At 44.4% G+C, this 71,772-nt stretch overlaps 2 protein-coding genes and 8 non-coding genes across 12 annotated transcripts; 1 reads left to right on the top strand and 9 right to left on the bottom strand.

The window, feature by feature from the left end:
• The first annotated feature begins 45,048 nt into the window (after positions 1-45,048).
• LOC123402986 (protein FAM32A-like) lies at positions 45,049-47,125 on the top strand. The gene is made up of 3 exons (XM_045096959.1): positions 45,049-45,263; positions 45,381-45,532; positions 46,674-47,125. The coding sequence occupies exons 2-3, from the start codon at positions 45,385-45,387 to the stop codon at positions 46,931-46,933; spliced, it is 408 nt and encodes a 135-aa protein (XP_044952894.1). The 5' UTR covers positions 45,049-45,263; positions 45,381-45,384; the 3' UTR covers positions 46,934-47,125.
• A 2,961-nt stretch (positions 47,126-50,086) lies between these two features.
• On the bottom strand, positions 50,087-50,166 carry LOC123406567. Its single transcript, XR_006612239.1, has one exon. It is a non-coding gene; the product is annotated as a small nucleolar RNA R160 (small nucleolar RNA).
• A 100-nt stretch (positions 50,167-50,266) lies between these two features.
• LOC123406565 lies at positions 50,267-50,347 on the bottom strand. The gene has a single exon (XR_006612237.1). It is a non-coding gene; the product is annotated as a small nucleolar RNA R160 (small nucleolar RNA).
• A 354-nt stretch (positions 50,348-50,701) lies between these two features.
• Positions 50,702-50,871, bottom strand: LOC123406688. The gene has a single exon (XR_006612348.1). It is a non-coding gene; the product is annotated as a small nucleolar RNA snoR143 (small nucleolar RNA).
• Positions 50,872-50,944: 73 nt separating this feature from the next.
• On the bottom strand, positions 50,945-51,112 carry LOC123406687. The gene has a single exon (XR_006612347.1). It is a non-coding gene; the product is annotated as a small nucleolar RNA snoR143 (small nucleolar RNA).
• A 72-nt stretch (positions 51,113-51,184) lies between these two features.
• LOC123406684 lies at positions 51,185-51,354 on the bottom strand. The gene has a single exon (XR_006612343.1). It is a non-coding gene; the product is annotated as a small nucleolar RNA snoR143 (small nucleolar RNA).
• Positions 51,355-51,431: 77 nt separating this feature from the next.
• On the bottom strand, positions 51,432-51,603 carry LOC123406685. The gene has a single exon (XR_006612344.1). It is a non-coding gene; the product is annotated as a small nucleolar RNA snoR143 (small nucleolar RNA).
• Positions 51,604-51,786: 183 nt separating this feature from the next.
• Positions 51,787-51,866, bottom strand: LOC123406564. The gene has a single exon (XR_006612236.1). It is a non-coding gene; the product is annotated as a small nucleolar RNA R160 (small nucleolar RNA).
• Positions 51,867-52,090: 224 nt separating this feature from the next.
• Positions 52,091-52,168, bottom strand: LOC123406566. Its single transcript, XR_006612238.1, has one exon. It is a non-coding gene; the product is annotated as a small nucleolar RNA R160 (small nucleolar RNA).
• A 1,022-nt stretch (positions 52,169-53,190) lies between these two features.
• LOC123401919 (putative U-box domain-containing protein 42) lies at positions 53,191-58,572 on the bottom strand. 3 transcript variants are annotated; one of them, XM_045095784.1, is made up of 6 exons: positions 57,558-58,572; positions 57,398-57,489; positions 57,202-57,281; positions 55,716-56,692; positions 55,266-55,575; positions 53,191-54,979 (listed from the first exon to the last, which is right to left on the bottom strand). In XM_045095784.1, exons 2-6 carry the CDS (start codon positions 57,433-57,435, stop codon positions 53,364-53,366), a joined length of 3,021 nt encoding a protein of 1,006 aa, XP_044951719.1. In that variant the 5' UTR covers positions 57,436-57,489; positions 57,558-58,572; the 3' UTR covers positions 53,191-53,363. The 3 variants fall into 3 exon arrangements, with proteins under 3 accessions (XP_044951719.1, XP_044951720.1, XP_044951721.1); XM_045095785.1 differs by having other exon boundaries at positions 57,202-57,489; XM_045095786.1 differs by having other exon boundaries at positions 57,202-57,569.
• Between the last annotated feature and the right edge of the window lie 13,200 nt (positions 58,573-71,772).

Raw genomic sequence — 71,772 nt, 5'->3', positions numbered from 1 at the left:
CAGCAAGGCACACATCGTGTTGTTGCCATCAAGGGTAAAAAGATGGGGTTTTCATCATTGGTTTGAGTTTATCCCTCTACATCATGTCATCTTGCTTAAGGCATTACTCTGTTCGTCATGAACTCAATACACTACGTGATGCTGGATAGCGGTCGATGTGTGGAGTAATAGTAGTAGATGCTGAAAGTATCGGTCTACTTGTCTCGGACGTGATGCCTATATGTATGATCATTGCCTTAGATATCGTCATGACTTTGCGTGGTTCTACCAATTGCTCGACAGTAATTTGTTCACCCACCGTATTATTTGCTATTTTGAGAGAAGCCTCTAGTGAACACTATGGCCCCCGTGTCTACTTCACACCATATTTTCAGCCTTACACTTTTACTTCGTTGCACTTTCCGCCTTCAGATCTCACTTTGCAATCAATCTTGAAGGGATTGACAACCGCTTTATAGCGTTGGGTGCAAGCTCTTTGTGTTTGTGCAGGTACTCTGGACTTGGCGCGATTCTCCTACTGGATTGATACCTTGGTTCTCAAACTGAGGGAAATACTTATTGCTCCTGTGTTGCATCACCCTTTCCTCTTCAAGGGAAAAACCAACGCAAGCTCAAGAAGCCGCACTTCACTCTTCCCCGAGACACCCCAAAGTTCAACGGGACGGCCAAGCCAAAAGACTGGCCGATCGACTACACCACGGCAGTCACCATCGCTAGGGGGAACAAGCGTGTCGTGGTGTGCTATGTCCCGCTCATGTTGACCGGCTCGGCACGGACTTGGCTTAACAGCCTGTGTGTCGATAGCATCAACGCATGGGTGGACTTTGAGGAGGCCTTCGTCCGCAACTTCACCGGCACCTACAAGCGCCTCGGTCGTCACTGCGAGCTGGCTATGTACGTCCAGGCGGTGGAGGAACCCCTCCGCGACTATCTCACGCGCTGGACCGAACTACGTAACTCCTACAAAGGGGTGCACGATATTCAAGCCATCTAGTACTTCATCGAGAGTTGCCGAGACGGCACCCTCCTCAAGCACAAGCTCATTGCTCGGAGCTGCCCACTCTGGCGAGTTGATGGCCAAGGCAGACAAGTACGCCACAACCTACTCCGCGATGCAGATCAAGGTTACCGCAACCGGCAAGGCTGCCCCGCCGTCGGCTGCCAACAACTGGGGACAGCAAAACAAAAAGAAGAAGTCCGACCAGTCGGATCCCCGGTACAGGAGCAAGCAGGTCACCACCATGAAGGAAGAACAGCCGGCTACCCAGACTGCCAGACAGCGCCAGCGTGGCGGCAAGGGAGCCTGGCAGCCCAAGCTCACCTTCGAGCATATGCTCGATACCCCGTGCAAGATGCACACCTCGGCGAAGCCAGCTACGCACACACACTCCAGCAGTTCAGCTTCTCCCAGTGATTGGCCCAAGGTCAGGGCTTTCTGACTCCTCAAGTGTCGGCTCCTACACCGGCTCCGGCTCTAGTTCACCTCAACGATGGCCCTCTCCGCAACCAATTCCCCTACCAGGACGGGGCCTATGTCGTTTTCACCAGCGAAGGCATCAACAAGCGCACTCAACGTCAGCGCCGGCATGAGGAGAATGCCAGCGTGCCCTCGATTCTGTAGTACATGCACTGGTCCGAGAAGCCGGTCACCTGGAGCTGGGCTGACCACCCGACCGTGATGCCAAACCCTGGTAGCTATGCTCTCATCCTCGATCCCACCATCGCCTCCAAAAGGCTCACCTGCCGGTTCTCACGGGTGTTGGTCAACGGTGGCAGCAACAACAACATCCTCTACCGCGACATGCTGCTCAAGCTGGGCCTCCGGGAGAAAGACCCGCAGCCGACACGGATGGTGTTGCATGGCATCGTGCCGGGGCAATCCTGCTCCCTGATACATCTCCAACGTATCTATAATTTTTGCTTATTCCATGATGTTAGATTATCATTCTTGGATGTTTTACAATCATTTTACTACAACTTTATATTATTTTTTGGGGCTAACCTATTAATGGTTGCAAAATCTCACAAGTTCTTGTTTCACACTTTGATTTGTAGGAATTAATAAGAAATTGTTGAAAAAAACTTAAAAGGAGCCTTGATGGAGGAGGACTCTGACTCTCCTAAAATCTGTCCACAAACAGTTTTTATAGATCGTCAGTTTGACCAACGAAGACGGCGTTCAATGGAAAAAGCTTAAACTGGGAAAGTGTGGGGATTTTATGTCAATGATTCTGGACTACAAATTTGTTCAAAATGGAGTTCATATGCGATCTCGAGACCCGTTTTACTGAAGGAAAATATCTGATTACGGGATCACAAGAATTGTTGACGTGATTGAGTCCAACTCTCAACATATCTGATATATTCAGCCAAGTGATAACCCACAAGTATAGGGGATCGCAACAGTTTTCGAGGGTAGAGTATTCGACCCAAATTTGTTGATTCGACACAAGGGGAAGTCAAAGAATATTCTCAAGTATTAGCAGTTGAGTTGTCAATTCAACCACACCTGAAAGACTTAGTATCTGCAGAAAAGTATCAGTAGTAGAGTAGTATGATAGCAACAGTAGCAACAGTAACCAGTAGCAGCAAAGTGACAGCAGTAGCGACAGAGTAACAGTAGCAGGAGTGACAGCAATAGGAAAAGACTCGTAGGCATTGGATCGGTGATGGATGATTGCGCTAGATGTTATTCATCATGCAACCGTTATAACACGGAGAGATATGTAACTAGCTTCAGTTCGTCAATGTAATGTAGGCATGTATTCCGTATGTAGTCATACGTGCTTAGGGAAAAGAACTTGCATGACATCTATTGTCCATCCCTCCCATGGCAGCGGGGTCCTAATGGAAACTGCGGGATATTAAGGTTCTCCTTTTAATAAAGAACTCGACCAACGCATTAACACTTGGTGAATACATGAACTCCTCATACTATGGTCATCTCTGGGAGTGGTTCCAGCTATTGTCACTCCGGGGTTGCCGGGTCATAACACATAGTAGGTGACTACAACTTGCAAGATAGGATCTAGAACACACATATATTGGCAACAACATAATAGGTTCAGATCTGAAATCATGGCATTCGGGCCCTAGTGACAAGCATTAAGCATGGCAAAGTAGTAGCAACATCAATCTCACAACATAGTGGATACTAGGGATCAATCCCCGTCAAAACTAACTCGATTACATGATAAATCTCATCCAACCCATCACCATCCAGCAAGCCTACGATGAGATTACTCACGAACGGTGAAGAGCATCATGGAATTGGCGATTAAGGAAGGTTGGTGATGACGATGGCGACGATCTCCCCTCTCCAGAGCCCAGAACGGACTCCACATCTGCCCTCCAGAGGAAGAATAGGAGGTGGCGGCGCCTCCGTATCATAAAACGCGATGAACTCTTCTCCTTGATTTTTTTTTCAATTGAAAGGGACTAAATAGAGCTAGATTTGGAGGCGGTGGAGCAACGTGGGCCCCACGAGCCTGCCAGGCGTGGCCAGGGGGGCCGCGCCTGGTGAGCTTGTGGGCTCTCAGCTCCACCCCTCCGGTTGATTCTTGTGCCATTATTTTTCATATATTCCACAAAAAATCCCCGTAAATTTCTAGGTCATTCCGAGAACTTTTATTTCTCCGCAAAAGCAACACCATGGCAATTCTGCTGAAAACAGCGTTAGTCCGGGTTAGTTCCATTCAAATCATGCAAATTAGAGTCCAAAACAAGGGCAGAAGAGTTTGGAGAAGTAGATACGATGGAGACGTATCAACTCCGCCAAGCTTAAAACCTTGCTTGTCCTCAAGCAATTCAGTTGACAAACTGAAAGAGACAAAAGAAAAACTTTTACGAACTCTGTTTGATCTTGTTGTTGCAACTATGTCTAACTCATGACCAGAATTTCAGCAAGACCACAAGCTAACCACATAAGCAAATGACATCTAGGTCTCACAGTAAACTCATATCAATGGCATAATCAACTAGCGAGCAATAATAATAAGTTTCAAACGTCAACACTTCAATCAAAACAATCATGAAGAAGCGTGAACAGGTGGTATCTCGCTAGCTCTTTTTGAGACCGCAAAACATAAATGCAGAGCACCTTCAAAGACCAAGGGTTGACTAAACATTGTAATTCATGGCAAAGAAGATCCAGTCACAGTCATACTCAATATCAGTCAAAAGCAAAGCATCAAAATGACAGAGGTGCTCTCTAATTGGTGCTTTTATAAGAAGAGGATGACTCAACAGGAACATAAATTGTAACATCCAAAATTTTGGAATGTTAAAATAATTATTAGAATGATTGTTTGTTTGATTGAGTGATTGAAACTTGAGTGAAATTTGAAACTTTTCAAAACTTTTGAATGAGAGGGAATAAAATGACTTTCCCCTTCTCCGGTGAATTCAAATTCAATCATTTAAAAGCAAAGAGAGAAGATGACGTGACTTCTTCAACTATAAAGAATTTGAATGGAGATTTGCATTTGAATTCTTTCAAATTTTTCTTTTGCATTTCTATTTGTTTTCTTCGTGCAAGAAGTGCCGGGAAATAATTTCTTGCAAGCAAGAAAGAGCGGAGGAAAATGACCCTCCAAAATGTGAGGCATTTTTGAAATTATTTGAGCCAAGAAAAACCCAAGTTTATGGGGAAAATATTTTGCCAAAAGAAAATACAGCATAAGGAGTTTTTCTGAAAAAAACATTTTTTAAAAGTTTTTATTTTGGTTTTGGAAAAATGATAAACAATTAGGAAATATTTTTCTGATCAATTTGGTATATAATACCCTATATTAATTATTTTATTTTGTTTCCTTTTTATTCTTTTAGTTTCTGTTTTATTAAAAAGCTAAAACGGGAATATATTTTTTAAAGGGAAACGCGCCCCAGGGCGCTTTATACCAGCCCATCGCCCCGCCTGGCCCGGGATTTCCCCTGCCCTTTCCTATTGGGGCGAACACACCCAGCCGCCTCCTACCCCCCTCACTGACCCTGGGCCCCGCAGCGCGCCGACCCCCCCCCCCCCCCCCCCCCCCGCGCGCGCGCACCCCCTCTTCTTCCTCCTTCCTTTCTTCTCTCCCTCCCTTTCCTTCTCACAGCCGGCCGAGCCCCCCTTCGCCGGAGTTGCCCGATCTCCTTCCCCTCTGCGCCACCTCCCCTCCCCTATAAAAGCCGACCCCCAAGCCCCCCCACCTCGCCGCCCCTGCCCTCGCCCCACGCCGCCCCCACGCAAGCTCGCCGGAGCACGGCCGGAACCGAAGCCCCCGGCCACTCCCCTGCTCTCCCCGGCCACGTCTCGCCCCACCGTCGCCGCCATTGGACTTGGGAGCATCGCTGCCGCCTCCCCAAGCCCTCGGACGCCGCGAGGACTCACCGGAACCACCGCCCCGACCTCCACCTCGCCACAACTCGCCGGAGTAGCACCTTACCGGCCGACACCTCTCTGTAAGCCTCTACCCCCCTGGACCGTTAGATCTAAAGCGTGCGGTGTAGATTACATTAGCGTACCCTTTCGGTTTAGTTAAGAAAAACCACCCGGTTTTCTATCCACTTAAACTGAGCCGAAACGTTTTCATTAGATTGCGGCCATTTGCCTATTAGTCTTGCAGCAAACACACTCCCAGCCACTCAGGGTGCGCCACGTGTACCCCCTGCCCATTAGAATCAGTTCTATTTTTTTCTATTTAATTCCAAAACAGAGAAAGTTCTAGTTTTGTTTGGCTCATAACTTTTGATATAGAGATCCAATGAGGTTGATTCCTTTTCCAGTAGATCACAATTTTTCTGTAGTTTTTAAAAACATATAATTTCCCTATGTTTGAAATTTTCAATGTTGAATTAGATCAAATTTAGTTTAAAACTTGTTTTGCTTATTCTGGGAGTTTAAAATAGATTTGTAATTAATTCTTTTTGCTACTGATCACTAGTGATCTTATTTATTAGTGGTAAAACTTTCAGAATTGTTTGAGTATTTTAGCTCATTGTTTCTTTTGAAACAATTTCTGTTTCACCTCTTTTAGGATTGTGACCAATTTCCTTTCTTTAGTTATTTTCAAATTATTTTTCTTTTATATTTCAGAAAGATTATGTTTTGTTTCTGTTAGTTAACAGTATGTTTGCAACAAGTTTCGATTTTTATTGTTATATGTTATCATGAAATCAATTCTAGTTCTCTAATAACTTGCAATTGGTTTCTCCACTGTTTCAAATCCCGTTTGGAAATACTTTCAAATAGTTTTGTGAAAAATACTTTATTTTCATCTTAGTTCCCTCTTATTTAAGTATTTTATTTTCTGTTAGACAAAAACTATTTAGTGTTTGATGTAGTAGAAGACTCCTAGTTTTAGTTGAAGTTTCTTTCGAATTCTTATTCGCTCTCTCTTTTGTTTTGATTGCTAGAATGATTGCTAGTATGAGTGCTTACGTGAATGATATGGTTGTTATTTAGATTTCATCGGAGAGTGACGAGAAGTCTATCAAGTTATTCCTCGAGAACGATAATTCTTCCTCGTCAACATCACCAGGCAAGTCATTTGATCATGTATCACCTATGTTTTATGCATCGTAGTTCTACCATCCTATGCCCAATTTGCATGCTGACTAGGTACATGGAAATTATGGTTACATATTGTAGTATCATGTGGTAGGCACCCAACAACCCCGTTACTTTGTCCGGGACGACAAATTTCATATTGCTATGCTTGAGTAGACGGGATTCTGGTTGAGAGTTTATCACGAGTGATGCGAGAATAATTTAATAACCAAGACCGGTTAAGTCAAGACTTTTCAAGACCTCATGATGCAATGCAACTCTGGGTGAAGGACGGTTGATCGGCTCCCTGGAGAAACCAGTGGATGACCCGGGATTCTGGAGACAGCCATGACATCTTCCGGAAAGCTTCACCCAGGCTCAAAGAGACGGACGGATATTTTCAAGACCCAAGGCTAACCTCCACAGCCACAAGTCATTATGGGCTCTGGCTTGGTTGGACAACGTGGCGACTCTGGACAGGCGGTGCTAGCAGATGTAGAAGAACGGTAGGATTGGATGGGCAGCGACAGGGATTCAGAGGGACCCGTTGAAAGACCATGTTTTGATCATTCGGTCTTCAAACACCCTGAAGTGCGAGGACATACACGGAGGCGATCAAATCTTATGGGGAACGTGTGCAAAACTCTGCAGAGTACTCAAACCTAATCGATTAGCCGTGTCCACGATCATGGACAACTTGAGCCAAAGGAACTGAAGTTATCTGGAATTCTCAACACCATTTATATATTTGATGTGGGTAATATTGATAACCTGGGTATGAGAACTGGTTGGCGGAACCATCTCATTAACAACCAACAGCGTAGTGATATTTTTCTTTTAGCCCCTCTCTTGTTGTAGGAGAAAATTTGCTTTATGCTAAAACTTACAACACCACATGCCATATATGCATATAGTATAGATGATATTTTACCCCCTCTCACAGGTGACTTGCCGGCATATTCAATATGCTGACCTACACGGCTGCAACGTCTTATGTTGCAGATACTTTCTTCGACGAGTAAGAGTACGGTTCAGGGTTATGGTCTGCACTCAACTTGTCGTTCGTGTTTGTTGGGACTCCACTCCCTTGACTGCTTCCGCTGAGATATTTAAGGTATATATCAGTTTTACGCTATTTACATGTGATTGCACTTTGATATATACATTGATGTACTGTGTGTGCCAGCATACTGATCCAGGGATGGCACAGATACACAGAGGCTTGACTCGTTTTGAGTCGGGTCGCTACATAAATAGATAAACCCTTCGCAGAGGGGAGTATTGATTTCCAGAGGTGCCAGAGCTCAAGCTTTGAAAACAGAGATAATAATTTTAGGTGGCATGCTGTCATTGTCAACGCAATGACCAAGAGTTCTCACCATCTTCCACGCTACACATGCTATAGGCAGTTCCCAAACAGAAAAGTAAAGTTTTGACTCCCCCGCTGTTGACGTGCAACTATTCGTGACTTGATGCCTCCACGGCAATGGAGCTAGAAAAGAGTTGCTTCCAGTTGCTCAACAATTAGCAATTGTCTTGCAATAGCCCACTAGCGCGTGGGATCGCGGCAGTTTTCGAGGGTAGATTATTCAACCCAAATTTGTTGGTTCGCACGACGGGAAGTGAAAGAATATTCTCAAGTATTAGCAGCTGAATGTGTCAGATTCAACCACACCTGAAAGATTAGTATCTGCAAGAAGGATATAAGCAGCAAAGTACTATGATAGCAACGGTGCCACAAACAATCTGTTGACAAGGCAGACTATTCCTAACTATCGTATCAATGGCGCCAGAAAGGTATTGTACCAGGTAGCAGTAGTGCAACGAGTAACAGCAGTGGCAAGGAACAGCAGTAGTGACAGCAGTAGCAAGTAGCAACAGTAGTGGCAGCAGCAGCAGGACAAAGCAAGTAACAGCAGCAACAAGTAATAGTAGCAGCAATAGTAGTGACAACAGCAGAGCAAAGCAAGTAACAGCAGCAGTGGGACAAACTCGTAGGCAATGGATCGGTGATTTGTTTGGTTGACATTCATCATGCAAGAGTTATAACACGGAGAGATATGTGGCTAGCTCCCATTCGTCGATGTGATGTAGGCATGCATTCCGTGTGTAGTCATACGTGCTTAGGGAAAAGAACTTGCATGACATCTATTATCCATCCCTCCCGTGGCAACGGGGTCCAAATGGATACTACGGGATATTAAGGTTCTCCTTTTAATAAAGAACTGGACCAACGCATTAGCACTTGGTGAACACATGAACTCCTCAAACTATGGTCATCACCGGGAGTGGTTCCGGTTATTGTCACTCCGAGGTTGCCGGATCATAACACATAGTAGGTAACTACAACTTGCAAGATCGGATCTAAAACACACATATATTGGTGACAACATAATAATTTCAGATCTGAAATCATGGCACTCGGGCCCTAGTGACAAGCATTAAGCATGGCAAAGTAGTAGCAACACCAATCTCAGAACATAGTGGATACTAGGGATCAATCCCCGTCAAAACTAACTCGATTACATGATAGATCTCATCCTACTCATCACCGCCCAGCGAGCCTACGAATAGATTACTCACGAACGATGAAGAGCTTCATGGAATTGGAGAGGGAAGAAGGTTGATGATGACGATGGCGACGATCTCCTTGATCCGGAGCCCAAAACGGACTCCAGATCTGCCTTCCAGATGAAGAACGGGATGTGGCGGCGCCTCTGGATCATGAAACGCGATGAAATCTTCTCTCTTGATTTTTTTTCCGAGACGAAAGGGAATAAAGAGCGCTGGAATTGGGGGCGGCAGAGCCATGTGGGCCCCACAAGCCTGGTCGTCGTGGCCAGGGGGGAGGCCGCGGCGACAGGGCTTGTGGCCCACTGGCCTGTCCCCTCCGATGGATCTTTGCGCAGGTATTTTTCATATTTTCCAGAAATATTCTCCGTAAATTTTCAAGACGTTCCGAGAACTTTCATTTCTACACAAAAACAACACCATGGCAATTCTGCTGAAAACAGCGTCAGTCCAGGTTAGTTCCATTCAAATCATGCAAATTAGAGTCCAAAACAAGGGCAAAAGAGTTTGGAAAAGTAGATACGATGGAGACGTATCAACTCCCCCAAGCTTAAATCCTTGCTTGTCCTCAAGCAACTTAGTTGACAAACTGAAAGAAAAAGAAAAAATTTGACAAACTCTGTTTGATCTTGTTGTTGCAACAATGTCTAACTCATTACCAGAATTTCAGCAAGATCACAAGTTAACCACATGAGCAAGTGATACATAGGTCTCATGGTAAACTAATATCAATGGCATAATCAGCTAGCGAGCAAATAATAATGAGTTTCAGATACCAACAATTCAATCAAAACAAGCATGAAGCAATATGAATTGGTGGTATCTCGCTAGATCTTTCTGAGACTGCAAAACATAAATGCAGAGCACTTTCAAAGATCAAGGGCTGACTAAACATTGTAATTCATAGCAACAAAGATCCAGTCATAGTCATACTCAATATCAATCAAAAGCAAAGCATAAAAATGACAAAGGTGCTCTCTAATTGGTGCTTATATAAGAAGAGGATGACTCAACAGGAAAATAAATAGACTAGCCCTTCGCAGAGGGAAGCATTGATTTGCAGAGGTGCCAGAGCTCAAGCTTTGAAAACAGAGATAATAATTTTGGGTGGCATTCTTTCATTGTCAACGCAATGACCAAGAGTTCTCAATATCTTCCATGCTACTCATGCTATAGGCGGTTCCCAAAAAAGAAAAGTAAAGTTTTAACCCCCCCCCCCCCCACCACCACCACCAATCAATCACACTCCACGGCTAGCCGAATCCTCTGGTACCGTCCATACTAACATCAATCCGGGGGGAGTCTTGTTTTACAGTTATGTTTTCGATTTAAGCGTGGAACTGGGCATTCCAATTACCGACCCCTTTCTCGTGAATGACAGTGAATAAACACATGTCGAGGATAACACACCTAACATGGAAGATACCAATAGCCCCCTGTCACCACATGAGCGGTTCGGACATGCAAAACATATTATTTCTTGAAGGTTTAGAGAATGGCACATGCAAATTTACTTGGAACGGCAGGTAGATACCGCAAATAGGTAGGTATGGTGGACTCTCATGGAAAAACTTTGGGGTTTATGGAGGTGGATGCACAAGCAGTATTCCACTTAGTACAAGTGAAGGCTAGCAAAAGACTAGGAAGCGACCAACTAGAGAGCGACAACAGTCATCAAGATGCAATGAGTTTGACTAACATTGAGTGCAAGCATGAGCAGGATATAAATCACAATGAACACGAACATCATAGAGGCTATGTTGATTTTGTTTCAACTACATGCATGAACATGCGCCAAGTCAAGCCACTTGAATCATTCAAAGGAGAATACCATCCTATCATACTACATCATAGTCATCTCAAAATCTATGTTGGCATTCAAGACAAACCATTATAAGCTCCTAGCTAATTAAGCATGGCATTAGAAACTATGATCCCTAAGTTGTCATTGCAAACATGGTTCTCTCTCAACAAAGCTGAATCTGGGACGACAAGCTAGTCATATTTACAAAAACAAAATAGATAGAGTTCATACCAGCTTTTCCAGTCTGAGTCACTTCATCATATATCATCATTATTGCCTTTCATTTGCACGATCGAACGATGTGAACAATAATAAGAGTGATCGTGCATTGGACTAAGCTGAAATCTGCAGGCAAACACAAAGGAGAAGACAAAGTAATATGGCTCTTTAACAAATGAACAGGTATGCATGCGAGAGACACTAAACATTGTAACCATGGTCTTCTACCTTGACCCAAAGAAAAAGAAAACTATTTACACGGGAAAGCTCCCAACAAGCAAAAGAAGAAAGGAAAATCTTTTTGGGTTTTCTCAAAAGGACACAAAACAAGAAAACAAGAAAACAAAAATAAACTAGCATGGATAATACAGTGGCAAAGTGTAAACACCGACTAACAAAGTGAAAGCATAAGCATGAATGTAAAGTTGGTGCAAACATGTACTCCCCCAAGCTTAGGCTTTTGGCCTAGCTTGGTCTACTCCCAAGGAGGGAAATAACCAGTTCCTTGGATACTTCGGAGCGGACTGTGGATGCCACTGTTGTGTGAGCTCCTCTGGCTCCCACTGATAAACTGGCCTCTGGTACTCGACTAGCGGCTCGGGCACGGGCACCTGTGGTTGGGCCAAGCCCCAATACGCGTAGATTTCCGAGGGCATAATAATGTACCTGTCTGCATAAAGGTTGAACAAAGAAGGAGCAGGCAAAGTAATAGTCTCTCGAGTACCCTGACTAAATACCAGGTTATAAATCATCCGTCTACTAGCATCTCTATCCAGAAAATCATGGCGAACCATGCTGTCATAATCCAGATATTTCTCAGGAAGAAGCATTTCTTCTTCCTCGCGAAGTCTAATAGGTATCTCAAAGTGTATAACAAGACGAGTAGCATAGATACCTCCATAGACGACACCTTTGGAACGGTTTGTGTTCAACTGCTGAGCTACTATAGCACCTAGGCTATAAGTCTTATTGTTATAAAGGCCTTCGCGCAAAACCGCAAGGTCTGGAGAGCTAAGCGATCCAGCCTCCCCACGGCCAATCAAACACTTTCCCACAAATAATGAGAAGTACCGAAGCACAGGAAAATGTATGCTAGCAATTCTAGCGCGAGACACTCCTCTCTCCTCTCCAACAGCAATAGTACCTATGAAATCCTCCAAGTCCCGTGGCCGAGGATCATGAATATCCCCAACATAAGGTAATTTGCATGCATTGCAAAAATCCTGTAGTGTCATGCACTGGGGGATATCGTATAACATGAACTCAACCATAGGAGGATTCTTCCTCGGATAAAAGTTGAAGCTTTGAACGAAAATATTGGTGAGCAGGAGGTATTGTGGGCACTTATCTTCAACGAACGCGGTAAGACCTACGTTCTCCACCAAGTAATAAAAGTCTTCATAAAGCCCAGCGGCGCGCAAAAATTCATCACTTGGCCACTCGCACGCTCGAACTTCTGTGACTCGAGGAACCACGTACTTGGGGTGGTTCTTCTCATCCTCCTTGGGGTTACGGCTTCAAGAGCCTCTCAAGAACCTCCTCATCTTTTCCTTTTTCTAGCTCTGAAAAATTCTGAAATTTTGAGAGACTTCGAAAAAAGGTGAGTAAGAACGAACCCAACTCGTAGCAACTACTCCTACTAGTGCCTAGAGACCGTATCACGCGCTAAAACTACTTGGGACTAGCTAAAATCAACATTTCAAGCTCAAGAACAGGGTCACCAAGGTAGCAAGAATACGCGAAGGATAAAGCACTAGAGTAGAAACTAATTGGAGCAATGGAGGAGTCACTTACCAAGGAGTAATTTTCCCAAAACGGTTCGGGGAATGGTGCTTTGAGCAAGGAGATCGAAAATCACAGCCAAATGAGCAAGAACACGGGTTTGAGCTGCGAAACGATTTTTTCTGGAGGTAGAAGAAGAGGATGGGAGCTGGAATGAGTGGAGGGGGTCCCTGTGGGCCCCACAAGCTTGGTCCCCGTGGCCAGGGGGAGGCCTCGGCGTCAGGGCTTGTGGCCCACTGGTGTGGCCCCCAGGCCAGCTCTCAGTCCTAGTATTTTTCAAATATTCCAGAAAAAATCATATTTGATTTTCAGGACCATCGGAGAACTTTTATTTTTGGGGTATTTTTCTCCGGGACGCTAAAACAGGAAACAGGGAAAACTAAACTAAATCTATCATTTTCCTTCTAAGCAACAGAAAGTGAAAGCTTAAAACAGAGGTTTGTGACTCCTCGATTCATCCATCTCATGGTCATCAAAAGAAATCCGTCAATGGGGTTGATCAAATCCTCATGACAAAACCTTTTCAAATCGCAAAAGGAAACGGAGAATTGTCAAATAGCCACTAAGTCACCTCAATGGGGATATGAATCTCCCCAACAAGCAAATCATACTTCATCTTGACACGAGGAATAGGGCATTCAAAGCTCCCAAAAAGAATCGATGAAGTTTTTTCGATAGCATTGATGCAATGTACTTGATATTGTATGCTCATTACCGTTGACATGGAAGGTGACATTGCCTTTGTTGCAATCTATAACAGCCCCTGCAGTGTTTAAAAAGGGTCTTCCGAGGATGACAGCCATGGCATCGTCCTCGGGAATATCCAAGATAACAAAGTCTGTTAAGATAGTGGTGTTGGCAACCACAACAGGCACATCCTCGCAAATGCCGACAGGGAAAGCAGTTGATTTGTCGGCCATTTGCAGAGAAATTTCAGTGGGTGTCAACTTATCCAGTTCAAGTCTATGATAAAGAGAGAGAGGCATAACACTAACACCGGCTCCAAGGTCACATAAGGCAGTTCTTACGTAGTTTCCTTTAATGGAGCAAGGTATAGTGGGCACTCCGGGATCACCAAGTTTCTTAGGAGTTCCACCTTTGAAAGTGTAATTGGCGAGCATGGTGGAGATCTCAAGATCTGGTATCTTCCGTTTATTGGTCACGATATCTTTCATGTACTTGGCATATGGAGACATTTTGAGCATATCAATTAACCGCGTCTGCAGAAAGACGGGTCTTATCATTTCAATAAAGCGCTCAAAATCCTCATCATCCTTTTTGTTGGATGGCTTAGGAGGAAAGGCCATAGGTCTCTGAACCCATGGCTCCCTTTCTTTACCATGCTTCCTAGCAGTGAAGTCATTCTTATCGTATTTCTTAGGTTGTGGGTTATCAGGATTAACCGTAGGTTCAATCTCCACATCCTCATCATTGCTAGGTTGAGCAATATTATGAACATCGCTGTCCATATTGTCACCGGGTTCATGTTCATCACCAGATTGTGTTTCTGCATCAGACGCAGAAATATCATTTGGTTCTTCAGGTGTGACAGTATTTGGTTAATTGACATGTAGGTTTCTATCATCCTTCTTCTTCTTAGGATGACTGGGTGTATCAGCATTAATTCCTTGAGAATCTTGGTCAATTCTCTTAGAATGACCTTCAGGATACAAAGGTTCCTGAGTCATTTTGCCTCCTCTAGTAATGACTCTGACAGAGTTGTCATTTAATTCATTGAGCAAGTCATTCTGAGCTTTAAGTACTTGTTCCACCTGAGTAGTAATCATAGAGGCATGTTTACTCAGAAGCTTCATATCATTGACATTTCTGTCTACACAAGCACTTAAATGACTAAGCATACGAGTACTTTGTTCCAATTGACTGCTAACGTAATCATTGAAACTATGTTGTTTGGCAACAAAGTTGTCAAATTAATCAAAGTATAGGCTAGCAGGTTTGTCAAAAGGAATATCACTCTCATCGAATCTACGCAGAGAATTCACCTCTACTACTTGTATTGGGTTATCAAGACCATGAATCTCTTCGATAGGTGGTAGATTTTTGACATCTTCAGATCTAATGCCTTTCTCTTGCATAGATTTCTTGGCTTCTTGCATATCTTTGGGACTAAGGAATAGAATACCTCTTTTCTTAGGAGTTGGCTTAGGAGGTGGTTCGGGAATAGTCCAAGCATTATCGTTGATCAAGATGTTATTCAGTAGAATCTCAGCTTGTTCTACAGTTCGTTCCCTAAAAACACAACCGGCACAACTATCTAGGTGGTCTCTAGAGGCATCGGTAAGTCCGTTATAGAAGATATCAAGGATCTCGTTCTTCTTAAGAGGGTGATCAGGCAAAGCATTCTGTAGCTGGATGAGCCTCCCCCAAGCTTGTGGGAGACTCTCTTCTTTGAGTTGAGCAAAGTTGTATATTTCCTGCAAGGCAGCTTGCTTCTTATGGGCAGGGAAATATTTCTCACAGAAGTAATAGACCATGTCCTAGGGACTACTCACACATCCAGGGGCAAGAGAAGTGAACCAGGCTTTAGCGTCATCCTTTAGAGAGAAAGGAAACAGCTTAAGGATATAGTAGTAGTGGTCCTCACTAGTGAAAAGGGTGGCTATATTGTGTAGTTTAGTAAGATGGGCTACGACCGTCTCAGACTCATAACCGTGGAAAGTATCAGATTCGACTAGAGAGATTATCTCACGGTCGACAGATAATTTATAATCCTCATCGGTGATAAAGATAGGTGAAGTGGCAAACTTCGGGTCGTGTTTCATCCTAGCTTTCAGAGATTTTTCCTTCCACTTGAGAAGTAATTTCTCAGCGTCATAGGCATCCTTACACGCAAGAAAATCCTCAAATATCTCTCCCTCTATAATATAACCCTTAAGTATATCAGGCAATATATATCTAGGAGAGCTAGATCTAGCAGGAGCAAAAGCAGGTTCTATCTCAATAGTATCGGTAGTTTCAGAAGCATCACGAGCATTGACAGTAACTCTAGCAATATGAGCATCAAGGAATACCCCTAGTGGCATATCAGGCAAAGTAGTATCTCTAGCAGTATCAAGCATAGCATCATCAGGCAAAATAGCATCTCTAGCATCATCAGGCAAAGCAGTATCAGGCATAGCATCTCTAGCAGTATCAAGCATAGTATCACTAGCAGTATCAAGCATAGCATCATCAGGAAAAATAGCATCTCTAGTAGTATCAGGCATAGCAGCATCATAAGCATCATCAAGCACAGGCGACATATCAAGATTTCTAGCAGGAGGTGGCCTCGCAAACTTACTCATAACTGAAGGTGAATCAAGTGCAGAGCTAGATGGCAGTTCCTTACCTCCCCTCGTAGTTGAGGGCAAGACTTTAGTTCTTGGATCTTTCAGATTCTTCATAGTGATCAGCAGATATAAATCCCAAGTGACTCAGAGAATATAGCTATCCTTCCCCGGCAACGGCGCCAGAAAAATGTTGTTGACATGCAACTATTCCTGACTTGATGCCTCCACGGCAACGGAGCCAAAAAAGAGCTGCTTCCAGTTGCTCAACAATTAGCAATTGTCTTGCAATAGCCCACCAGCGTGTGGGATCGCGGCAGTTTTTGCGGGTAGAGTATTCAACCCAAATTTGTTGGTTCGCACGACGAGAAGTGAAAGAATATTCTCAAGTATTAGCAGTTGAATGTGTCAGATTCAACCACACCTGAAAGATTAGCATCTGCAAACACGATATAAGCAGCAAAGTAGTATGATAGCAACGGTGCCAGAAACGATGTGTTGACAAGGTAGACTATTCCTAACTGTCGTATCAATGGCGCCAGAGAAATTTTTTGGATTTGAAGAAAAAAAAAGAATTCTATTAATTTTCATTTTCCATTTATTTAGTTAGTTTTTCTTAATGAAATTGAAATTATTAACTAAAGGGCAAATATAAATAAAGAAACAACTTTGCTGACCATGATATATTTTTATCTAGGCGGAAGATTCCTCTTAATATTTATCTAGTCTTAATGTTACGGGAGTTTGTCCTTTTCTCTCTTATTTTGCAAGGTTTATTTGAAGAGGGAGAATTCAGGCAGCTGGAATTCTGGACTGGAAAAGGAGCAAATCTTAGTCCACTATTCTACACATCTCCAAATGCCCTGAAAAGTAACGTGGATTTTTTTGGGATTATATAAAAAATAATGGGCGAAAGAATTACCGGAGGGGGGCTGCCAGGGCGCCACAAGCCCTACCACCGCCACCCCCCTGGTGGCGGAGTGGGGGCTTGTGGGCTCCCTGACGGCCCACTAGCCCCACTCTTTTGCTATATGAAGGGTCTTGGTCCAGAAAAAATCATTCGGGAGCTTTTTTGTGGTTTCGCCGCCGCCACGAGGCGGAACTTGAGCTGATCCAATCTAGAGCTCCGGCAGGACGATCCTGTCGGGGAAACTTCCCTCCCGGAGGGGGAAATCATCGCCATCGTCATCACCAACACTCCTCTCGACGGAGGGGAGGCATCTTCATCAGCACCATCTCCTCTCCAATCCCTAGTTCTTCTCTTGTAATCAATCTTCGTCTCGCAACTCCGATTGGTACTTGTAAGGTTGCTAGTAGTGTTGATTACTCTTTGTAGTTGATGCTAGTTGGATTACTTGGTGGAAGAGTTTATGTTCAGATCCTTGATGCTATTCATTACACCTCTGATCATGATTATGATTATGTTTTGTGAGTAGTTACTTTTGTTCCTGAGGACATGGGATAAGTCATGTTAATAATAGTCATGAGAATTTGATATTCGTTCGGTATTTTGATATGTTGTGTGTTGTCTTTTCCTCTAGTGGTGTTATGTGAATGTCGACTACATAACACTTCACCATATTTGGGCCTAGAGGAAGGCATTGGGAAGTAGTAAGTAGATGATGGGTTGCTGGAGTGACAGAAGCTTAAACCCCAGTCTATGCGTTGCTTCGTGAGGGGCTGATTTGGATCCACAAGTTTAATGCTATGGTTAGACTTTGTCTTAATTCTTCTTTTGTAGTTGCGGATGCTTGTGAGAGAGGTTAATCATAAGTGGTATGCTTGTCCAAGTAAGGGCAGTACCCAAGCGCCGGTCCACCCACATATCAAACTATCAAAGTAACAAACGCGAACCATATGAACATGATGAAACTAGCATGACAGAAATTCCCGTGTGTCCTCTGGAGCGTTTTTCCTCCTATAAGACTTTGTTCAGGCGTGTCCCTTGCTACAAAAGGGATTGGGCCACTTGCTGCACCGTTGCTACTACTTGTTACTTTTTACTTTTTGCTTGCTACGTTTCACCTCGCTACACAATCACTTGTTACCGCTACTTTCAGTGCTTGCAGTTATTACCTTGCTGAAATCCGTTTATCAGAGCCTTCTGCTCCTCGTTGGGTTCGACGCTCTTACTTATCGAAAGGACTACGATTGATCCCCTATACTTGTGGGTCATCACCGGCCGGCTGAGGCGCTGGTGATCGCGGAGGAAAAGCGTCAGCTCGACCCACTCGTGGCCCAGGCCACCGGGCAGTTGGCCTTGCCGACTCCCCCGTCCCAGCCGGCCAGCGAGGCGACTTTCCAGCCATCCAAAGACATCAAGAAGGTGCCACTCAACCTGGCTAACCCCAAGCAGTGCATCACCATCGGCGCCACCCTGAGAACTAAATAGGAAGGCGAGCTCATCCACTTCCTCCGTGAGAATCGGGACATCTTTGTATGGTCTCCCAAAGACATGTCGGGTGTTCCGAGGAAGTACGCCGAGCACAAGCTTGATGTGTGGCCGGATGTGAAACTGGTCAAGAAATTCATGCCCCGCTTTTTCAAGGAGAAGCGGCATACCATAGGAGAAGAGATTGCTCGGCTGCTTGTAGCCAGCTTCATCATGGAATTTTTCCACCCGGACTAGATGGCCAACCCAGTCCTGGTGCTAAAGAAAAACAAAACCTCGCGCATGTGTGTCGACTACACGAGCCTGAACAAGGCATGTCCAAAGGATCCTTTTGCCCTGCCCCGGACCGATCAAGTGATCGACTCCACTGCCGACTCCGATTTGATGTCCTTCCTTGACGCCTATTCCGGCTACCACTACATCAAGCTGGATCCAGCCGACCGGCTGAAGACCTCCTTCATCACTACATTCAGAGCCTACTGCTATGTCACCATGTCGTTCGCCTTGAAGAATGCTGGCGCCACCTTCCAGCGCTGCATGCAAAAGTGCCTCCTGCCCAAAATCGGCAGGAACATGCACGTCTACGTCGACGACATCTTCGTCAAATCCAAGAAGCACTTCAGCCTCCTCGATAATCTCCTGGAAACCTTCGCCAATCTGCACGAGTACAAGGTCCGACTCAACCCGGAGAAGTGCGTCTTCAGCGTTCCAACCGGTCAGTTCCTGGGTTTCTTCGTGTCCGCCCGTGGCATCGAAGCCAACCCGAAGAAGTTCAAGACCATCGAGCGCATGCACAAGCCGACGAAGCTCCACGACATCCAGGAGTTCGTCAGTCGGCTCGGTGAGAAGGCGTTTCCCCTCTATCAGCTCATGAAGAAGACGACCAAGTTCGAGTGGACCGACCAGGTGGACGAGGCTTTCCGCAACCTCAAGCGTGCCCTATCCATTGCGCCCGTCTTGGCCTCACCGGCCGAAAAGGAGCTGATGCTCACGTACATCGTGGCAACCATGTGAGTGGTTAGCATTGTCCTGGTGGTAGAGCGGCCTGAGGAGGGCAAGGTGCTGCCTGTTCAGTGCCCCACCTACAATCTGAGTGAGGTTCTCTCCACCTCCAAGCAGAACTACCCCCACTACCAGAAGATGTGCTACGGCATATACTTTGTCGTCAAGAAGCTGAATAAATACTTCCAAGAGCACACCATCACCGTGGTGAGCACGGCTCCCCTTTCAAAGATCATGGGCAGCCGGGACACTACCGACTGGATTGCCAAGTGGACCATCACCATGGCTGACCACGACATCCAATACAAGTCGCGCACGGCCATCAAGTCTGAGGCGGTGGCTGACTTCCTTTTCGTCTGGGCCGAGACTCAGTTCGTGCCGCCAGCTCCGGACTCCACGCATTGGCGCATGCACTTTGACGGTTCCAAGATGCGAACCGGCTTTGGAGCCGGCATCGTCTTGTCATCCCCGAAAGGGGATCGGCTCAAGTACGCCCTACAAATTCACTTCGCCGCCTCCAACAACATGGCTGAGTATGAGGCACTCGTCCACGGCCTCCGGCTCGCCAAGGATATCAGCATCCGGCGAATCCTATGCTTCGGCGACTCGGATCTCGTGATGCAGCAAGTCTCTCGCAAATGGGACGCCACGGATGCCAACATGTCCAGCTATCGCTTACTCGTCCAACAGCTCACCGGCTCCTTCGAGGGCTCTGAGTTCCATCATGTCCCCGAGCGGCAACTAGGCGGCGGATGCACTCGCAAAAATCGGCTCCAGTCATCAAGCGCTCCCAGTCGGCGTCTCCCTCGAGCATCTCCACAAGTTGTCAATCAAGCCGTCCCCGGAGTCAGCATCCATCTTCGTGCCCGCGGACCCGTCCGATTCCACCTCGGGCTCGGGGGCTCCGCCGGCTTCGCCCATGTTGTCGGCTCCGTACGGGCCAGTGGCGGCTGGCTCCGGACCCGTAGCCGTCATGATGACGGAAAACGTGTACGGTTCCACCATGGTGCTCGGGGATGATGGCTCTGCCTCGGGGACTCCGATCGGAAACCCGGGGGCTCCGACTAATCCGGTTCCTTTGCTCGAAAAGGCTCCAGCTCCTATCTCAGCCCTAACATGGGCCCAGCACATCCTCGCCTATCTCATGCGCGCCGAGCTTCCTCCAAACAAAGCCGAAGCCCGACAGATCCAACGCTGATCAACCGCCTATGCCATCGTCAACCGTGAGTTGGTTCGCGGCAGCGCAACCGGCATGTTTCATCGCTGCGTCGGGTATGAGAACGGACAAGAGATCCTCAGAGACATCCACCAGGGAGAGTGTGGACACCACGCCTCCTCGAGAACCCTGGTGGACAAGGCCTTTCGCCACGGGTTCTACTGGCCAACGGCCCTGGAAGAAGAAAAGCAACTCCTCGATGAGTGTGAGGGGTGCCAGCGCTTCAGCACGTAGAGCCACGTGCTCGCAACGGCCCTCAAGACCATCCCCTCTCATGGACTTTCGCCGTCTTGGGGCTCGACATGGGGGGACCGTTCAAGACCACTCGAGGAGGCATCACGCACCTCTTGGTAGCCGTCGACAAGTTCACGAAGTGGATCGAGGCAAGACCCATATCAAAGAAGCTGGACGGCCCCACGTCCGTCCAATTCGTCAAGGATATCACCATTCTCTACGACGTCCCCCACAGCATCATCACTGACAATGGCACCAACTTCGCCAAAGTCCCAATGGCGCTTTTCAGCTCCAAGGAAGGCATCTGGATCGACCTCGCATTGGTGGCTCACCTGTAGTCGAACAGCCAAGCAGAAAGAGCAAATGGCTTGATCCTAGCCGACATCAAACCACGACTCGTGACTGTTGGGGAACGTCGCATGGGAAACAAAAAATTTCCTACGCGCGCGAAGACCTATCATGGTGATGTCCATCTACAAGAGGGGATTTCCGATCTACGTACCCTTGTAGATCGCACAGCAGAAGCGTTAGTGAACGCGGTTGATGTAGTGGAACGTCCTCACGTCCCTCGATCCCCCCCGTGAACCGTCCCGCGATCCGTCCCACGATCTAGTGCCAAACGGACGACACCTCCGCGTTCAGCACACGTACAGCTCGGCGATGATCTCGGCCTTCTTGATCCAGCAAGAGAGACGGAGAGGTAGATGAGTTCTCCGGCAGCGTGACGGCGCTTCGGAGGTTGGTGGTGATCTAATCTCAGCAGGGCTCCGCCCGAGCTCCGCAGAAACGCGATTTAGAGGTAAAATCGTGGAGGTATGTGGTCGGGCTGCCTTGAAAAAGTTGTCTCAAATCAGCCCTAATAGCTCCATATATATAGGAGGAGGGAGGGGAGGCTTGCCCTGAGGCTCAAGGAGCCCCAAGGGCTGCGCACCAAGGGGAGGAGAAGTCCTTCTCCAATCCTAGTCCAACTAGGATTGGAAGGTGGAGTCCTTCTCTCCCTTCCCACCTCCTTTTTTTTCTTTTCTCTTTGATTTTCTATCTATGGCACATAGGGCCTTCTTGGGCTCTCCCACCAGCCCACCAAGGGCTGGTGCGCCACCCCCAAGGCCTATGGGCTTCCCCGGGGTGGGCTGCCCCCTCCCGGTGAACACCCGGAACCCATTCGTCATTCCCGGTAACTCCGAAAACCTTCCGGTAATCAAATGAGGTCATCCTGTATATCAATCTTTGTTTCCGGACCATTCCGAAAACCCTCGTGACGTCTGTGATCTCATCCGGGACTCTGAACAACATTCGGTAACCAACCATATAACTCAAATACGCATAAAACAACATCGAACCTTAAGTGTGCAGACCCTGCGGGTTCGAGAACTATGTAGACATGACCCGAGTGACTCCTCGGTCAATATCCAATAGCGGGACCTGGATGCCCATATTCTACGAATATCTTAGCGTTTGAACCTCACTGCGAGGGATTCATATAATCCCGTATGTCATTCCCTTTGTCCTTCGGTATGTTACTTGCCCGAGATTCGATCGTCAGTATCCGCATACCTATTTCAATCTCGTTTACCGGCAAGTCTGTTTACTCGTTCCGTAATACAAGATCCCACAACTTACACTAAGTTACATTGCTTGCAAGGCTTGTGTGTGATGTTGTATTACCGAGTGGGCCCCAAGATACCTCTCCGTCACACGGAGTGACAAATCCCAGTCTCGATCCATACTAACTCAACGAACACCTTCGGAGATACCTGTAGAGCATCTTTATAGTCACCCAGTTACGTTGCGACGTTTGATACACACAAAGCATTCCTCCGGTGTCAGCGAGTTATATGATCTCATGGTCATAGGAACAAATACTTGACACGCAGAAAACAGTAGCAACAAAATGACACGATCAACATGCTACGTCTATTAGTTTGGGTCTAGTCCATCCCGTGATTCTCCTAATGACGTGATCCAGTTATCAAGCAACAAAACCTTGTACATAGTCAGAAGACCCTGACTATCTTTGATCAACTGGCTAGCCAACTATAGGCTTGCTAGGGACATTGTTTTGTCTATTTATCCACACATGTATATAAGTCTTCATTCAATACAATTATAGCACGGATAATAAACGATTATCTTGATACAGTAATTATAATAATAACTATATTTATTATTGCCTCTAGGGCATAATTCCAACAGTCTCCCACTTGCACTAGAGTCAATAATCCAGCCCTCACATCACCTTGTGAATTACATTGTAATAAATCTAACACCCATACAGTTCTGGTGTTGATCATGCTTTGCCCGTGGAAGAGGTTTAGTCAGCGGGTCTGCTACATTCAGATCCGTGTGCACTTTGCATATATTTACGTCCTCCCCTTCGACGTAGTCGCGGATGAGGTTGAAGCGTCGTTTGATGTGTCTGGTCTTCTTGTGAAACCGTGGTTCCTTTGCTAAGGCAATGGCACCTGTGTTGTCACAGAACAAGGTTATTGAATTCAGTGCGCTTGGCACCACTCCAAGATCCGTCATGAACTGCTTCATCCAGACACCCTCCTTAGCCGCCTCCGAGGCATCCATGTACTCCGCTTCACATGTAGAATCAGCTACGACGCTTTGCTTGGAACTGCACCAGCTTACCGCACCCCCATTAAGAATAAATATGTATCCGGTCTGCGACTTAGAGTCGTCCAGATCTGTGTCAAAGCTTGCATCAACGTAACCCTTTACGGCGAGCTCTTCGTCACCTCCACACACGAGAAACATCTCCTTAGTCCTTTTCAGGTACTTCAGGATATTCTTGACCGCCGTCCAGTGATCCACTCCTGGATTACTCTGGAACCTGCCTGCCATACTTATGGCCAGGCTAACGTCCGGTCTAGTGCACAGCATTGCATACATGATAGATCCTATGGTTGAAGCATAGGGGACGGTGCTCATATGCTCTCTATCTTTATCAGTTGCTAGGCACTGAGTCTTACTCAATCTCGTACCTTGTAAAACTGGCAAGAACCCTTTCTTGGACTGTTCCATTTTGAACCTCTTCAAACTTTATCAAGGTATGTGCTTTGTGAAAGTCCTATCAGGCGTTTCGATCTATCCCTGTAGATCTTAATGCCTAGAATGTAAGCAGCTTCTCCTAGGTCCTTCATAGAGAAACTTTTATTCAAGTAATCCTTTATGCTCTCCAAAAACTCTACGTTGTTTCCAATCAGAATATGTCGTCCACATATAATATTAGAAACGCCATAGAGATCCCACTCACTTTCTTGTAAATACAAGATTCTCCAACCACTTGTATAAACCCAAATGCTTTGATCACCTCATCAAAGCATTTATTCCAACTCCGAGATGCTTGCACCAGTCCATAAATGGATCGCTGGAGCTTGCATACCTTGTTAGCATTTTTAGGATCGACAAAACCTTCGGGTTGCATCATATACAACTCTTCCTTAAGGAAACCGTTAAGGAACGCCGTTTTGACATCCATCTGCCAGATTTCATAATCGAAAAATGCAGCTATTGCTAACATGATTCTGACGGACTTAAGCATCGCTACGGGTGAGAATGTCTCATCGTAGTCAACTCCTTGAACTTGTGAAAAACCCTTTGCCACAAGTCGAGCTTTATAAACGATCACATTGCCGTCAGCGTCCGTCTTCTTCTTAAAGATCCATTTGTTCTGAATAGCCTTGCGGCCCTCAGGTAGTACTTCCAAAGTCCACACTTTGTTTTCATACATGGATCCTATCTCGGACTTCATGGCCTCCAGCCATTTGTCAGAATCTGGGCCCACCATTGCTTCTTCATAATTTGCAGGTTCGTTGTTGTCTAACAACATGATTGACAAAACGGGATTACCATACCACTCTGGAGCAGCACGTGGTCTCGTCGACCTACGTGGTTCGATAGAAACTTGAACCGGAGTTTCATGATCATCATCATTAACTTCCTCCTCAACCGACGTCGCAACGACAGGGGTTTCCCCTTGCCCTGCGCCACCATCCAGAGGGATGAGAGGTTCGACAACCTCATCAAGTTCTATCTTCCTCCCACTCAATTCTCTCGAGAGAAACTCCTTCTCGAGAAAAGCTCCATTTTTAGCAACAAAAAATTTGCCCTCAGATTTGAGATAGAAGGTGTACCCAACTGTCTCTTTTGGGTAACCTATGAAGATGCATTTTTCTGCTTTGGGTTCCAGCTTTTCAGGCTGAAGCTTTTTGACATAAGCATCACATCCCCAAACTCTAAGAAACGACAACTTTGGCCTTTTGCCATACCACAGTTTGTATGGTGTCGTCTCAACGGATTTTGATGGTGCCCTATTTAATGTGAATGCAGTTGTGTCTAATGCATAACCCCAAAACGATAACGGCAAATCGGTAAGAGACATCATAGATCACACCATCTCTAATAAAGTACAATTACGATGTTCAGACACACCATTACGCTGTGGTGTTCCAGGCGGTGTCAACTGTGAAACAATTCCACATTGTCTTAAGTGAGCACCAAACTCGAAACTCAGATATTCACCCCCACGATCAGACCGTAGGAACTTGATCTTCTTGTTACGATGATTTTCAACTTCACTCTAAAATTGCTTGAACTTTTCAAATGTTTCAGACTTGTGCTTCATTAAGTAGACATAACCATATCTACTCAAATCGCTAGTGAAGGTGAGAAAATAACGATATCCGCCGCGTGCCTCCACGCTCATCGGACCGCACACATCGGTATGTATGATTTCTAACAAGTCACTAGCACGCTCCATTGTTCCGGAGAATGGAGTTTTAGTCATCTTGCCCATGAGGCATGGTTCGCACGTGTCAAGTGAATCAAAGTCAAGTGACTCCAAAAGTCCATCAGTATGGAGTTTCTTCATGCGCTTTACACCAATATGACCTAAGCGGCAGTGCCACAAAAACATGGCGCTATCATTGTTAACTCTAACTCTTTTGGTCTCAATGTTATGTATATGTGTATTATCACTATCAAGATTCAATATGAACAATCCTCTCACATTGGGTGCATGACCATAAAAGATGTTACTCATAGAAATAGAACAACCATTATTCTCTGACTTAAAAGAGTAACCGTCTCGCAATAAACAAGATCCAGATATAATGTTCATGCTCAACGCAGGCACTAAATAACAATTATTCAAGTTCATAACTAATCCTGATGGTAACTGAAGTGAAACTGTGCCGACGACGATTGCATCAACCTTGGAACCATTTCCTACGCGCATCGTCACTTCATCTTTCGCCAGCCTTCGCCCATTCCGCAGTTCCTGTTTCGAGTTGCAAATATGAGCAACAGAACCGGTATCGAATACCCAAGCACTACTACGAGATCCGGTTAAGTACACATCAATAACATGTATATCAAATATACCTGATTTTTCTTTGGCCCCCTTCTTATCAGCCAGATACTTGGGGCACTTGCGCTTCCAGTGACCCATACCCTTGCAATAGTAGCACTCTGTTTCAGGCTTAGGTCCAGCTTTGGGTTTCTTCATCGGATTGGCAACAGGCTTGCCGCTCTTCTTTGAATTACCCTTCTTCCCTTTGTCGTTTCTCTTGAAACTAGTGGTCTTATTCACCATCAACACTTGATGCTCTTTACGGAGTTCAGACTCTGCGACTTTTAGCATCGCAAACAACTCGCCGGGTGACTTGTTCATCCCTTGCATGTTGTAGTTCAACACAAAGCCCTTATAGCTTGGCGGTAGTGATTGAAGAATTCTGTCAGTGATATCCTCTTGCGGGAGTTCAATCCCCAGCTCAGCTAGACGGTTTGAGTACCCAGACATTTTGAGCACATGTTCACTGACAGACGAATTCTCCTCCATCTTGCAAGCATAGAATTTATCGGAGGTCTCATACCTCTCGATCCGGGCGTTCTTCTGAAAGATAAACTTCAACTCCTGGAACATCTCATATGCTCCATGACGCTCAAAGCGACGTTGAAGTCCCGGCTCTAAGCCATACAAGACTGCACATTGAACTACTGAGTAGTCCTCCTTATGTGTTAACCAAGCGTTCTTAACATCTTGGTCAGCCGTAGCGGGTGGTTCATCTCCTAGCGCAGCATTAAGGACATAATCCTTCTTCCCAGCTTGTAGGATCAACTTAAGATTACGAGCCCAGTCTACAAAGTTGCTTCCATCATCTTTCAACTTAGCTTTCTCTAGGAACGTATTACAATTCAGGGTGACTCTTGCATGAGCCATGATCTACAACACAAATATATTCAAAGTGGACTTAGACTATGTTCAAGATAATTAGAGTTTAACTTAATCAAAATTACTTGCTAAACTCCCACTCAAAAAGTACATCTCTCTAGTCATTTGAGTGGTTCATGACCCACTTACACTAGCTCAAGTCCGATCATCACGTGAGTTGAGTATAGTTTCAGTAGTAAGCATCCCTATGCTAATCATATCAACTATATGATTCATAATCGACCTTTCGGTCTCATGTGTTCCGAGGCCATGTCTGCACATGCTAGGCTCGTCAAGCTTAACCCCGAGTGTTCCGCGTGTGCAACTATTTTGCACCCGTTGTATGTGAACATTGAGTCTATCACACCCGATCATCACGTGGTGTCTCGAAACGACGAACTGTAGCAACGGTGCACAGTCGGGGAGAACACAATTTCGTCTTGAAATTTTAGTGAGAGATCACCTCATAATGCTACCGTCGTTCTAAGCAAAATAAGGTGCATAAAAGGATTAACATCACATGCAATTCATAAGTGACATGATATGGCCATCATCATGTGCTCCTTGATCTCCATCACCAAAGCACCGGCACGATCTTCTTGTCACCGGCGCCACACCATGATCTCCATCAACGTGTCGCCATCGGGGTTGTCGTGCTACTCATGCTATTACTACAAAAGCTACATCCTAGCAAAATAGTAAACGCATCTGCAAGCACAAACGTTAGTTTAAAGACAACCCTATGGCTCATGCCGGTTGCCGTACCATCGACGTGCAAGTCGATATTATCTATTACAACATGATCATCTCATACATCCAATATATTACATTACATCGTTGGCCATATCACATCACAAGCATACCCTGCAAAAACAAGTTGGACGTCCTCTAATTTGTTGTTGCATGTTTTACGTGGTGACCATGGGTATCTAGTAGGATCGCATCTTACTTACGCAAACACCACAACGGAGATATATGAATTGCTATTTAACCTTATCTAAGGACCTCCTCGGTCAAATCCGATTCAACTAAAGTTGGAGAAACCGACACTTGCCAGTCATCTTTGAGCAACGGAGTTACTCGTAGCGATGAAACCAGTCTCTCGTAAGCGTACGAGTAATGTCGGTCCAAGCCGCTTCAATCCAACAATACCGCGGAATCAAGAAAAGACTAAGGAGGGTAGCAAGACGCACATCACCGCCCACAAAAACTTTTGTGTTCTACTCGAGATTACATCTACGCATGAACCTAGCTCATGATGCCACTGTTGGGGCACGTCGCATGGGAAACAAAAAATTTCCTACGCGCACGAAGACCTATCATGGTGATGTCCATCTACGAGAGGGAATTTCCGATCTACGTACCCTTGTAGATCGCATAGCAGAAGTGTTAGTGAACGCGGTTGATGTAGTGGAACGTCCTCACGTCCCTCGATCCGCCCCGCGAACCGTCCCGCGATCCGTCCCATGATCTAGTGTCGAACGGACGGCACCTCCGCGTTCAGCACACGTACAGCTCGATGATGATCTCGGCCTTCTTGATCCAGCAAGAGAGACGGAGAGGTAGATGAGTTCTCGGGCAGCGTGACGGCGCTCCGGAGGTTGGTGGTGATCTAATCTCAGCAGGGCTCCGCCTGAGCTCCGTAGAAACGAGATCTAGAGGTAAAATCGTGGAGGTATGTGGTCGGGCTGCCGTGAAAAAGTTGTCTCAAATCAGCCCTAATAGCTCCATATATATAGGAGGAGGGAGGGGAGGCTTGCCTTGAGGCTCAAGGAGCCCCAAGGGCTGCGCACCAAGGGGAGGAGGAGTCCTCCTCCAATCCTAGTCCAACTAGGATTGGAAGGTGGAGTCCTTCTCTCCCTTCCCACCTCCTTTTTTTTCTTTTCTCTTTGATTTTCTATCTATGGCGCATAGGGCCTTCTTGGGCTGTCCCACCAGCCCACCAAGGGCTGGTGTGTCACCCCCAAGGCCTATGGGCTTCCCCGGGGTGGGCTGCCCCCTCCCGGTGAACACCCGGAACCCATTCGTCATTCCCGGTACATTCCCGGTAACTCTGAAAACCTTCTGGTAATCAAATGAGGTCATCCTATATATCAATCTTTGTTTACGGACCATTCCGGAAACCCTCGTGACGTCCGTGATCTCATCCGGGACTCCGAACAACATTCGGTAACCAACCATATAACTCAAATACGCATAAAACAACGTCGAACCTTAAGTGTGCAAACCCTGCGGGTTCGAGAACTATGTAGACATGACCCGAGTGACTCCTCGGTCAATATCAAATAGCGGAACCTGGATGCCCATATTGGATCCCACATATTCTACGAAGATCTTATCGTTTGAACCTCAGTGCCAGGGATTCATATAATCCCGTATGTCATTCCCTTTGTCCTTCGGTATGTTACTTGCCCGAGATTCGATCGTTAGTATCCGCATACCTATTTCAATCTCGTTTACCGGCAAGTCTCTTTACTCGTTCCGTAATACAAGATCCCGCAACTTACACTAAGTTACATTGCTTGCAAGGCTTGTGTGTGATGTTGTATTACCGAGTGGGCCCCAAGATACCTCTCCGTCACACGAAGTGACAAATCCCAGTCTCGATCCATACTAACTCAATGAACACCTTCGGAGATACCTGTAGAGCATATTTATAGTCACCCAGTTACGTTGCGACGTTTGATACACACAAAGCATTCCTCCGGTGTCAGTGAGTTATATGATCTCATGGTCATAGGAACAAATACTTGGCACACAGAAAACAGTAGCAACAAAATGACACGATCAACATGCTACGTCTATTAGTTTGGGTCTAGTCCATCACGTGATTCTCCTAATGACGTGATCCAGTTATCAAGCAACAACTCCTTGTACATAGTCAGAAGACCATGACTATCTTTGATCAACTGGCTAGCCAACTAGAGGCTTGCTAGGGACATTGTTTTGTCTATTTATCCACACATGTATATAAGTCTTCATTCAATACAACTATAGCACGGATAATAAACGATTATCTTGATACAGGAATTATAATAATGATTATATTTATTATTGCCTCTAGGGCATAATTCCAACAGTGACGCCACTGGAGGTCATGTTGTTGGACAACAATGAACCTACAAGCTATGTATAAGCGACGGTAACCCTGTCTTGGAGGTCATGTTGTTGGACAACAATGAACCTACAAGCTATGGAGAAGCGATGATGGTCCCGGATTCCGACAAATGGCTGGAGGCCATGAAATCCGAGAGAGGATCCACGTATGAAAACAAAGTGTGGACTTTCGAAGAACTACTTGATGGTCGTAAGACTGTTAAGTACAGATGGATCTTTAAAAGGAAGACAAACGATGATGGTGAAAAGTCACCATTAAGAAAAATCGACTTGTCGCAAAGATGTTTCCGACAAGTTCAAAGAGTTGAATATGATAAGACTCTCACTCGTAGTGATGCTAAAAGTCTATTGGAATTATGTTAGCAGTTTCTGCATTATTTATGAAATCTTGCAGATAGGATGTCAAAACATTGTTTCCTCGACGGTTTCCTTGAGGAAAGGTTGTATGTGGTACAACCAGAAGGTTTTGTCGATCCTAAGGATGCTAACAAGTATGCAAGCTCCAACGATCCTTGTATGGTCTAGAGCAAGCATCTCGGAGTTGGAATATATGCTTTGATGAGATGATCAAAGCTTTTGGGTTTATACAAGGTTTATGAGAAACTTGTATTTCCAAGGAAGTGAGTGGGAGCACTATAGAATTTCTGATTAGTATATGTGATTGACATATTTTTGATCAAAAATGATGTAGAATTTTTGGAAAGCATATAGGGTTGTTTCAAAAATGTTTTTCAAAGGAAAACCTGGATTGATCTACTTGAACATTGAGCATCAAGATCCATAGAGATAGATCAAAACGCTTAATAGAACTTTCAAATGAATACATACTATGACAAGATTTTGAAGGAGTTCAAAATAGATAAGTGAAAGAAGGAGTTCTTGGCTATGTTGTAAGGTGTGAATTTGAGTAAGACTCAAAGCTCGACCACGGCAGAAAAAGGAGAAAGGACGAAGGTCGTCCCCTATGCCTTAGCCATAGGCTCTATAGTATGCTATGTTGTGTACCGCACCTGATGTGTGCCTTGCCATGAATCTGTCAAGGGGTACAGAAGTGATCCAGGAATGGATTAGTGGACAGCGGTCAAAAGTTATCCTTAGTAACTGGTGGACTAAGGATTTTTTTTTCTCGGTTATGGAGGTGATAAAAGAGTTCATTGTAAGGGTTACGTCGATGCAAGCTTTGACACTAATCTGGATGAGTCTGAGTAGTAAACTAGATTCGTATAATGGAGCAGTCATTTGGAATAGTTCCAAATGGCGTGTGGTAGCAACGTAAAGCACACACGAATCTGAAAGGTTCAGACCCGTTGACTAAAAACCTCTCTCACAAGCAAGACATGATCGAACCCCGGAACTGTATGGGTGTTAGATTCATTAGAATCACATAGTGATGTGAACTAGATTATTGACTCTAGTGCAAGTGGGAGACTTTTGGAAATATGCCCTAGAGGCAATAACAAATTGGTTATTATTATATTTTCTTGTTCATGATAATCGTTTATTATTCATGCTAGAATTGTATTGATTGGAAACTCAAATACATGTGTGGATACATAGACAACACATTGTCCCTAGTGAGCCTCTAGTTGACTAGCTCGTTGATCAAAGATGGTCAAGGTTTCCTGGCCATAGACAAGTGTTGTCACTTGATAACGGGATCACATCATTAGGAGAATGTTGTGATGGACAAGACACAAACTATGAACGTAGCATATGATCGTGACAGTTTATTGTTATTGTTTACTGCATGTCAATGTATCCGTTCCTATGACCATGAGATCATGCAACTCCCGGACACTGGAGGAATACCTTGTGTGTATCAAACATCGCAACGTAATTGGGTGACTATAAAGGTGCTCTACGGGTATCTTTGAAGGTGTATGTTGGGTTGGCGTGAATCAAGACAGGATTGGTCACTCATGTGACAGAGAGGTATCTCAGGGCCCACTCGGTAATACAACATCACAATAAGCCTTGCAAGCAATGTGACTAAGGAGTTAGTCACGGGATCTTGTATCATGGAACGAGGAAAGAGACTTGCCGGTAACGAGATTGAACTAGGTATAGAGATGCCGACGATCGAATCTCGGGCAAGTAACATACCGAAGGACAAAGGGAACATCATACGGGATTAACTGAATCCTTGACATAGAGGTTCAACCGATAGAGATCTTCATAGAATATGTAGGAGCCAATATGGGCATCCAGGTCCCACTATTGGTTATTGACCGTAGAGTGTGTCAGGTCATGTCTACATAGTTCTCGAACCCGCAGGGTCTGCACACTTAAGGTTCGGTGACATTTTGGTATTATTAAGTTATGTGTGTTTGTTAACCGAAAGTAGTTCAGAGTCTCGAATGAGATCACGGACGTCACGAGGGGCTCCGGAATGGTCCGGAGGTAAAGATTGATATATAGGAAAGTTTCATTTTGCTTCCGGAAAGTTTTCGGGCATTACCGGTAAAGTACCGGGAGTGACGAATGGGTTCCGGGGTTTTACCGGGAGGGGCCACCCACCCGGGAGAGAACCTAATAGGCCTAAAGGTGGTGCACCAACCCAAGGGCTGGTGTGGCCAGGCCAAGATGGCCTATTTCGGCCAAGGAGCAAAGACGGGGGAATCCCAAAAGGGAGAGGAGGAATATTCCAAGTGGGAGGAGTCCTACTTGGAGTAGGATTGGAAGTGGACTCCTCCACCTCCAATTTCGGCCAAACCTTGAGGCTTTGAGGCTGCCTACTCCCCTCCCTCCCTCCTATATATACTAGAGGAATTAGAGGCAGCCCTAACCCCTAATTAGCCCTAACCTCTCTCTCTCTCTAGATCGTTTTCTCCTCCAGATTAGTTCTGCAACGCCTGGTGAAGCCCTGCTGGATTGTCCACCACCACCACCACCACGCCGTCGTGTTGGAGAACTCATCTACCTCTCCGCCCGCTTGCTGGATCAAGAAGGCGGGGATCGTCATCGAGCTGTACGTGTGCTGAACGCGGAGGTGACATCCGTCCGGCACTAGATCGGGATGGATCGTGATGGGATCGCGGGACGGATCGTGATGAGATCGCGGGACGGACTGCGATTTCGATCGCGAAGATGTTCCACTACATCAACCGTGTTATATACGCTTCCGCTTAGCGATCTACAAGGGTATGTGGATCCGATCTCCCCTCTCGTAGATGATCATCACCATGGATAGCTCTTGCATGTGCGTAGGAATTTTTTTGTTTCCCATGCAATGTCCCCGATCAGTGCCATCATGAGCTAGGTCTATCCGTAGATGATATCTCAAGTAGAACATAAAATAGTTTGTGGCTATTGATGTTCAATTTGCTGCCCTCCTTGGTCTTTTCTTGATTCGACAGTATTGTTGGATTGAAGCGGCCCGGACCAACATTACTTGTACGCTTACGAGAGACCGGTTTCAGCGACTAACATGCAACTTGTTGCATAAAGATGACTGACAGGTGCATGTTTCTTCAACTTTAGTTGAATCAGATTTGACCGAGGTGGTCCTTGGAGAAAGTTAAATAGCAACTTGCATATTTGTAGGGTAACGTAGCAAAAATCAAAATTTTCCTACGCCATATTCAGATCTTCCTATTGAGAGGCCAGCAACAAGAGAGGGGAGACTGCATCTTCATACCTTTGAATATCGCTAAGCAGAAGTGTTGCTAGAACGCGGTTGATGGAGTCGTACTCGCGGCTATTTAGATCGCGGTGTGATTCTGATCTAGTGCCGAACCACGGCACCTCCGCGTTCAACACACGTGCAGCCCGGTGACGTCTCCGGCACCTTGATCCAGCAAGGAGGACGGAGAGGTTGGGGAAGAGCTCCGGCAGCACAACAACATGGTGGCGATGGAGCAACGAGGTCTCCCGGCAGGGCTTCACCAAGCACCGTGGGAGAGGAGGAAGAAGAGGAGCAGGGCTGCGCCGAGAGAGAGATTAAATTGCGTATCTCCAATGGCCAAAACCCCCGCTATATATAGGGGGAAGGGAGGGTGGCGCCCCCCCTTAGGGTTCCCACCCCTAAGGGGTGCGGCAGCCCTAGATGGGGGGAGGGTTGGCGGCCAGGAGGGGAGGAGGGGGTGGCGCACCCCCTGGTGGGCCTTAGGCCCACCTGCGCTAGGGTTCCCCCCTTCCCCTTCTTAGGCGCCATGGGCTGGGTGTGGGGGCGCACCAGCCCACCCAGGGGCTGGTTCCCTCTCACACTTGTCCCATGTAGCCTCCTGGGGCTGGTGGCCTCTCCCGGTGGGCCTCCGGAACCCTTCCGGTGGTCCCGACACTTTGCCGGTGGTGCCCGAAACATTTCCGACGTCCAAAACCATCCATCCTATATATCAATCTTTACCTCCGGACCATTCCGGAGCTCCTCGTGACGTCCGTCATCTCATCCGGGACTCCGAACTACCTTCGGTAACCTCGTACAACAATTCCCTATAACCCTAGCTTCATCGAACCTTAAGTGTGTAGATCCTACGAGTTCGGGAGGCATGCAGACATGACCGAGACACCTCTCCGGCCAATAACCATCAACGGGGTCTGGATACCCATGGTGGCTCCCACATGTTCCACGACGATCTCATCGGATGAACCACGATGTCAAGGATTCAATCAATCCCGTATACAATTCCCTTAGTCTGTCGGTATAGAACTTGCCCGAGATTCGATCGTCGATATACCTATACCTTGTTCAATCTTGTTACCGGTAAGCCTCTTTACTCGTTCTGTAGCACGTCATCCTATGACTAACTCCTTAGTCACATTGAGCTCATGATGATGTTCTATCGAGTGGGACCAGAGATACCTCTCCGTCATATGGAGTGACAAATCCCGATCTCGATTCGTGCCAACCCAACAGACACTTTCGGAGATAACCGTAGTGCACCTTTATAGTCACCCAGTTACATTGTGACGCTTGATACACCCAAAGCACACCTATGGTTTCCGGGAGTTGCACAATCTCACAGTCGAAGGAAAAGACACTTGACATTAGAAAAGCTTTAGCATACGAACAACACGATCTAGTGCTATGCTTAGGATTGGGTCTTGTCCATCACATCATTCTCCTAATGATGTGATCCCGTTATCAATGACATCCAATGTCCATGATCAGGAAACCATGATCATCTATTGATCAACGAGCTAGCCAACTAGAGACTTGCTAGGGACACATTGTGATCTATTTATTCACACATGTATTACTGTTTTCTGATAATACAATTATAGCATGAACAATAGACAATTATCATGAACAAGGAAATATGATAATAACCATTTTATTATTGCCTCTAGGGCATATTTCCAACAGTCTCCCACTTGCACTAGAGTCAATAATCTAGTTACATTGTGATGAATCGAACACCCATAGCATTATAGTGTTGGTCATGTTTCGCTCGAGAGAGAGGTTTAGTCAACGGGTATGCAATGTTCAGATATGTGTGTACTTTACAAATATCTATTACTCCTCTCTGGACCTGGTCCTGGATGGAGTTGTAGCGGCGTTGGATGTGCTTGGTCTTCCGATGAGATCTCGGCTCCTTGGCTATGGCAATGGCTCCAGTGTTATCACAGAAGAGTGTCATCGGACCTGGCGCGCTTGGAACCACTCCAAGGTCGGTGATGAACTCCTTCATCCAAATCCCTTCATGAGCCGCTTCTGAAGCAGCTATGTACTCCACTTCACATGTAGATGCTGCCACGAAGTCTTGCTTGCTACTGCACCAGCTCACTGCCCCGCCATTCAAAACATACACGTATCCGGTCTGTGACTTAGAGTCATCCGGATCTGTGTCGAAGCTAGCATCGGCGTAACCCTTTACGACGAGCTCTTCGTCACCTCCAAAAACGAGAAACATCTCCTTAGTCCTTTTCAGGTACTTAAGGATATTCTTGACCGCTATCCAGTGTTCCATACCGGGATCACTTTGGTACCTCCCTACCAAACTTATGGCAAGGTTTATATCAGGTCTGGTACACAACATGGCATACATTAGAGAGCCCACGGCTGAAGCGTAGGGGATAGTACTCATCTTCTCTCTATCTGCTGTCGTGGTCGGTGACTGAGTCTTACTCAATCTTTTACCTTGCAAAACTGGCAAGAACCCCTTCTTCGAGTTTTCCATATTGAACTTCTTCAATATCTTGTCAAGGTATGTACTTTGTGAAAGACCTATGAGGCGTCTCGATCTATCTCTATAGATCTTGATGCCTAATATGTATGCAACTTCTCCAAGGTCCTTCGGTGAAAAACAATTGTTCAAGTAGGCCTTTATGCTCTCCAATAGCTCTATATTATTCCCCATCAATAGTATGTCATCCACATAGAGTATGAGGAAAGCTACAGAGCTCCCACTCACTTTCTTGTACAGACACGCTTCTCCATAAACCTGTATGAATCCAAACGTTTTAATCACCTCATTAAAGCGAATTTTCCAACTCCAAGATGCTTGCACCAGCCCATAGATGGAGCGCTGGAGCTTGCATACCTTGTTAGCACTCTTAGGATCGACAAAACATTCTGGTTGCATCATATACAACTCTTCCTTAAGATACTCGTTAAGGAACATTGTTTTGACGTCCATTTGCCAAATTTCATAATCATGAAAAGCGGCAATTGCTAACATGATTCGGACTGACTTTAGCTTCGCTACGGGGAGAAAGTCTCATCATAGTCAACTCCTTGAATTTGTCGAAAACCCTTTGCGACAAGTCGAGCTTTGTAAACGGTCACATTACCGTTTGCGCCAGTCTTCTTCTTGAAGATCCATTTATTCTCTATGGCTCGCCGATCATCGGGGAAGTCCACCAAAGTCCATACTTTGTTCTCATACATGGATCCTATCTCGGATTTCATAGCCTCAAGCCATTTGTTGGAATCCGGGCCCGCCATTGCTTCTTTATAGTTCGAAGGTTCACCGTTGTCTAACAACATGATTTCCATCACACGGTTGCCGTACCACTCTGGTGCGGAACGTGCCCTTGTGGACCTTCGTGGTTCAGTAGCAACTTGATCCGAAGCTTCATGATCATCATCATTAACTTCCTCTCGAGTTGGCGTAGGCGCCACCGGAACAATTTCCCATGCTGCGCTACTCTCCGGTTCGAGGGGGGTGTAATTACCTCATCAAGTTCTACTTTCCTCCCACTTACTTCTTTTGAGAGAAACTCCTTCTCTAGAAAGGATATGTTCTTGGCAACAAAGGTTTTACCTTCGGATCTAAGATAGAAGGTATACCCAATAGTTTCCTTAGGGTATCCTATAAATACGCATTTCTCCGCTTTGGGTTCGAGCTTTTCTGGCTGAAGTTTCTTCACATAAGCATCGCAGCCCCAAACTTTTAGAAACGATAGCTTAGGTTTCTTGCCAAACCATAGTTCATACGGTGTCGTCTCAACGGATTTAGACGGTGCCCTATTTAAAGTGAATGATGCAGTTTCCAATGCGTATCCCCAAAATGATTGTGGTAAGTCGGTAAGAGACATCATAGATCGTAGCATATCTAATAAAGTGCGATTACGAAGTTCAGACACTCCGTTACGTTGCGGTGTGCCAGGCCGCGTCAGTTGTGAAACGATTCCACATTTCCTTAGGTGTGTGCCGAACTCGTGACTCAAATATTCTCCTCCACGATCAGATCGTAGACACTTTATTTTTCTGTCACGTTGATTCTCAACCTCACTCTGAAATTCCTTGAACTTTTCAAATGTTTCAGATTTGTGCTTCATCAAGTAGACATACCCATACCTACTCAAATCATCGGTGAGAGTGAGAACATAACGATAGCCACTGCGAGCTTCAACGTTCATTGGACCACACACATCAGTATGTATTATTTCCAATAAGTCAGTTGCTCTCTCCATTATTCCTGAGAATGGAGTCTTAGTCATCTTGCCCATGAGGCACGGTTCGCATGTGTCAAATGATTCAAAGTCAAGAGAATCTAATAGTCCAATACTATGGAGCTTTTTCATGCGCTTAACACCGATATGACCAAGGCGGCAGTGCCACAAGTATGTGGGACTATCATTATCAACTTTGCATATTTTGGTATTCACACTATGAATATGTGTGAGATCACGATCGAGATTCATCAAGAGTAAACCATTCACCAGCGGAGCATGACCATAAAACATATCACTCATAAATAGAACAACCATTATTCTCTGACTTTAATGAGTAGCCGTCTCGCATTAAGAAAGACCCTGATACAATGTTCATGCTCAAAGCTGGAACTAAATAACAATTATTAAGGTTTAAAACTAATCCCAAAGGTAGATGTAGAGGCAGTGTGCCGACGGCGATCACATCAACCTTGGAGCCATTCCCGATGCGCATCGTCACCTCGTCCTTGGTCAGCCTCCGCTTATTCCATAGTTCCTGCTTTGAGTTACAAATGTGAGCAACAGCACCGGTATCAAATACCCAGGAGCTACTATGAGCGCTGGTATGGTACACATCAATAACATGTATATCATATATACCTTTAACGTTGCCGACCTTCTTGTCCGCTAAGTACTTGGGGCAGTTCCGCTTCCAGTGACCTTTTCCCTTGCAATAGAAGCACTCAGTCTCAGGATTGGGTCCATTCTTTTTCTTCTTACCGGCATCTGGCTTACCGGGCGCGGCAACGGCTTTGTCGTCTTTCTTGAAGTTCTTATTACCGTTGACCTTCTTGAAACTGGTGGTCTTGTTGACCATCAACACTTGATGCACTTTCTTGACTTCTACTTCTGCAGATTTCAGCATCGAGTACAACTCAGGAATGGTCTTCTCCATCCCTTGCATGTTGTAGTTCAGCACAAAACCCTTGTAGCTTGGTGGGAGAGACTGGAGGATTCCGTCAATTACAGCGTCATCCAAGATGATCATCACACTTTCAACTCAAAACTTAGAGCAACGATGACTCTATATGGAATGCCTTCGGTAGTGTACCGTGGCAATGATCTAGCATGGCATAGACATTAATGGAAACATCATGCTAGCTATCTTACGATCGTGCAATGGCAATGTAGATGTGGTGGCACATGTCATGGTGGTAGTTGCATGGCAATATATCTCGGAATGACTTTGAAAAAGCCATTGTAGGTAGGTATGGTGGCTATTTTGAGGAAGGCTAATGGTGGGTTTTGTGCACCGACGAAAGTTGCACGGCACTAAGAAGATAGTGATGGTGGAAGGTGAAAGTGCATCTAAACCATGGACTCAACATTAGTCATGAAGAACTCATATACTTGTTGCAAAAGTTTTATTAGTAATCGAAACAAAGTATTCAACGCATACTCCTAGGGGAAGGGTTAGTAGGTACAAACCATCGCGCGATCCCGACCGCCACGCAAAGGATGACAATCAATAGACTAATCATGCTCAGATTTCATCACATAGCGGTTCACCATACATGCATGCTACGGGAATCACTAACTTCAACACAAGTATGTCTAGATCCACAACACCTTACTAGCATGACTTCAATATTAGCGTAACCAAAACTCAAAACTAATTGAGATGAATCAAACTTCTCTAACTATTTAATGCACATGAAGGTGGAAATTTTCGTATCCCTTTGGATAATTACCCCTTTTGAGACTACTTTCAAAGCATAGATCAACTACCAAGTCACGCACCGCTGTGCTCTAAAAGATATAAGTGAAGCACATAGAGCAAAAGTATCTAGCTCAAAAGATATAAGTGAAGCACATGTGAGCTGAATTGTCTACCAAAAGATATAAGTGAAGCTCGACAAAATCACGGTGTGTGCATGTCTATCTCTCTAGGTGTGCAGCAAGGATGATTGTGACACAACAAAAATAAAAGACTCCTACGATACAAGACGCTCCAAGCAAAAACACATAACATGTGGTGAATAAAAATATAGCCCCAAGTAACGTTACCGATGGATTGAAGACGAAAGAGGGGATGCCTTCCCGGGGCATCCCCAAGCTTAGGATTTTACGACATCCTTGAATCTCTTGGGGTGCCTTGGGAATCCTCAATCTTGATATCTTGCCACTCTTTATCTCTTTGTCCATAAGAACTTCACCCAAAACTTGAAAACTTCACAACATGAAACTTCAACAGAAACTCGTGATAACATTAGTACAAGAAAGCAAACCACCACTTCCTTAGGTACTGTAGCAACCTTAAATTCTACTTGTGCTGATGTTGGATTACTGTACTTTCAATCTTCCATGGCTAATAACCCCCGATACTATCCATAGTTTCATCAAAATAAGCGACCAACACAACAAAAACAGAATCTGTTAACAGCAGACCAGTCTGTAGAAATCTGTATATTTTGTATACCTCTGGTACTTCAAAAATTCTTAAAACTTAGGACAGTATGAAGAATTTGTGTATAAATCAGAATAAAAAAGAATCAACTCAAAAGCTCTTACAGAAACAAAATGAAAATTCTTTTCGTGAGCATAAAGTTTCTTCTTTTCCAGCATGACCAAACGATCATCCCCGAGACTAATCATAACGGTTTTGCTTGGCACAAACGCAAAAGAAACACAAAAAACACAATCATAACAGAATTATGAAAGTACGGAAAACACAAAACAGAAAGAAAAAGGATAGATTCGTTGGGTTGCCTTCCAACAAGCGCTTTTGTTTAACGCCCTTAGCTAGGCAAAAGGTGATGGAATCACGTATAGTCATCTTTGGTGCTCAAACCATAAGTAGTGTGATCATTTATCATCTTAAGATCTTCATCTTTATTGTATGACTCACCACTAGCTTTAGGAACAAAAACAGGCTTGACCGTCTTTTTGAGAGTGAGATTTGGAGTATTTTGCACAGCGGCAAAAGCGGAACCCAAGTTGGTTATGACATCTTCTAATTTGCCAATTCTAGAAGAATCATTAACTATGAGTTCCTTCTCTCTTAAATTTTTTTAAAAAAATCCCACTTTGGATCCGTACTGAGTAATTTGATTGTGGATCTTTCTATCCAAACCCTCAATAAGTTCAACTGTGGCAATTTTGTTTTCAATAGCGTCAAGCCTTTGCATCACGTGTTCCAAGGTCAAGGTAGTTCCATTAACCATGAGCGGGGGTGAGCCTACCAAATTCATGATAGCTCTATAGGAGTCAACAGTATGGCTCCCCAAAAAGTTCCCGCCTACAATGGTATCAAGGATATACCTATTCCAAGGAGAAATTCCAACATAGAAACTGCGAAGAAGAACGGTAGTGGATTGCTTACAAGTAGATCTACTTTGAGCATTGCAAATCCTGTACCAAGCGTCCTTCAAATTTTCTTCCTCATTCTGCCTGAAATTGAGAACTTCATTTTCAGGGGTATCGTTTGGAGTGGTGGGTCTAGCCATTGATAGACTATCTCACACACAAACGAGCAGGAAGAGAGAGTGCAAAGGGCAAAAGAAAACGACAAAGGAGAAAGGCAAACAAAAACGGAAAATGTGAAGTGGGGAGAGGAAAACGAGAGGCAACAGGCAAAAAAGTAAATGCAGGAGATGAGTTTGTGAGACCTACTTGGATAGATCTTGATCTCTCCTCCCCGGCAACGGCGCCAGAAATACTTCTGCTACTGCAACAAAAGACCTTCCAATGGCGCCAGAAATAGGTGTGTCGACGGCACCAGGAATCCTTCTGCTACAGCTATGCCTTAAAGGACTTCCTAGGCAAATATGCAAAGGATTTCCCCCGTGGCCTTGGATCCTTGCGTTGGTGTTCCCTCGAAGCGGAAAGGGTGATGTAGCGTAGCGGTGGTAAGTATTTCCCTCAGTTTGAGAACCAAGGTATCGATCGAGTGGAGGAGTATCACAAGAGCCTGCACAAACACAAAAAGTTTGCTCCCAACGCTATGAAGGGGTTGTCAATCCCTTATAGATTGTTTGCCAAGTGAGAACTGCAAGCAACAAAGTAACAAAGCAAAGTAAAAGCGAAAGTGGAAACGATAGGTGTGAATAGACCCGGGGGCCGTAGCGTTTACTAGTGGCTTCTCTCATGAAAGCAAGTAGACGGTGGGTGATTAAATTACTGTCGAGCAATTGATAGAACCGCGCAAAGTCGTGACGTCATCTATGGCAATGATTATATCTATAGGCATCACGTCCAAAACAAGTAGACCGATACTTTCTGCATCTACTACTATTACTCCACACGTCGACCGCTATCCAGCATGCATCTAGTGTATTAAGTCCAAAAGAAAGAGTAACGCCTTAAGCACGATGACATGATGTAGATGGACAATCTCATATCAACGACAGAGCCCACCTTGTTACCCTTGATGGCAACTACTCAATGTGTGCCTTGCTACCCCTACTGTCACTGGGAAAGGTCACCACATGGTAAGAACCCAAAACCAAGCACTTCTCCCATTGCAAGAATCATAGATCTAGTTGGCTAAACAAAACCCAAGACTCGGAGAGACTTACAAGGATATCAAATCATGCATATAAGAAATCAGCAAAGACTCAAATATATATCATAGATAATTTGATCACAAATCCACAATTCATCGGATCTCGACAAACACACCGCCAAAGAAGATTACATCGGATAGATCTCCATGAAGATCATGGAGAACTTTGTATTGAAGATCCAAGAAAGAGAAGAAGTCATCTAGCTACTAACTACGGACCCGTAGGTCTGAAGTGAACTACTCATGAGTCATTGGAGGGGCGATGATGATGATGAAGAAGCCCTCCAACTCCAAATTCCTCTCCGGCAGGGCACCGGGAAGAGTCTCTAGATGAGATCTCATGGAAACGGAAGCTTGCGGCGGCGGAAAAGTATTTTCGAGGCTCCCTTGATTTTTTCTGATTTTTAGGGAATATATAGGCGCAAGATCTAGGTCAGGGGGCGCGAGGGAGGCCACAAGCCTGCCCACCGCCGCCTCCCCCCTGGTTGCGGAGTGGGGGCTTGTGGGCTCCTTGTAGCCCTCGTGGCTTGGCCCACAGGCCCCCTGATCTTCTTTCGTTCGGGAAAAAATCATTTCGGGGATTTTATTCCGTTTGGACTCCGTTCCAAAATCAAATCTGAAAAGAGCCAAAATCACAGAAAAAATAGGAACTGGCACTTGGCACTGAATTAATAAGTTAGTCCCAAAAAAGATGTAAAAGGTACATAAAACATCCAAAGTTGATAAGATAACAGCATGAAACCATCAAAAATTATAGATACGTTTGAGACGTATCAGTCCCCAATCCCATCTCCGGAGCCCGTTTGCGTTCTTCCGGCCCCAACCATGTTCGATAAGCCACCTCATGGCATGTGTCATGAGAAAACGATGACACCACGATCAGACCATACAACTTTAATTTTTGTGTTCAATAGATTTTCAACCTTGGCTTTATGGACCTTAAAGTTCTCAAAAGCTTCAGATCGATCGCGTATGGGATAAATATACCCCTAGCGGGAAAAGTCGTATGTCAATGTAATGGATGAATGAATCAAAAATCATCCACATGCTTAACATTATGGGGTCTACATATGTTAGTATGAATCAATTCTAAAACCCATGTGGATCTTAATGCTCCTTTCTTAATTATTTTTGGTATTTTTCTTTAATGCAAAAAATCAACACAGTTAGAGTTCTTTGACTTTTGATGCATTTATTATGTCAAAAGTTCCGTGGGCTCGCGTAACGTGGTAAATTGGGCTTCGTTCCAAGTGGCCCACCTAGCCCAACTCTAGCTCCGAGTTCGGCTAAAAAAACTCCACTCTTTTCTTTTGAGAATAAAAAAATCCCAGCCCTGAAGAGCAGCAACAAGACCCAACGGTGAGAGAGTGCGGCTAGTGGACGGTTGGAGGGGCGCGAGAAAAGGCGATCGGGAGGCGAACCCAACTGCCCCCAGCGACACCGGCCGCCACCGGTCCCTGCCTCCTCCGTTGCCCACTCCGGCGACGTGAGGAGGTGGGGACCACGGCGCTGCGGCGCGGGCTTGTAGTTAGGGTTGGCCTAGTGTGTTCTGGGGACGCCGTTGGGGTGGTGGGAGCGGCGTCCGGGTAAATAAATCTACCTCAACTCTATTCCCACACCGTCGGCGACCTTCACGGCGGCGTCTCGGAGTTGATGGCAACGTGTGTTGCTCGGTCCTTCAGATCGGCAGCTTGGTCTTCTCGTCGTTCTTCAGATCTGGCGAGATCAGTTTCTCGGTCTGTCGCTGGCGTTCGTGGTTATTCGCGATGGCGCTGGCGGCCGGGTGAGGTGGTTCTTCTGGAGCGAGGATGCCGGTCCGGAGGTGGTGGATCTGTCGTTCCTCTCCGACTTCGTCGATGGGAGACGACAAATCTTGGTCCAAGACAACACGGGGACGTCCCCCGGTCGACGTGCCACAGCGACATGTGCCTTGCTGCGTGCAGCGGGCCTGTTCATCGACTCACAAAGCCTCGTTGGCGATGGTGCTTTTTCGGACCTTGGGATGGTGGAGGCTCGGCGTCTCTTCCGGCGTTCGCCTCGGCGGCGCTGGAGTTGGGCGGTGGCCGTTCGCTACGGTGGTTGCAGAAAATCCTAAGGATCGTTTTGTATTTCTCGATCTTTTAGGATTTAATCTGCAAATTCAGGATAATCATTTTATCCTAGTTTATCTTTTAGTTTCCACGTGTGTTGCTTATTGTAACTTGTTTTTCGATTAATGAAATATGTGGTTACTAAAAAAAAAAAAAAAAACCCAACGGTAAAAGATGATGCCGACCAAAGCAGCCCCGACCCTGGCGGCCTCGCACCGTTAAAATCCCCAACCGTGTCTCAGAAAAAAGGTTAAAATCCCGAACCCAAATCGGCCGCCGCCGAGCCCTCGACCGTCGCCGGCGCAGCGGAGCCTTCCGCCGGAGCGCCTCGAACTCCTCCTCGTCCTCCTCCCCGTGCCATCCTCCACCGGATCGGCGCGGATCGGGGACTCACGCGAATCGACTCCTCCTGCAACGCAGTGTAAGCCCTAGCTTCCCGCGTCGCCGCCGCTTTCAATCTACAAATCTCTGCCCCGCAAACCATCGTGATATCGGATCTAATTTCGCTTCGAATTTGTTTGGTCTTTGATATTTGCAGCGAGATGTCGGAGTACCAGAACGTCGTCGGGGGGAAGCTCAAGCTGAAGGGGAAGCCGCTGGATGTCAAGGAGGGCGGAGTCAAGAAGAAGAATAAGAAGAAGCACCGCCGCGAGGAGTCCTCTCAAGGCGAGCACGGCGAGCCCCGCGAAGGTACTGCTCGTTTCCACACCGAAATTGCCGCACATCCGTTCAGATTGCTAACGTGATTTTATTTTGACTGAACATTATGTTAGGGTTGGTATCATGACCGATTTGTTGCACTCTGAAGTCTAAACGATTGATTTAACCCATCTGCTGGTTAGCTCATTGATAGATCACTGTTGTCTAAACGATGTTTTGCTTGTTATGTTATTTATGCCCACGGCATGGAATATATTGCTAAAATAACCGTGTGTCGATGAGCATTAGTGTGTGCTATGGCTGGTACTATGCTAGTTTTGTTGCGCTCTAAACATGGATATGCTTTTGAGCCATCTGATGGTTAGTTAATTGATAAGATGGCCATTGTCTAAATGCTCGTTGTTTGTTCTATATGTCCACGCAATTATTATGGATGATCATAACACAAATATTTACTTGTTTAATATGCAACTTTGCTTCCCTATGTATACTTGGCGCCAGTTGGGGTATACTTTTTGATACTTCGTAGTTTGTGCTTTGTAGCTGGTTGACTGTTTTGCTGACATGATTTCTTATTTGATTTGGCAAAAAATACAGTAGGAATAGACAAAAGAATTGTAGTGCTGTTACTTGAGCGACTATAATAATGTTATAGCTGTTAAGTGGGATTAGAGGTTGTATCTGTGTGTGCTAAAGCTAATTTCGAACTAATAAGAAATAGATCTTGTGTCTTTTGTTGGTGGTGCTTGTTAGTTTCAGTACTCTACAGTGAATGTGTTTGACCCTTGGACTAAAGGTAGTCAAATTCACTAGATAGAAGATGCTAACATCTTGGCTTCCGGACTAGCCTTTATGAAAATAGTCTTCCAAGTTGGGGCAATTAGACTAAATTGGACAAAGCGGAGCCTATCAAATAGGAACTTGTCACTTTGAAATGGCACAGTGCTTATGTTGATTTGCTGAGTGGTTGAACCTCGAGAGTAGTTGCCCTATGTACTTGATTGTATGTATTCAAACTTGGTATGCTTTGTCCATTTGCCCAACAACTTGACTGTTTTGTGTTTTTACAATCTTTTATGTGTCTGTCTTGTGTGTGTTACAGAACTCTTTACAATCTAAAACTGCTTTCTGCTGAATATATATCACATCTAACTCAATGGTTATTCTTCAGGTGGAAGCTCTGAATTGCCAGGTGACCCTGACAATGAGTTCAGTGAAGCTCACAAGCTGGGAGACGAAGGGAATGCACAAGCTGATTATGACCACCTCACTCCAGCCGAGAGGCGTTACATTGAACAGAAGCAGAAGATCGACGTACACAAGCTGGCCAAGGTGGCCGACAAGTCGCACAGGGACCGAATCCAGGACTTCAACCAGTACCTGGCAAATCTTAGTGAGCACTATGATATCCCAAAGGTCGGCCCTGGCTAATTAAGGTTCGTACGAGTGTTCCAGTGTGCTGGACCTATGCATGCAGCTCGTCAATTTCGCGTGTGTGCACACTGAAACAATGGATTGTGTTGTCTTCAGAGAAAAACTGAGTACCTCTGCACTTGTAAACTGATTGCACTTTATCTCTGTTTGAAGACCATGGTTTAATACTTATTACAAGTGTTCTGAGTACTTTCTTGTACATTGATACTTCCTCCGCTCCAGTTTATAAGTCATGATTCTTGAGTATCAAGTCTAGTGCTTCTTTCAACCCTTCTTGTTAGAACCCTTATTGTTAGAGCATCTCTAAAAGATGATGTGCCCAAAAACTGCAGTAGGTGTCTTGTATATCTATATGATGCCCAAGATACATTACATTAAGCCCCTAAAATTTGCTGCAATGGTTGCATATTTGCAATACCTCTAGAAGATGTTGCAAAAATGAAAAGGCTGCCGTGTGAACCAAATCGCCCCGACCGAAATTTCCTCGCTGAAAAACAAAAAAGGCTGCTGCAGGAACACAATCGCCCTGGTTGAAACTTCACCATCACCACTCCTGGCCAATTCTCGATGACCTGCCAAATGGCATCCCATGCTATTGGGATCCCTGCCAAATGCCCCCGTAACAATCTCGCAATTTGCATCATCCATTGGAGATCCTCTTAGTATACTACTTATGTCGAGATTTGACAATCTATGGGACCAGCAAAGGGCCCCTTTGCAGTTCGATTATGGGAATCGTCGTGCACAAATAGCGGAACCAACAATCAATACAAACAGAGGGTTTTGTTTTTTTGGCAGTGTGCTATTTTTCCCCTTGGTCTATTGGCAGCATGCTATTAACGAGGCGTTGTACACATATTTATTTAACGAGCCAATTCCGAGTATACTATGGCTATCAGCGACGCTATAACACACTACTCTTTTTCATTGATTTAGACAGGTTTGGGCCACCCTACGGTATAATACCCCACGCCCTGTACTTATGGATTATGTGAATGAAAGTCCAAGTTACAAGAAGTGCTACTTGCCGGCAAGATGCTCGGGAAGTGCGGCTACACATGCAAAATCAACAAGGAGTCGAGCCTTCAAAAGGTCACCATGATCTCCTTTTATAGACTACAGGGTTACCACAATGATAAAATTGATAATTACATGAAGTAACCACATGGGGTAACTACATACATGAAAGGATGTCGACAAAGTTGACACAATGTTGACTTCAGAATGATGGTCCGCCACCGGAAATGCAATTCGGCTCCCGGGGCCAAAAAAAAAGTTTGACATGACAAAAAAATCAAGACAAAATTTATTTGTGTATTTTGTCACATCCAAATGTTACCTGCAAATTCTGAGGCAAAAAGGTAAAACATTTTGGCTTGTGCAAAAAAAAAAACAAATCGAACATCAAAAGTTACCCCAAAATGTCATCCTAAATTTGTTTGTTTTTTTCCTGACGAAACACCGCTGCACCTTATCGCACAAAAATTATCATGCATGTTTGTGACACTAATACAATCATCTACAAAAAAAATTAAATTTTTAAAAAAACATTTCATACTTTTTTCGCATTACTGTTTACCCGGGAGCATATGCTCCCGGAAGCAAAACACTGCTCCCAGTCCGCGACGCTCTACCTAACAGCATGCGCGCCGCCACCCGTCAAGGACAAGTGAGAGAGGGAGGTCACTAAGGAGCTTGTCAGTGCTGAGCTTGAGATTATCTTCTTGATGGCCTGCCTGAAAGTATTGGTTTGCCAGCTCGGCGGGACGGTTTTGCAACAGCCCTATGTCGTCAAGACCCCATGCCTAAAAGGTTTGTGAAGCCCTGGTTCTCACTACATCAACTTATGGAAAAAACTTTCATGGAGAAATCAGGCAATAAGAAAAAACTTTCACGAAGCAATCGGGCTATGGGACAGTTCTTTTCAGTTCTTTTCTGTGATTCTAGCATGTAATTGTTGTATGAGTTGTGTGTTAAAATGTCTCAAACGCCCTTAAGTTGAAATGTTTGATGAATCGCAAACACTGAATTATTTCTAACAGTTTATGTCTAATATGAAAACAAAAACAAGCTGCAAATCCTGGAAGTGGCGACCCGACAGAAAGGAGAGGAGAAGGGACAGTCGGTCTTGGGCAGCGGCACAGGCGACGGATCTAACGAGGCCGAGGCCAGGGTCTGGGGCGGCGGATTAGGGTGACAGCCGTCGTCAAGAAGTGGCAGCATGGCGAGGAGAAGGGGCGGCCGGTCTCGAGCAACGGCGCAAAAGCCTCCCGCCAACGGATCTGACGAGGTCAAGGATGGCGGAGTAGGGTGACGACAGCGCTGGGGTGGGATGAGCACGGGGAGCAGGAGTGAGGGGGAGAGCGGAGGGCTCGTTTTGGCTTTGTAGCGGTTTGACCATAGTGTAATTTGGTTGTTCAATGGATATGAGTTCCAAACGAAAGGTTTTCTTTCGAGGGGCTGGTTAGAATTACAAGAATTGACAGGTTCCCACAATTCTGAAATGGACTGATTCTGGTAATTCCCAGATGATTCCAGGGGAAGGAGTTCTTTTGTAATTGTAATTTTCCGGACAGTAATTCTCCAAAATTGAGTCAAAAAAACTGGCCCTATACGTAATGCAATGGGAAATAATTTACCAGCGTATGGCAGAAATTGATTTACAGTTGATCTCGGATCAAACATAAACAAGGTTAACTTTTAAAGATCCAGCTGTTATGCTTAGTCACAACACTCATAAAAATCAATATCTTTCAATAGAAAATAATTCACTTACATTGCACCAACGTAATACAACTCTGTCACAATTCATACACCAGGTCAATGTAACACAGAAAGAATTTTATGCCTCGCTGTCTCAACCGTTACAAAATCGCCCTAGCTTTCATTTACATCTATACCTGGGAATTTAGATATTTGAAACAAAGTACAATGGTATCACGTACCAACCTTGCCAGCGAGATGAACACACAAAATATACCTCTGTCAACCTTCCACGGAACCTACTAGCCAAACTATACTGATAACCTCCATTCCGATAAAAAAAGAAGTTCATATTAGTTTTGTCTACAAATTCAAAACAAAGTACTACATTTTCCTTGAAAATGCCAGTGCAGCAAATATTTATTACAAAGAGCACAATTCATGAGAAACAATCAAAGAACTTTGTAGACAATGTATAGTTGTATCAACATTAAATACTTCAGATTATACAACCTCATTGGCATGAAACACATTTTTTCTATCAAAGAAACATCATACAACATAAAAAACACATAGCCACATCATACAACATAACAAACCCAACATGTGCAGTTACAAGCTACAATAAACAATCAGAGAACTTTGAAGACCATGTATGGTTGTATCAACAGCAGATACTTTCAGATCATATAGTCTCCTCATTTTGTTCAAGCATCACCGCTACACATTGAGGAGATATAGCTACCAATGAAGCAAGAAAAAATACCAATCAAAGAACTTTAAAGACCCATATATGGTTACATACTGATTTGCATTTTGCAAGAAATACAATTATGTTTAAGAACAGTTATGTGGCTGCCACTGCTTCAGCAGCATTTCATTTGTGCACCATGTTTAACATCCCATCGTCATAATAAGAAAAGCAGAAATGAACACATTACAGATGCACAAGTGAAAACAGCAAACAATGCATAGAGATTTGAAACAAGCAGCATTTTGACACAAAATGGACAGCCAGCTTAACAAGCATTTTGACAAACATGGCAAATCATTGCACACAGGAAATGTGGGATAGATTTAGTAGACGAATAGCATATCGGCCATTCATCTGTGGATCTATCTCTACGGTTGTCTGGCCGCTGCTGCCCCAAGGAGCAACTTTTCCTTTTTGCACCAATGTTATATCCAACTAGCATGGCTAGAAAGTAGGACAATACAACACACAGGTGCAACACAAAGACCACATACAGGATATTTCTGCAATGCTAAACTATCCTATGACGCTAAATACAAAATAACCATCAGAAATGTGAGATAGAATTAGTAGACAAACAGCATATTAGCCAGTCATCTGTGGATCTATCTCTACGGTTGTCTGGCCGCTGCTGCTCGGAGGAACAGCTTTTCCTTTTTGCACTAGTGTTATATCCAACTAGCATGGGTAGACAGTAGGACAATACAACACAGGTGCAATATAGAGAGCAAATACTAGATATTTCTGCAATGCTAAACTATCCTATGACGCTAAATAATAGATAACATCAGAAATGTGAGATAGATTTAGTAGACAAGCAGCATATTAGCAATTCATCTGTGGATCTATCTCTACGGTTGTCTGGCCGCTGCTGCCCCAAGGAGCAGCTTCTCCTTTTTGCACCAGTGTTATGTCCTACTAGCACAGCTAGAAAGCAGGACAATAGAACACACAGGTGCAACATATACCCTACATACGGGATATTTCTGCAATGCTAAACTATAGTATGACACTACAATACAGGAACATAACCATCAGAAATGTGAGATAGAATTAGTAGACAAGCAACAGATTAGCCATTCATCTGTGGATCTATCTCTACGGTTGTCTGGCCGCTGCTGTTCAAGGAACAGCTTTTCCTTTTTGCACCAATGTAAAAATATCCCACAAATATGGTCAGAAAGCAGGATAAAACAAAGCAAAGGTGCAACAATTCTGACTTCTTTACAAAGTGTGCAAACACACATAAAACTGATACTTCTGATCATACGGACTCCACATTTTGCTTCAAAAAAACTTAAAACATGCATTTTCTTCCTGGGTAAACATCAAGATTCAAGAAAGATTGTTAACACATTGCAAAGAAGAGACGAGGGCTGTACGCACACAAGTAAGCAATCAGAGAACTTTGAAGACCATATATGGATGTATCAGCATCGGATACTTCAGATCATATGACCTCCTCATTTTGCTTCAGAACAACTTAACATGCACATTTCTACTCGGGCAACATCAAAATCCAAGAAAGGGTGCACACATATTGCAAAATATATAAGAAAAGTGGCAAGGTAAATCTAGATAGGCGCCAAATACAAACGTGTTGATTGCTTTCAGATGTGTTGACTGCTTTGCTAAGACATGTAATAGAACTAAGGTGAACAAACACAACTAGCCACACATGAGAGATTCGAGCACGAAGCGATCAGAGAACTTTGAAGACCATATAGGTAAAATCCACAGAATAAATTCAGATGATTTCGCCTCCTCATTTCGCTTCTAAGCAACTGCAATATCAATCATGTGCTCCGTAAGATGATCGAAAAGACAAACCAGACGAAACCAAACCAACGGAACACCTATGTGATGCGATGTGGACAGAAGAACTGATTCTGAGGAAAATCGCTGGCTTCCACAGAAGAAAAATAGCCCCCGTCCAACAGTATTGATTTTGCACCCATAGATACCCTTTTCCCGCAGTTTTCCCTGCTCCGGAACTCAACAGCGCAGGGGGCTAATGGTGCGAGTTATTAACCCTAACAAAACCATCAAATCCAACAAACAATAGAAAGAAAAGCATGTACTCTCGCAATTAGCACTCAAAAGTGGCCAAATACGAGCAAAAGCTATGAATAAACGGAAAAAATAACCAAAAGATGGAGATCTGAGAGGTGTCCCGCTGAGCTGTGCCTGGCGGCGGCTAGGGTTCCAATGTTTGGAGGAGCCAAGGGTTTGTCACTGCGGGGTACATATCGGCCGGCAGGGTGGGGGGGGGGGGGGGGGGGAACGGGTCGTCCAAGATATAAACGGGCTGGGCTTACCACTCTCGACTTAACTGGTCCAGCTCTCTTTTTTACGGTATTTGGGCCAACTCTTCTTAGGGTGACTGGGCCAGCTCTTGATCCGCTCTTATACCTGTGACATATGTTTCTCAAAAAAATAAAAAACCTGTGACATATTCTTTGCAAAAAAAAACAGTGATATTCTGCTTTAGTGTTTTTGCAGCAGATTATGCATCATCTGTTCGCTGGTCTACATTTTGTGAGCTTTCATTATCTGCTTACGGATCACGCCAGCAATTCAATCCTTTCATCCCCATCACAAAAAAAAAAAAACTAGTTTTTTCATGAATACCCAAAGCTTGTGTACCTTTTCACTGGTACCGAGAAGAGTGACATTCATTGATAGTGAGAAGAGTGAGAGCATGAAGATCACAACAGCTCACCGTGCCATGTACACAAGATGGCATGGTAGTGAGCAGCGGTGCATACAGAGAACAGAGGGGGTGCTCAGCCCCACATCACAAAAAAACTCATTCATTTGATTCACATGTGCATACATACCAGAACCAGAGGTTGTGGTTCACATGTTCACAGTGATGGAAATGAAACGAGCAATTATAAACACCCTATATAAATATACAACATGCGTCTGTTTTAATCGATCACCAGCAGTAAGCATGGCAAGGAATCTCTAAATCTCCACGGACATATAGGTCGCCGAGTAGTCGGGCATCCTGTGCAGCCGCGTGAGGATGCCCTCGGCGGCCTGCTTGGCACCGGCGTCGCCCTTGTGGAAGGCGCTCACCAGCGCCGCCGGCAGCACCCTGTCCCCGGTCACCTCCCTCACGCACCGGTCGTCGCCGTGCGCCAGGAACTTGTCCACCATGCAGAAGCACCTGTGCCACAGCACGTTCTCCCTGTGCTGCCTCAGCGCCCCGAGCACGCGCCGCGGGGCATCCAGCTCGGCGAGGGCGGACACGCTCCTGTCCACGTCCACCCGGTCGTCGACGAGCGTGCACAGCGCTCCCAGCGCGGCCTCCACGACCCGGGGGCTGTCGCTCTCGAGGCAGACGAGGAGGCCCTCGACGGCGCCGGCCTCGAGGAGGCAGAAGGATGTCACCGTGGAGCAGACTCCCCGGTGCACCGGGCAGACGGGTTGTTGGTGTTGGGGGTTCTTGTTGCCTTGCGCCCTTGTGGTCATTAGGCGCTTCAGCATTGTCTTCTTCTTTGGCCGCGGGTCCTCCTCCGGTGGCAGCTGCGACAGTTTGATGGACTGGTAGCTGAGGTTTTCTAGCCCCACGGCGGCGAGCCGCTGCACCTCAGCGCTTCCAGCAGCTCCGGTGAGGAGCTCGGTGAACACCGAGGCCAAGCTGTGGTCCATGGCTTCCTTCAGCACGGTCGGGTTGTACAGCGTCGCGGTGAGCCGCACCAGCGAGCCTACCAGACCCTCCATGTATTGTGCCGCGTACCGGCTCCTTCTCTTTGCGCTGCTCTGCATCTCTTCTATCCCGCTCAGCAGAACCGGCACGGCGCCCTCTTGCACGAGTGCAAGGTTGAGCGAGATGTTCCGGTGTGGTAGCCTTGAGAGGAGCGTCACCGAAGCAGCATGCCGCTCAGTGATTTGCCTGGCGTGGCTGATGCTTTTGACAAGCCTGCCCGGCTGCCCCTGAGTCTTGCAGAGCCTCTCGGCGATGGTGTGGCCAATGTGCGCTGACAGAGTGATGAGCAGCCTCGTCGCAGCAATGCTAAGTGCCTCCATTGGGGAGCTCATGAGCTCGACAATGGCATGGCCGCGGTGGTTCTCTCTGACCACTGAGACCATGACATCCAGGGGCTTGGCAAATGCGGTGAGCGCAAGCAGTAGGCGGATGATGCTGAGATTGAAGTCATCGGGTATGAAGCACTTGAGCATGCACACAAAGTTGTAGACGCAATACTTGGACGTGAGGACGTGGCCTTCCTTGTTCACCACGGTGATGTCTGGATCAATGCCGGACTCAACGATGTTGGCTAGGGCGATGGCAGCCTTGGCCTTGTAGCTCTCGGGTTCGTCATCTATCTTCCGTATGAAAAGCTCCTCAACCATGACCAGGACAGCACCTGCCTCAACGAGCACCTTGCTGTTGGGGTGGTGCGAGGAAAGCTGGACCAGGACATCGAGCGCTGCCTTATGGACCACCGTGTTGCAGCTGCGCACCATCTCGATGAGGACGCCCGACGTACTCTCAGTGATTTCAATGGTGACTTCCTGGTATAGGACCAACTCGCTTAGGTAGCTGATCATCTCCATCTGCACCTCTTCTGGACCTGTTTTGGAATCTATGTCAGCTTAAAGTTCAATTGATTACAGGAGCAAAAGGCCCTGAGTCTCAAAACCATTATTTTTTATGTCATAAGTTGAGACAATCCTAAAGTGTGCAGCTGTAGTCAAACAACTATTAAATGGCAAGAGGGTTTATACTTTTTGAAAATCTGGGTGGTTCAAATACAGTCAGACTTGCAAGAAAACATAGCAATGTGCTCTCTTACTGTGCTTATAACTAAAATAACACATTTTAATAAACCAAACAATGAAATTCCTCCAGAGGCATACCTTCAACAAGATGACTCCAAAGGGGTTCTAGGTAGCCACTTTCGGCCATGTACTTGATGTTCTTTGGACACTTTTCCAGGTTCTTGAGGACTGCTCCGGATTTCTCGGCAGCAATTGGATCATCAGAATCATTAATCTTCATTGTGGTGAGAATCAGAATACTTCCAGCAGTTGAACCAATCTTCTCCAGCAATAACTGGGACTCTGAAAGCTCTAACAAGAAAGAGATGGCTGCGTGCCGTTCATCAACAGTACTACTTGACAGCAGCTTAACTGTCCTGGCAATGGCCTTGGTCTTTCCAATGATTTCCTGTAATATGCAGCAATTGTTGAAATTTCAATATAATATGCAACACAGACTTGGTGCTGAGCAGCTTATCAGTTATGCACTTGTGTATGCTACTCTAAAATGCAGATGAGTTTACATACAAGCGAAAAGTTCCTGCTTACCTTTCCTTCTTCATCCTTAACTAGCAAGCACAGAAGCTCCAATGACTCAAGCCGAATCTGTTCATTGTGGTTGTCCAACAAACGTGATAGGACCTTGGTGACACCAATCTTATGCATCAGCTCCTTGTTCTTCTCTCTCAGCTTGGTCAGCGATTTCAGCTCTTGTATGGCCTCAAGAACCATAGCCTCAGTAGTCGATAGTGACAGCGCAGTTCGCGCAATTCTGATCCGCATTGCCTCATTCCTCATTCTCCATTCTGCAATTACGCTCTTCAGGGAAGCATTAGTCATCACTGCCTTACTCTGCAATGGAACTTTTGTGACAGGGCAGCAGACAGGTTCCGAACTGTCTGCAGACCTCTCAAAATGCTCTTCTATCGCTCTCCTGTCATATGTCACACCCCCCTCTGTCATCACAGGATCAGTCATCACCTCTTTTGTCAGTGGACAGAAGAATCCATCATACAGAGGCTCAACATATTCTGTGACCTCCGGGAGAGAGTTAAACGTCTGCCCGCCAAATTCATGTGATTCATGGTACATTCCCTGCAGAAAGTCCACCAGCCTCGGCATGCCACTGTCGTAGACAGACCTCCTATTGGGCATATCGGTCACTGCATTAATGGACATAGCAACATCGGTGTAGCCCTTCCTTGAGTGTGACTTCATTGCCACGTCAGAGTAAGCATTGCTGCCAAGTGCTGATGCTGATATCCTGCCAAGATGATCACATATGTTCTGAATGACACTCTCCAGGTCATGTGCTATGCTTTGCATCTCATCATCTGAGAGTTGCAGCGCTCTTCCTCTGCACCTTACAGTGAGGTCTTTAGCAAGGTTGACACTGGCAAATAGAGATTCCAGTATCTGTGTCATATTGGTTGGGGCCCTGCGAGCCGTTTGACGCTCCATTATAGCCTTGCTAGACGCCATGGAATCCTCTTGGCTAAAATCGGTAGTAGGTACTATCAACATGACTGCATATCCAACAGAAGCAGACAACAACAATGCAAATTGTTGTTCAGATATGGGAGATAATTACATAATATTAAAAACAGTGTGACGTATTGGAGCAGATGCATAGAATTTTCCTGAAGATGAAGATTTTTCAGAATAACCAAAATCATTGTAAGGGCATAAGTAGAAGGCTTAAGCTACTCAACGATTACTCAGAGTAGACCTGTATGTGTTTTTGGCATTATCATCTGGTGCTTCTCTTCTAGCGTGACTATTTTTCTAACTAACTAAACTAGAGATGTAAAGGCAACAGCCTTTTTCTGCCTGAGTATATCAATCAACAAAGACACCTAAAAACCATGAAATTGCAATCCTTATGGTGGCAAAGCATAATTTTCTTATACTCCGAAAACAGAAATCTTCTTGGCAAAAGGATAATATGTTCTCCCCAGGAGCACTTACTGCCATGTCCCACCACAAAGTCTCCAAATAAACGAATGAAGATTACAGCTATAATAAAGTACCTTACCTGTGTCCATAACATCCAAGAGATTTGAGCACAGCGTCCTTGTGTGGATTGTAGAGGAGTTATAGAATGAGAGTTTTTGCCTGCTTTTTCACCCGAACAGAACCCGATATATCACCTCTTAAGAACATAAGAATGCAGATGGAGAAGACCCAGCAAAATGGGTGCACTCTGTGACGCCTTTTAATACTGCACTTACATATCACAGGAAACGACTGATGATGATGCTACCCACATAAAAGAAGAACACAATCAATGGGCGGCAGTGTTGGTGATGGAATGGCAATATTCCTGCAAAGAAGAAGTATGAAGTTCTAATAGGAACAAAGTTAGGTGATAGGTAGGTTTGAAAAGCTAACCTGAAAGACCCTAATGACAATGCCATCCTTATCGCTGAAAGCTATATAGCGTAGATTAATGGGAAGTTGTGATTGAGAAGCATGCCCCTCCAATATTTGCTGTTATTATGTAAGCCACTGGATGTTGCAGTGTAATGTCATACTCAGGTCACAGCAATTGAAAAGGGTTAGCTTTGCTGTTGCATGGTTCCAATTTTCCCTAGATTAATAGAGGATAGCAGACGATACCATCAGCAGCCAAAAAGTCATAACGCCTGATTGCCACAACTCAGCATGAGGTAATGGATGTTTAAAATAAATAAATAAAAAGATGCAGATTATAATCGCAGGTGATGGCGACAGCAATCTTCTTTGAGCATGTAGACTGGGCTAAAACGTAAGCACTTGAAAAATGGCACCACAATTAACCGCCATCATAATATAATACATCTAGGCAGGTTTGAACTAATGTCTTCAGAATTCTCTAGGACTGAATTCACTGAAGTCAACACAAGTTCAACGGCATAAGCTACTGCTCACAAATTTCAGCTTGTGAGACTAAGGGATAGATATTATTTCACAGTCCCACAAATGAAACCAAGGGACGGACTCGTACCAGACCTTTACTGACTACTGCTACTGTATGGCATATGCTCAGATGTAAACTTGGAATGTGGAGTGGATGCACTAAAGTCAGGTCATAGCTACGAAAAAAGCATCAAAAACGACACAACAAATGTTGATCGTTGAACAACCATAGAATATGAGTGGCGGCATGACAAAAGGAGAGATTCTTTTTGTAAGCATCTATCAAAATACTGAAGTCATAGCATTGTACGCATCAACCAAATTGCTGAAGTCAATGGCGTGCACCAGTCTAAGACAAAACTAGTCAACTACCATGTACCAAATCCAAATGCATCGCAGGGCCATGATATTCTGCGACCGCGCGTCGGAGACCGGAGGGAGCGGACGGAGGTGCCCCCGGGTCCCGAAGCCCGCGACGGCGGCGCGGCGGAGCTCATCCGGCTCCGGCTTGAGCTCTAGGTTTCTCGTCAATCCAGCATCCGCGATCCGAAAGCAAGCCTGACCAGCCCAGCGATCCACACGGCCCATGTTTTCACACGCATCATTTTCTTAAGAAGTAGCCCAACACGAATAAAACTTCATTACTGTGCACTTTGCAAACGGGCTTCTGAAACCCTCCAAGCTGAGCCGATCTGTTTAGCAACTTTTCTTTTTGTGTTGCCTTTTTATTTTTATTTACTTAAATTTCGTGAACTTTTTTTTCCAAAAACGGTGAAGTTTTTTAAAAAAGGATGAACTTTTTCATATTGGTGAAATTATTACATAATTTGGTGAACATTTTTCAAAATCGATGAAATTTATTTAGAATTGCTACCTTTTACAGAAAGTTCCACAAAATTGATGAACATTTTTTAAATTTGATGACTTTTTTCCAAATTTAAAGTTTTCTCAAAATCAATGTTTTTCTTCAAAATCATTTTTTAAAATTTGATGAACTTTTTTATCAAGTTGATGAAATCTCTCTTTTAATTCTATTTCTTAATTCATATTTTCTAACATTTTTCCATAGTTTTGTTTTACTTTTTAATCAAATGTAAACATGTAGATGGACCGTCCCACTAGCGCCGGCGCGTAGGCGCTAGGGAGCTTCCCTAGCGCTTAAACGACAAATAGGAGCTCCCAACAAAAAGCCCAACAGGAGCAACTAAATACCCATCCACCCTATCACATACTTAATCTTTCCCTCAAAAGAAAAACACACACACACACACACTTAATCTGAACGTGTTGCTAAAAAAACACTTAATCTGAACATATTAGATGATGCCCCGCGCGTTGTTGTGGTAACATTGCTAAAAAAGGGATAACTAGTTGTTATAAAAAATCTAAAAATAACAGAAAGCGAATGTAAGCTTAAAACAATAAAATATTTGTTATAAAAATAAAATAAAATATAAAGCATATAAAAATAGAGTGAAAATTATAGTTAAAATGTAATTTCTAACAAAATATGGAGGACGAATTCTAATGCAAAAAACTGCTTATGACGAATATGCATGAATTGATGATGTGGCACCATTACATGTGTAGAGTAATGCAAAAGATGTTATTTATGTCTTACATGCATACTTGTTTATATGTCATGGTTGCATGGCTAGGAAAATTAGATAATGTGTTGTAGCTATTTAAGAATAGAGGATACTCGTTGTTCTATGTTCAGTTGTTTATTCATTATATTGGCCTTTGTTTTACTCAATATTTTTTGGATCTAAGATGCTCATTGGTCTTTATTATAAGAATGCAACACCGATGATAGAAATAACCTCTTCAATATTTAAAAACAAACTCTTTAGCGTTGTAAAAAGTACTCTTTTAGCTCAAAATTGCTACTCTTCAAAAACATTGCATTCTAACGTACTTCGGATTGTGCTACCACAAGGCTGCCTCATGCAGGTTGTGAGCTTTTTGAAGCGGGGAGGAGGATGTTTGGAGTAGACTCTTCCTTGTGTCGGCTATGCTGCAGACTGCTTTGACGTGACGTCCTCCTATTGTAGTTGGTGTTTGCTTCGAAGAGGACACGGAGGCAAAGTTATATGGTTGTTTCTCCCCCGTGTCGAGGACATTTCATCGTTGATGTCTGCCTCGCCCCATGTGTTATCTACCACTCAGGATGAGTCCATTGCCATGCTCGTGGCTCCGGTGCTGCAAATCATGCCCGAGATTAGGGAGCTATGTCTCATCTCTGCTTCGCTTTTGTGAGTGAAGCACATGGAGGTGGACTCACTAATGACCTCGTGTGAGTGAGATGATTCATGTTTGTCATGTGAGCATTCACATGTGTCTTGTGAGTCCTTCGGGTCGAAGGTGCATGTGGTTGAGGATATTGATGTGGCGAGTGTGTTCGCCAATGGAAAGGTGCGTGCAATTTCATGATGGTCGATGCTCAATTTCTTGTATTATCGATGTGACTTCGGTTGTTCGAGTCATCGTTGTTGGTGTTCTCGTCAGGTTTTTTTGTATTGTGTAGGTGTGGTGAGCTACGATTATTGCGAGTTAGGAGTTGTGTGGTCATGGTGTTTCGTGCTTCGTGAATAGCCTGCTTTTGGGTTGTTTGAATTGGTTTAGAGCATCTCCAGCCGCGCCCCCAACTGGCCCTCACAGGCCATTTTTTCGCCGATGGAGAAAAAAACGGCCCAGTCACGCCACGAGGAGCCCGTTTTTCGTCGGTTAGGACCGAAAATGGTCCCTGCGGTCCCAGGCCAAACCCAGCGCGCTCGGGGGTGCCCGGGGGCGCCGGCGAAAACGTTTTCGGTGCAAAACAGTTGTGGACCCGCCGAGTCAGTGCTAGCATGCGTTCGTCGTCCTCATCGCCTCGTTTCCCGCGGGAGTCAATGCGAAGGTTGCGCCGTTGGTCAGCCTTCCATGATTTCCCACATACTCTCCCTTTAACTTTGTTCAACAGTGTGAGCACATAAATGATTGTTTCTCTATCATGTGGTACACCATGACAATGGGTGCTAGCGACATATAATGTGTAAACCAACATTGAGAGAATAAGCCACTCAACAAGTTGCAGCAAAAGAAAGCAAAACTTACAATCTTGTTCTCTGCCGCGTGCAATGGTCACCTTGCCTCGAGCTGACGAATCTCTTGGTGACGCTGATATGGATAGTGTGCCAGTGATACGACAACTATCTCACGTTGCGTGGTTGAATGTGTACATGTCGTAAGACATAGTGTGCTTTCGTGCGTGAAATCTTATCGCTCTTGCCTATGAAATCTGCTAATAGTGCCAACCACGCATTGCACAACAACTCATCCTTCATAGTCGAGTAACTCACCATCCTACGTACTCTAAAAGGTGGCATAACATTTTAAAATAAACTCAATGGCATTTGACCGAACACCTATAGGGTATGGTGTCCACCGTGAAGCTCGTCGACAGGGGGACGGAGTGTAGTTGGTTACAAACGGCTACAGGGTGGACAACTTCGTCGTAAAGGCGAACGACCGCGTATGTGTTGGTCACGGACGTCCTGCAATGCATCTATGATGTTCGAAGAGGTGCAACAACGACGACAGAGGTGAAGGGTGCGGATGCATAGCAAGGGGGAGAAGGGGCGAAGTGAGGCCGAGAGTGTCGGAGTCCTACGTTCCGCGTGTCCGGACTCCCGCAAGCCCCCTCCCCCCAACGCATTTGTCTCCAATTTACAAAAAAAGCGTCCGAACAGATACAAGCCCGTGATAGATAACTTCCATGGTCCGAACAGTGCGGTCCGAATACAGGCGGTTCGCCGGTCCGCGTTGAAAACGACCTGAAGATAGATTTAGGTGTAACTAGCAAAAGAGCCCGTGCATTGCAACGGAAGAGAAAATAACACACGCTCTGAATGCAATATATTTTTACATGGCATCACATTTGTGTTGCAGATGATGGCCTTAGTGCTCACACAACTAAAACGCGTTTTAATATACAGTCACTCGGAATAAGATGAGCAATATGTTGTTTCTCCTCCATAAGGTTTTCCAAAGGTGTGTATGTGTGGTTAACGATGTTTTCTTTCCTCTCAATTTGGTTTTAATTTAATGGATGTTTATTGTAATTCGCATCGTCGCCGGAAAGAGAGAAAAAAAGGACCGTGCACTACATATTAAGTTTGCACCAAAAATAATATTTAAGAAGTATTCAACAGCTAAAAATAACATCATATTTAGATTCATTACATTTTTCTAATCAAATTTCATATATAACATGTTAAAATCGGAGTTACGGTTTAAAAGATATGTATAATTTTGTTTTAGATATAATCTGGATTGATTTACTGAAAAGTCAGGTTTCTTTTGTTAAAACGAAAAAAATGTTTCGGTTAACTTAAATACGAAGGGAGGGTTTATTACCTGAATAATTAGGGATTTTTCTAAAAAAATGCAAAATAGATTCGTTTTTTTTGACTTAAATCCGAACTGCGGGTTGATTTCAGGAAACATTAAAGGCTTTTTTTATAAAAATGACATGACGGACGACAGAAACAGTCAACGCTTTATTATTAGAAAAAGAGATTGTGATGTTATGTAATGACAGATTTGTTTTAAGGTGCATACGAGCTACATTGGACCAAACGCGGGGTGCAACTCTCTCTTACATCCATCCATGATGATGCGAGTGCGGGAAAGAGGATCCAGTGACTCCTCCATCAACGCAAAGTGTTATTTACCGGAGCCGGTAGCTATCATGGATCTTCAACCAATAGAACCTTATCAACTCAAAAGTTGTTTAGGTCTGACATCTTTATATTTTGGTGTATTTTAATTTAGTACACATGTACTCCCTTCATTCCTAAATATAAGTCTTTTAAAATATTTTATTAGAAGTCTACATACGAAATAAAATAAGTGAATCTATACTTTAAAGTACGTCTATATACATTCGTATGTAGTATACTAGTGAAATCTTTAAAAAGACTTATATTTAAAAACGGAAGGAGTATTCATTATTATGTTACATCCTGTGCATGACCGTCTATGCATGAGACATCCCCTTTCTGTTGCAAATATATAAAAACGTCACATCTGTCTCATCCCTCATCCTTTAAATTCATGTATTTATTTTTTCTTTGACATTTCCAATAGTTTATATCTTTTAAACAATAATTTTATTTTTGAAACTTTTTATGTATTTGAAGAACTGACACTAAGACTTTTAAAACAAAATCGATATTGGATAGATTTGAAGCACATTAAATTTGAATGTTTAATTTCACACATATTCCAGCGAAATATTGGATATAATATTTCAAATATGTGAAATGGTATTTTCTTAAACTTATGAAACATATTTCATACTTATTTGAATTTCATGGAAATCATGTTTTGGAACATAGTGAAATTGGACTTCTCTTATAATTGTGACCCAACTTTTCATTGAAATTAGTGAAATGTTTTTCTTGGAAATGAGTCAAATAATTTGAAATAAGCTTAATTGGTTGTTTCAAATGAGTGAAATATGGTTAAAAATTAAATGAAATGTGCTTTCAGTTAACGTGAAACTTATATTTTGTCAACATGCGAAAGTTATTTTACTCAACAAACTTAAATTTCAGGAAAATCAGTTTTTGGAACTAAGTGAAATTGGATTTTGAATGTAACTGAAACATAACTAATCATTGAAATGAGTGCAAACTATTTTTTAAATGAGTGAAATCATTTGAAAGTAGTGAAATCTGTTTTCAGAAATGAATGAAATCATTTGAAATTAGTGATATCATTTTTTATACGAGTGAAATCTGTTTTAAATCAGTGAAATTAATACCGGTTCAAATGTATCCAAAATGTATCTTATTCTAAAGATCTTCTCGCTATGAATTTGAATATATTAAAAGTATTAAATTTGAAGTTTTGATTTAAGAGATATCTATCATCCAAATTTCCACATTAAAATCAAATGGAAGTTTTTGCAAGGAGAGAGAGAGAGAGAGAGAGAGAGAGAGAGAGAATACTTAAGAGTGCATGTGGTGCTGCATACCGGGGAAATATCTCATGCATTGGAGCTTGTGGTGTTACCGGTGCACCGAACTTACATTGTGTTTTTAAAATATTCAAAAAAATTTGAAAAAAATAGCACACTCAGAGAACATTAATGTAGGTTGTCACAAAATCCTAAGTCAAAATTCGAAACATAACTTGACAAACAAAAATGACAAATTCAACACTAAATAGTACACAACATAACTCGGTATTTAGATTTGGCCCATTATCACGCTGATGTCATATTTGTCATTTTTATATCTCCAAAAATAGTTCAAATTTTTATACCATTTTTGTGACATCATACATTGATGTTGCACTAACATGCTAGATTTTTTTCATAATTTTTTAAACATTCTATGACATTCTGTGCATCGGTAGCACAAGAAGTGCGGGTGCACGAGATACATTCCCGTGCATACCCACGGTTATCCATGTAAAAGCTGCACATCCATGTGATACTGGGGGTCCATCATTGAGTATTCTGTATAACGTGTCAGGCCTATCACTCGTATTACAACCGTATACCAATGAGGCTGTGTTTGTAAGGTTATACGCGGAATGGCCCCACAGATCTTGAAGGAAGTAACAGACAATGTATCAGTAACCGGTACATATCGGCACCAATAAAAACACTTATTCGTCCATCAATAACCTCGAAGAAGCGATGGGTCATACGAAATGGATGCCCTTTCCTATGTTTTTTGATCTTAAAACAATCTTTCACTCACTAGTAAAAAACAGGGCATCGACAAAATGATCGGAACTAATGTCCATTACTTTTAGTTCTAGTTGGCTTACGAACCAAAACTAAAGAAGCTCCACGTGGCCGTCATGGGCGCCCAAGCATGAGGACATTTAGTCCCAGTTGGCAACACCAACCGGGACCAACAAACAGCCTCGCGTCAGCAGCTCGCCTGCGCTGTTTTTTTGTTTTTTGAAAGGGGGTTAGGGGTTTTGGAGGGTTTTGGGATTTCATATTGTGTTAGTTAGCTACTACATATAGAGAGAAGTGACCTCTCTTTCTCCGTGCTTGGTCGATGGTAGCTACTACATAAAGAGAAAACTCGACGCTAGCTAGTAAGCAAATGAAAAAACCATTAAGTACACAACATCGTGATCATGAACATATATAGTGAGAAGTGACCTCTCTTTCTCCGTTCTTGATCGAACAACAAGTTCTCGTATATCTATCCGACGCTACTACACATATACAATATAACATCCCTGATATCATTAAGCACCAAACTCCCATTGAATTTATGTATGGTATTCTTCCTTTTCATTTATGACGTCGTCAAGAAAGAATCCCGCCAATTCCTCTTGAATTGCTCGTATGCGATCATGTGGTAGGATTTCATCCCGCATCTGCCAGATCTAGGGTACATACGTATATATGAATGGAACTCAACACAATTGATGGTAATAAAATAAAATTGTGAATATTGTTTACATACTCCTAATTGCTCTCGAGTTATGCCCTGCTCAGTGGTCAAGTTGCGAATGAACTCGCAAACGTAGTATCCACATAAATTATTCCCGGAGGCCTACCACAAACACTTTACGAGAATAGAGTTTAATCAAACTGATAATCAAGCATGATAATGATATTGAAACTAGAATCAATGAGAGATGCGCGGAACTAACTAGTACTACTTACTTTGGGGTGTGTAAATCGCAGCTCGTTCTTCAGACCGGGGACCATTCCGGTGAACTTTTTCCAAAACCTGCCAGGCAAAGAAAAATGATTACTTGATACCAGGAAATGAATGAAAGTTGCGGATATGATCCCGGTATTGATTGAACTTACTTATGGAGCATTGAAGTCATGTCCGCATAATCCTTGGGATCTTTACGTCTCGAGTCTAAGACAGTTACTACTCCCTTGTCAAGCTTAATGCATAGTAGAATAAAGTGGAACCTGCGCACGCATAACTCATAAATTACAGTACTTAACCTCAAGTAAGCGAAACCGAATATGCACAAGACAGCAACACTCACTTGAAGTTGTAAGGAAAGAGCATTTCCCTTTTGTTTTGATGTCGAAGGAACGCTTTTAGCAAGTTTTCCTCGGTATCTTTAACTCTTTTTTGTACCGATCATTCATTTATGGTATTTGGGCTAATGAACCCAATGTCATAGATTTTTCCTTCTTTGCATTCGACGATCTTCAATCTGCATAATATGGTGAGGATAATTATATATACATGCAATGAACGAGCTGAGCTAGAGACTTAATTACACAAGTAATACTTACATACAGTAGCAAGCGAGGAGTTGTTTGTCGAGGGCCTTTTGATTGAATAACTGGAATAATTTCACATATTCAACATGCATGAGGTCGACTCCAATGAAGTCGTGCTCCTCTTTAATTCTCACCATCAAACTATCTTCCCAGACTCCCTGCAGCTTTCCAAGTAATACTCATGCAATCTTTGCATCATCGTTGTTAGACGAGGGAGCTGATCAGGTTTGACGAGAGGCTTTCCGTGCGCGTATCTAAAGGTATCTACTACCTCATCCGATTCAAATTGTACTTCATAGCCCACCTAATCACCTAGAGTGGTACCGGGCAGTAGCGCCGGATGATTAGCGATATCGCTAGACACCTTGAGAGGGGAGCACGATTGCTTCTCCTGTTCGCCGAGCTGGGATTTTTTTTGCACTTCTTCGTTGTGCTAATCTTGCATCACTCGTAGTACTTCCCGACCGCCGCGCTTCAGCATATGTCTTTTTAATACATCAGTCATAGATGGAAATAGGCGGAGGTGGTGGTGGCCACTTAAGGGCATCCGTAGTGCGCTTCACTTCCATTGGATCTATTGTTTCCTCCGGGGATAGACGCTGCGGTGCAAAATGGGCCTTATTATGGGCAGCCATGATTTCCGCATTTTCCTCCTTACTCATCTCATATGGTAACTTTGGAGGAGCCTTGAGGCTTGGACCATATTTGGATTTCTTCCCACCTATTTTACTGCTAGCCACTGGAGTGGCGGCGTCTCTCTTCCATCGTTGCTGACACATCGGAGGAGGCGGAGTGCGCTCACGCACTGGAGGAGGCAGAGGAGGAGGAGGAGGAGTGCGCTCACGCGCTGATGACCCACAAGTATAGGGGATCAATCGTAGTCCTTTCGATAAGTAAGAGTGTCGAACCCAACGAGGAGCAGAAGGATCTGACAAGTGGTTTTCAGCAAGGAAATATCTGCAAGCACTGAAATTATTGGTAACAAGTGATTGTGTGGTGAGATGATTCGTAGCAAGCAACAAGTAACAAAAGTAGCAACGGTGTAGCAAAGTGGCCCAATCCCTTTTGTAGCAAGGTACAAGCCTGGACAAAGTCTTATAGGAGGAAAAACGCTCCCGAGGACACACGGGAATTTCTGTCATGCTAGTTTTCATCATGTTCATATGATTCACGTTTGTTACTTTGATAGTTTGATATGTGGGTGGACCGACACTTGGGTACTGCCCTTACTTGGACAAGCATCCCACTTATAGTTAACCCCTCTCGCAAGCATCCGCAACTACGAAAGAAGAATTAAGACAAAGTCTAACCATAGCATTAAACTAGTGGATCCAAATCAGCCCCTTACGAAGCAACGCATAAACTAGGGTTTAAGCTTCTGTCACTCTAGCAACCCATCATCTACTTACTACTTCCCAATGCCTTCCTCTAGGCCCAAATAATGGTGAAGTGTTATGTAGTCAACGTTCACATAATACCACTAGAGGAAAAACAACGTACAACACATCAAATTACCGAACGAATACCAAATTCACATGACTACTATTAGCATGACTTATCCCATGTCCTCGGGAACAAAAGTAACTACTCACAAAGCATAATCATATTCATGACCAGAGAGGTAATGAGTAGCATCAAGGATCTGAACATAAACTCTTCCACCAAGTAATCCAACTAGCATCAACTACAAAGAGTAATTAGCACTACTAGCAACCTTACAAGTACCAATCGGAGTCGCGAGACGGAGATTGGTTACAAGATATGAACTAGGGTTTGGAGATGAGATGGTGCTGATGAAGATGTTGATGGTGACGAGTCCCCTCCGATGAGAGGAGTGTTGGTGATGACGACGGCGACGATTTCCACCTCCGGGAGGGAAGTTCCCCCAGCAGGATCATCGTGCCGGAGCTCTAGATTGGTTCTGCTCAAGTTCCGCCTCGTGGCGGCGGCGAATCCACGAAAAAGCTCCTCCCTGATTTTTTTCTGGACGAAATCCTTCATATAGCAGCAGAGGGGGGGGGGCAGTGGGCCAGCAGGCTGCCCACAAGCCCCCTTGGCGCGACCAGGGGGGTGGCCGCGCCAAGCAGGCTTGTGGCCACCTGCTGGCGCCCCTCTGGTGCTTCTTCGGCCCAGTATTTTTTATAAATCCGGAAAAAAATCCTCGTTGATTTTTATGGCGTTTGGAGTTGCGCAGAACAGGTATCTCAACTTTGCTCCTTTTTCAGGCCAAAATTCCAGCTGTCGGCATTCTCCCTCTTCATGTAAACCTTGCAAAATAAGAGAGAAAAGGCATAAGTATTGTACCGTGAAGTGAAATAACAGCCCAAGAAGCGATAAATATCAACATGAAAACATGATACAAAATGGACGTATCAACTCCCCCAAGCTTAGACCTCGCTTGTCCTCAAGCGAAAGCCTAGCTCAATAAATATGTCCACATGTTTAGGGAGAGAGGTGTCGACAAAACAAGATACGAACATGCATGCATCATGATCATGATCAGAACAGCCATACCAACATATAATCTCTCACGCTAAAGTGATAATTCCTTCACAAAGTAAAGCATGGATCAAGAACCTTACCGAGAAGTAACAACCGATAGCCTTTAGTCATTGAAGCAATTGCAATTTATCACAACATCAGAAAGAGTCAAATAAGATCTTGTAAAGCAAATCCACATACTCAATCATTCTTTCGTTCTCTACAATTTCTACAACTCACGTGGTACTCATGAGATCAAACTTTCAGCTGGACACAGAGAAAGATAGGGGCTTACAGTTTTGCCTCCCATCTGCTTACCTCAAGGGTAATGTCAACAATAATAATTCATGAATACTTACTTCCAAGTTGACATATGAATATAGATCTTTCCCAAGCATATGACGTTAGCCAAGATAAAGGCGAAATAGGGAATTGGTGAAGATCACCATGACTCTTTCAAGGGCAAAAAGTAAAGGTACAAGATAGGCCCTTCGCAGAGGGAAGCAGAGGTTGACATGCGCTTTTGAGGTTTGGATGCGTGTCCTCTTAGTGCGGAGGAACGTCACTTTATATTGCCTCCTGTGATAAAGAACTTTATTATGCAGTCTGTCGCTTTTATCTCTTCCTCATCATAAGTTCGTACAAAGCTTATTTTCCACACACTAATAGATCATACATATTAGAGAGCAATTTTTATTGCTTGCACCTATGACAACTTACTTGAGGGATCTTATTCAATACATAGGTAGGTATGGTGGACTCACATGGCAAAACTGGGTTGATGGTTTATGGATGCACAAGTAGTATCTCTACTTAGTGCGGGAGGTTTGGCTAATGTGAGGTGGAAGCAATCGTCGCATGCTAAGGGATCTCTAATCATATAACATTGTTCGGAGCCAAGCAAACACAATTCATTATGTTGTCTTCCTTGTCCAACATCTACTTCTAGGCATGCAATAGTTTAGTGAGTGTTCACAATCATAGATGGTGTCACAGATGATATATTTATATGTGAACCTCTCCTTCTTTATCACTTCCTATTAATTGCAACCATGACCAAGGTCTACGTTTGCCTACCCTCAACAAGTTTCAATCCTCATTCTTTTTATATGTGAAGCCATCACTTCCCATAAGATCATTACATGATCTTTCATGCTTTTGTTCTATTCTCACTCTTTTGATCATGGCAAGAGGCAAAGCCCTTCAACTAAGACACTCTTTATTATATGGCTCACGAGCTTGAATACATCGGGGGTCACACAAAGCAAAACTCAAGACTAAAACACTAAGACTTTTAATCTACTAGAGAAAGAGAAAACTGAAAAGGAAAAGTGAAACAAAGGTAAAGGCAAAAGATGTGATGGTGATACGATACCGGGGCAACTCCCCCAAGCTTGGCACAAGCCAAGCGGATTACCCATACCCATGTTTAGTTGTCTTCCTTTGGTGGTGGTGGAGGAGTTGTTGCAACATGGGTTTGATCCTCCGTCTTCCAAGGCATAGGTGCTCCATCATGGAAAGATGAACGAGTCTCCGGAATCCTCAAATCTGCAGCCAACCGTATTGATTTAAATCTATACTCATACTCACAGTTTTGGTTCTGCAGGTCATAGATCTGGGCCTGGAGTTGATCAATCCTGTCATAGAGCCTGGAGAGGTGCTTCCCAATGTCATTGGCATCAATCCTGTGCTTGTTAGTGAACTCCGTGATCATCATGTGGTTGGCGTTGATTCCACGCTCCACCATCCCTTGGCACTTGAAGACTTGTTGCTCCATTGCCTCGAGCCTCGTCTCCACGCTTCCGATCTTCTTGGGCCCCTCAACATCACGGATGTGCAACATCCCCTCACGCATCTCGATAGATTGAGGGTGTTGCAACACTCCCGTGAGGTAGGGATTGATGACCTTCTCGAAGATCTTGTCCTTCGGAGCTTTTGGGGAAGTCATAGTGATCTAGATCTGCAACAGAAACAGGCTCGAAACGAAAAATAGAGGAAATCTGCGTGATGTAGGGGTCAGACCAAACGAGAGTATAAATAATGATTTTTTAAGACCAGAAGGAGTTCCCCGCACGAAAACGGAGTCCGGGAGGCGCACGAGGTGGCCACAAGCCCTCCCGGCGCGGCCAGGGGGTGGGCCCGCGCCGGGCAGGCTTGTCGCCTCCTCGCGCACTTTCGGGACTACTTCCATTTTTTTTATTTTTTCAAATATTCCAAAAGAGAGAAAATTTCCTACTGGAAAAGTTTTGGACTCTGTTTTCTTACCGAATCACATACCTCTTCGTTTCCGGAGTCTGAAATAGGCTGATAAATATCCCTTAGGTATTCTTCCGGAGTTATGGTATTGATAATATTGCTTTCAACATTTATGGGAGTACCTGAGATATAATGCTTGATTCTCTGCCCATTTACAACTATCGGACAATTACCTTCCGTGTTGTTGATCTTGATAGCACCGAAACGATATACTTCCTCAACAACATGGGGACCTTCCCTTTCAGAGAGAAGCTTGCCTGCAAAGAATCTTAAACGAGAGTTATATAGCAAGACATAATCACCTACATTGAACTCACGCTTTTGTATCCTCTTATGATGCCACCTCTTAACCTTTTCTTCGAACAACTTGGCATTCTCATATGCGTGAGTTCTCCATTCATCAAGCGAGCTAATGTCAAATAACCTCTTCTCACCGGCAAGTTTGAAATCAAAGTTGAGCTCTTTGATTGCCCAATAAGCTTTATGATCTAGCTCAAGAGGTAAATGACATGCTTTACTGTACACCATTTTGTATGGAGACATGCCCATGGGATTCTTATAGGCAGTTCTATAAGCCCACAGTGCATCATCGAGCTTCTTAGACCAATTCTTTCTAGACCTGTTGACAGTCTTTTGCATAATTAGTTTAATCTCTCTGTTGCTTAGCTCTAGTTGACCACTGGACTGAGGGTGATAGGGAGA

The sequence above is a fragment of the Hordeum vulgare genome, chromosome 6H (genome assembly GCF_904849725.1).
Source record: "Hordeum vulgare subsp. vulgare chromosome 6H, MorexV3_pseudomolecules_assembly, whole genome shotgun sequence".
Lineage (NCBI taxonomy): Eukaryota > Viridiplantae > Streptophyta > Magnoliopsida > Poales > Poaceae > Hordeum > Hordeum vulgare.
This window is presented reverse-complemented; position numbering and strand designations above follow the sequence as displayed.

Excerpts from the sequence above, each read along its gene's own strand:
- LOC123402986 (XM_045096959.1), top strand. The coding sequence starts at position 45,385 with ATGTCGGAGTACCAGAACGTCGTCGGGGGGAAGCTCAAGCTGAAGGGG. Across the intron at positions 45,533-46,673 it reads GCACGGCGAGCCCCGCGAAG|GTGGAAGCTCTGAATTGCCA; the intron begins GTACTGCTCGTT and ends GTTATTCTTCAG.
- LOC123401919 (XM_045095784.1), bottom strand. The coding sequence starts at position 57,435 with ATGTGGGTAGCATCATCATCAGTCGTTTCCTGTGATAT. Across the intron at positions 55,576-55,715 it reads TTAAGGATGAAGAAGGAAAG|GAAATCATTGGAAAGACCAA; the intron begins GTAAGCAGGAAC and ends TGCATATTACAG. Across the intron at positions 54,980-55,265 it reads TTGGAGTCATCTTGTTGAAG|GTCCAGAAGAGGTGCAGATG; the intron begins GTATGCCTCTGG and ends ATTCCAAAACAG.